Source organism: Phaseolus vulgaris, chromosome 8 (genome assembly GCF_000499845.2).
Source record: "Phaseolus vulgaris cultivar G19833 chromosome 8, P. vulgaris v2.0, whole genome shotgun sequence".
NCBI lineage: Eukaryota > Viridiplantae > Streptophyta > Magnoliopsida > Fabales > Fabaceae > Phaseolus > Phaseolus vulgaris.
The window spans coordinates 19,108,188-19,180,276 of NC_023752.2; the positions used below are offsets into that span (position 1 = coordinate 19,108,188).

The 72,089-nt window shown below is 33.1% G+C and overlaps 5 protein-coding genes across 10 annotated transcripts; 3 read left to right on the forward strand and 2 right to left on the reverse strand.

The window, feature by feature from the left end:
• Positions 1 to 18,779: 18,779 nt before the first annotated feature.
• LOC137826212 (uncharacterized) lies at positions 18,780 to 22,890 on the reverse strand. Its single transcript, XM_068632099.1, has 6 exons — positions 22,539 to 22,890; positions 21,712 to 21,951; positions 20,615 to 20,726; positions 20,336 to 20,510; positions 19,632 to 19,872; positions 18,780 to 19,387 (listed from the first exon to the last, which is right to left on the reverse strand). Exons 1-6 carry the CDS (start codon positions 22,720 to 22,722, stop codon positions 19,107 to 19,109), a joined length of 1,233 nt encoding a protein of 410 aa, XP_068488200.1. The 5' UTR covers positions 22,723 to 22,890; the 3' UTR covers positions 18,780 to 19,106.
• A 2,864-nt stretch (positions 22,891 to 25,754) lies between these two features.
• Positions 25,755 to 32,214, forward strand: LOC137825483 (uncharacterized). The gene is made up of 5 exons (XM_068631149.1): positions 25,755 to 25,887; positions 30,135 to 30,285; positions 30,381 to 30,434; positions 30,659 to 30,710; positions 31,803 to 32,214. The coding sequence occupies exons 2-5, from the start codon at positions 30,227 to 30,229 to the stop codon at positions 32,010 to 32,012; spliced, it is 375 nt and encodes a 124-aa protein (XP_068487250.1). The 5' UTR covers positions 25,755 to 25,887; positions 30,135 to 30,226; the 3' UTR covers positions 32,013 to 32,214.
• Positions 32,215 to 33,191: 977 nt separating this feature from the next.
• Positions 33,192 to 34,916, reverse strand: LOC137825484 (large ribosomal subunit protein uL13w-like). Its single transcript, XM_068631150.1, has 4 exons — positions 34,486 to 34,916; positions 33,898 to 34,014; positions 33,693 to 33,780; positions 33,192 to 33,516 (listed from the first exon to the last, which is right to left on the reverse strand). The coding sequence occupies exons 1-4, from the start codon at positions 34,755 to 34,757 to the stop codon at positions 33,373 to 33,375; spliced, it is 621 nt and encodes a 206-aa protein (XP_068487251.1). The 5' UTR covers positions 34,758 to 34,916; the 3' UTR covers positions 33,192 to 33,372.
• Positions 34,917 to 38,963: 4,047 nt separating this feature from the next.
• On the forward strand, positions 38,964 to 41,365 carry LOC137825832 (uncharacterized). Of its 6 annotated transcripts, XR_011083362.1 has the most exons (8): positions 38,978 to 39,154; positions 39,307 to 39,411; positions 39,806 to 39,959; positions 40,333 to 40,398; positions 40,502 to 40,646; positions 40,775 to 40,839; positions 40,925 to 40,990; positions 41,143 to 41,365. XR_011083362.1 is itself a non-coding variant. In XM_068631619.1 (7 exons), exons 2-7 carry the CDS (start codon positions 39,966 to 39,968, stop codon positions 41,161 to 41,163), a joined length of 369 nt encoding a protein of 122 aa, XP_068487720.1. In that variant the 5' UTR covers positions 38,978 to 39,411; positions 39,806 to 39,965; the 3' UTR covers positions 41,164 to 41,365. The 6 variants fall into 6 exon arrangements, 1 of the variants encoding a protein (XP_068487720.1); XR_011083365.1 differs by lacking the exon at positions 40,775 to 40,839 and having other exon boundaries at positions 38,964 to 39,154; XM_068631619.1 differs by having other exon boundaries at positions 38,978 to 39,411; positions 39,806 to 39,971.
• Positions 41,366 to 46,755: 5,390 nt separating this feature from the next.
• Positions 46,756 to 52,044, forward strand: LOC137825831 (cytochrome b5-like). The gene is made up of 3 exons (XM_068631618.1): positions 46,756 to 47,020; positions 51,353 to 51,419; positions 51,520 to 52,044. Exons 1-3 carry the CDS (start codon positions 46,934 to 46,936, stop codon positions 51,777 to 51,779), a joined length of 414 nt encoding a protein of 137 aa, XP_068487719.1. The 5' UTR covers positions 46,756 to 46,933; the 3' UTR covers positions 51,780 to 52,044.
• Positions 52,045 to 72,089: the final 20,045 nt, after the last annotated feature.

Here is a 72,089-nt window from a genome sequence, read left to right on the forward strand (position 1 = left end):
GGGTTCAACAGTTACAGGTTCTGCAGCTGTTGCCTCACCCAACAAAGATAACACCAAGTTGTGGCATATGAGATTAGGCCACATGAGTGAGAAGGGAATTCTAATCCTCAAGAAGAAGGGTCACCTTGGTAACCACTGTACTGGAAAGGTTGATTTCTGTGAACATTGCATTTTTGGTAAGCAGAAAAAGGTTAGTTTTTCTAAAGCCATACACAGAACCAAAGGTACTTTGGATTATATTCATTCGGATCTTTGGGGTCCGTCAAAAGTTCCCTCCGTAGGTAAATGTCGTTATATGATGACAATTATTGATGACTTCTCACGAAAACTATGGGTGTATTTTCTCAAACATAAGAATGAAGCATTTTCCACTTTTAAAGAGTGGAAATTATTGATTGAGAATCAGACTGGCAAGAAGATACAGAGGTTAAGGACAAACAATGGCTTTGAGTTCTATTCGAATGAATTCAATGATTTCTGCAAGAAGGAAGGCATTTCCAGACACTTCACCATCCCAAGTACTCCACAACAGAACGGGGTTGCAGAAAGAATGAATAGAACTATCCTGGAGAGAGTTCGTTGCATGTTCTCTCATTCTGGTTTGAGCAAATCTTTTTGGACTGAAGCGGCTTCAACGGCATGTTATCTGATAAACCGCTCTCCTAACAGATTTATTGATTGCAACATTCCAGAAGAAGTTTGGTCAGGTAACCATGTTGATTATTCTAATCTTAAAATATTTGGTTGCCCTGCTTATTCTCATGTAAACGAGGGAAAATTAGAACCTCGTGCTAAGAAGTGCATTTTCTTGGGTTATAGCTCAAGGGTTAAAGGTTATCGTTTGTATGACCCAGAATCTCACAAAATAATTCACAGTCGGAATGTGACCTTTAATGAAAATGCTATGCTCTCTTCTGTAAAAGATACTGTCATTTCCTCAATTGATACAGGTGGTCAGGAAGAGGCTCGAGAGAAGGTAGAGTTTGAGATTAAAACACCCGCTCATGAGGAAGACGTTCCCAATTCCTCCAGTACTCAAGATGGGCTCAAGAACTTCCACAACAGAGACCAAGAAAATCGACTCAAAGATTAATTGCAGAATCTGCCAACATTGCTTATGCTTTAACAATTGCATAAGAGATGGGTGAAGAAGGTGAACCCAAGAATTACTCTGAAGCTATCTCTGGTGACGACTCAACAAAGTGGATTGCTGCTATGCAAGAAAAAGTTGAGAGTCTTCTCAAAAATGAAACATGGGAATTGGTGAAGTTTCTAGAAAGAAAACGAGTCATTAGTTGCAAGTGGATCTTTAAGTGATATGATTCCAATAGCACAATATGAATGATTCTTTGACATTCTTAGGAATCAACTTGAGTTGGATATGAGATAGGCACTTTTTGAAAGAATTGGATCAAGGTTCTATGTTCAAGAACTCACCAAGACTAGTACCAAAACCCAAACTCACATGGAAGATCCATGTATTGCCAATTGAATCAAAACAACAACTAGAAATGAAGAAGAAGCAAAGAGGAACAGCAAATGTAAAATGACCGAAGCAAAAAGCAAAGGAAACTAGAATACCGAAACTGAAAAATGCAAAGAAAACAAGCTAAGACATGAACATAAAAGGAGAAGGAAGGAATGAGAAGAGAAAGCTCATGAAGATGGATGGCTTGGTTGGATGATCACGCCACTTAGAGGATGAAGACTCCAAGATGAGTGTGCTATGCCGCCACTTGAGGTAACCAAGAACACTCAAGATAAGACTAAGTGAGGAAGGCACAAAGCTCTCCAATTCTCTCTCAAATTGAGTAGAGTTTCTCTAATTCAAAATTCCAAATCTGAATTGTACAAGCTAAGCACATTTATTTATAGCCTAGAGGTGCTGAAATGAAAAGCTAATTAAATTCAAAATTCCCCCCAAATGACATAAAAGTGGCGCCAATCCTAGAGCATGAGGAAGGTGTGACTTCCTCTCTTAGTTTGGCACCTCCCTATTACGTCTACACCTCTCTACTAAACGCACACCCCCCTAAGTTTCCTAAACTAAAGACCTAAAGATGCTTTTACAAAAGAGGTTTCTTATGTTTCCCTCTAAGCACCTTCAAACAAAGAAATTACAAAAAGAGAAAACAAACGTCCATTAGCTCCTAAAGCCTTGAACATGCTCTTTGTAAGCCTTTGAGGTGGGTTATTAACTCCATGAGCGTACTCCATTTGAGCCTCAACCTCTTCTTGCTCTTGATGATTGGCCTCCATGTCCACTTGAGCTTGATCTCCATCATACTCCCCGAGTTGGAGAGAATTCGACCACGAATTCTGGAGACCTACAGAAAAAGGAGTTAGATCACTGATATTAAAAGTATGACTACCAAGGAATGTATCAGGCATATCTAACTCATAAGCATTGTTATTAATCCTCTTGAGGACTTGGAAAGGTCCATCTCCACCACGAGGCATTAGTTTGGACTTTCTTTGAGTAGGAAAACGATCATTCCTCAAATGAAGCCAAACCCAATCACCTTCCTCAAACAACAATGCTTTTCTCCTTTTATTGGCAAGTTAAGCATACTTGCCAACCTTCTTCTCAATTCTCATCTTGATGTCTTTATGCAAAGTTTTCACAAAAGAAGCCTTTTCATCCCCATCTTTGCACAAGACATCTTCAAGAATGGGAATAGGAAGAAGATCAAGAGGTGTTAAGGGGTTAAACCCATAGACAACCTCAAAAGGAGAATGTGAGGTGGTAGAATTTACTACACGGTTATATGCAAACTCAACATGGGGTAGTAAATTCTCCCACACTCTAGGATTCCCGGAAATGAAGCATCACAATAGTTGTCCTAAAGTTCTATTGACCACTTCGGTTTGACCATCGGTTTGTGGGTGACAACTGGTAGAAAATAAAAGCTTAGTACCAAGCTTACCCCACAAGGTCTTCCAAAAGTGACTCAAGAACTTTGGATCTCTATCGGGCACAATAGTTCTAGGAATCCCATGCAAACGAACCACTTCTTGAAAGAAGAGGTTTGCAATATGGCATGCATCATCCACTTTGTGGCAAGGAATAAAGTGAGCCATCTTTGAAAAACGATCCACTACCACAAAAATGGAGTCCTTTCCCTTTGATGTCTTGGGTAATCCTAAGATGAAATCCATAGATATGTCAACCCAAGGCATTGAAGGGATAGGAAGGGGAGTATATAAACCATGGGGATGCATCTTAGATTTAGCTTTGCGACAAGCTATGCATTTATCACACAAACTATGAACATGTTTATGCATATGAGGCCAAAAGAAATGTTCATGCAACACATCCAAAGTTTTAGCAACCCCAAAGTGACCCATTAAACCCCCCCTCATGGGCTTCTCTAACAAGAGATAATCGAATAGAGCTTTGAGGCACACAAAGACGTTTTCCTTTAAAAAGAAAGCCATCTTGTATAAAAAAATCTTTGTGTCCTCCCTTAAGACACTCTTGATAGATGAGAGAAAAATCAAGGTCATCATGATAAAGTTCCTTAATGTGATCAAAGCCAAGATATTGAGAACTCAAAAGATTTAGCAAAGCATATCTTCTAGAAAGTGCATCCGCCACAATGTTTACTTTGCCTTGCTTATGTTTGATCACATAAGGAAATTGCTCAATGAATTCCACCCACTTAGCATGCCTCTTGTTAAGCTTGTTTTGGCTTTTCAAATACTTAAGAGATTCATGATCACTATGTATCACAAACTCTTTAGGAAAAAGATAGTGTTGCCAAGTAAACAAAGCCCTAACAAGTGCATATAATTCTTTATCATAAGTGGAATAATTGAGATGACTTCCCTTCAATTTCTCACTAAAATAAGCTATGGGGTGGCCCTCTTGTAGGAGGACAGCCCCAATGCCTATACTTGAAGCATCATGCTCAATCTCAAATGTTTTAGTGAAATTAGGAAGGGCTAAGATGGGAGCATTAGTCAATTTTTCTTTTAAAATCTCAAAAGCTTTTTGTTGTGCTTCTCCCCATTGAAAAACCACATCCTTTTTCACTATATCATTGAGACGTGCAGCAATGGTACCAAAGTTTGGTACAAATCTTCTATAGAAAGAAGCAAGTCCATGGAAACTTCAGACTTCATTCAAAGTTTTTGGTGTAGGCCAATTTTGAATGGCCATCACCTTTGTTTTGTCCACATGGACCCCTTTGCTACTCACAACAAACCCTAGGAATTCTATATGATCAAGAGCAAACAAACATTTAGCAAGGTTAGCATACAAATGTTCCTTCCTAAGGGTTTCTAAGACTTGCCTAACATGCATCCTATGATCATTCAAAGATAAACTATAAATGAAAATATCATCAAAGTAAACAACAACAAACTTACCAATGAAAGGTCTTAAAACATGATGCATGAGGCGCATGAAAGTACTTGGTGCATTAGTTAAACCAAAGGGCATAACTAACCACTCATACAAACCAAAGTTGGTCTTAAACGCCATCTTCCATTCATCACCCGGTTTGATACGGATTTTATTGTAGCCGTTTTTAAGATCAATCTTTGTAAAGATTTTTGAACCATGCAATTCATCTAACAAATCATCAAGCCTAGGTATGGGATGCCTATACTTAATTGTAATGTTATTGATGGCCCTACAATCCGAACACATTCGCCATGTGCCATCTTTCTTAGGCACTAAGATGATAGGCATAGCACAAGGACTCATGCTATCTTGAACCCACCCTTTCTCAATCAAAGCCTCAACTTGTTGGCGAATTTCCTTGGTTTCACTTGGATTGGTCCTATAGGCTGGACGATTTGGTAAGGAAGAGCCCGGTATCAAATCAATTTGGTGCTCAATCCCTCTCAAAGGTGGAAGTCCTTTTGGAGGATCTTGAAACACATCTTGAAACTCTTCTACCAATTTTTCCAAACAATGAGGACTATCAACAAGTGGTTCTAACTTAAGAGTTCTAGGGATGGCTAAGAAAAGAGGATGGTGAGCCACTATTTCCCTTTGAATCTCATGCCTAGACACAATAAGTGTAGGCTTAGAACTTTTATCTTTTTTATCTTTTTCACTCTCCCTCTTTTTTTTCATTATGATTTGGTCCTCATGGACTTCTCTGGGAGAGAGAGATTTTAAAGTAACCTTGTGGCCATGGAAATCAAAAGAAAGTTTGTTGGTAAAGCCATCATGAAAAACTTTTCTATCAAATTGCCAAGGCCTTCCCAAAAGAACATGTGTAGCTTCCATGGGCACAACATCACATAATACCTCATCTTTGTATTTTCCAATAGAGAAATGGATGAGGATTTGTTTATTCACAACAATTTCTCCTATTTCACTAAGTCATTGCAACTTGTAGGGCTTTGTATGAGAGATAGTAGGCAATCCAAGTTTATCTACTACTCTTGTACTAGCCACATTAGCACAACTACCCTCATCCACTATTAAAGAACAAATGTTGTTTTGAATAAGACATCTTGTATGGAAAATATTTTCCCTTTGACTTTCATCAAAAGGTTGTGAAACTTGTCCAAGAAGTCTTCTCACAACTAACAAATCTCCTTCAAGTGGACTCTCACTCTCATTCTCACTAGACACCCTAGAAGGTGAAGAATGCCTAGGTGAATCCGAATCATTCTCACTCATGACAATGCCACTATGCACAAACATATTCCTTTTAGAAGGACAATTAGTCGCAATGTGACCATAACCCATACACTTAAAGCATTTCTTACTAGACGATTTAATTGGGGATTTAGGCCTAGAAGTAGAAGGCTTAGATTCCTTTAGTTTGAAAGAAGAATCTTTGGAAGGAAATTTAGAAAAAGACTTTTTGTTACTCCAAGAATTGTTGTAGTAACCATCATTGGGAATATTTTTGAAAGAATTTTTCTTAGCAAGTTGGGCTTCCACCTTCATTGCAAGATGAACTAAAGAACCCAATGATGAATACTTTTGTAACTCAAGAACATCTTGAATATCCTTCCTTAGACCACTCACAAACCTAGCAATCATAGCTTCCTCACTTTCTTCTAATTCAACTTTAAGCAAAAGCGTTTCTAATTCTTTGTAATATTCATCCACACTTAGCGTGCCTTGTTGAAACCGTTGGAGTCTCAACATGAGGTCTTTCCTAAAGTGTGGTGGCACAAACCTAAGGCGCATTTGATCCTTTAAAGAGTTCCAAGAGTCCACGGGAGGACCCTTGTGATAGATAATGTCCTTTACAACACCATGCCACCATTTCATGGCATAATCACTAAACTCTAAGGTGGCTAACTTAAGCTTGTGCTCATCTTGGATCTCATGGATCTCAAATATTTGTTCACACTTAGCCTCCCAATCTAAATACACATTAGGATCACTAGAGCCATTGAAACTAGGAAGCTTGACCGAAGGTAGCCTAGCCTTTGCATCTTGGTAGTATCCATCTCCACGGTGATGTCTCTCCCCTTGGTTGTGGTATCTAGAGTTTAGGTGTGTTCTTGTTTAATTTTGAGTTGTGTTGCACTTTAATTCAAGAGCTCTTTAATTCTTGCTGTTTACCTTTCTGTTTTTAGGCTTATTTTGAGTTTTATTGCTGTTTTCTTAATTTTGCCTATCATGTGTTTGTGTCTTTTCCTTTTTGAATCCATACAAGTTTTGTCAATAGTCATGTTTTTCCATGAATGTCATCACTTCTTGTAGTACTTTTATTGAATTTTTTGTTTCTTGCTTTGGTGTAATACAGTTTTCTGAGTTTGATATTTGATCCTTTGTGCATTTTCTGTTTTAGAATTGAGTTCATACTTGTATTTTAGACCTATACAAGTTCCTATACATCATTTCCATTATGTCTTTGCTAGTTCTTAATTCTGTTTTTCATTCCTGTTAGGATTCCTCTGTTTTTCTGAAAACGTGCTTTCTGTTTCGATTTATTGCAATTGATTCACTAACTGGAAATTTCTGAAATTATGGATTTGTGTTCTTCAAAGTGTTATAAAACAGTAGAAAAAAGAAGTACTTCAAAATTCAAAGTACAAAAAAAATGATAAATCAAAAACAAAGAGTGTGCAATTCTGCCGAAAAAAATACGATAATCTGGCAGCGATTTTGAAAAATTTATCTCAATTAATTGGCTTACTGTTTTTTCGTAATTCCAGTGCCATTGTTGAGCTAAGATCTTGAAGTTTCTGTGGTTAAAATTTCATAATCCAGTTCGCTTTATATCGTTCCAGTTAAATCAGTGAACATCAAGCACAGTTTGCATAAAAAATATTTTCCAATAGCTCTGTTTTTGTTTTCTTCATCTACTCTAGTGCTTTTCTTTAGGTATCTTTTGTGTGCCTTCTTTTGAATTGAGTACCTTATTTTCTTGCTTGTCTTTTGTTCATTATTCTTTGAGTTTGTCATACATCTAGTATTCCTTTTGTTATAGCCTTTTATTGCTTCATTGGTTTTGTTGTGATTGGCTTTGAGATTGGTGTGTCTTGCTTTGACATCTTTCATTTGAGGATTCCTAAGGCCTCAAGATCAGCTTGGTGCAGGGACATTATTTCTTTGATAGTGACTTTTTCAGGCCAATTTCACTTCGGCAATTTGGTTGCCAAATTAATTTTTGCTAACTTTGTTTCTTAACTTGTTTGTTGTTTTTTGTGTTTGCTGTTTTCATTTGCAAATGGTTGCCTATTCAAGTGGTGAATCTTACAAGCAGCACTCTCCTTCCAAAGCTTCAGTCCTTGGTGAATTGCATGAAGCTCAACGCACCATTCGGCATTTGGAAGAAAAATTGCAAAAGATGGAGGTGCAACAAGCTAGGCTATCTCACTCTATCAATGATGGGCATCATTCACATAGACCTTCATCAAGAGGTTCTTCAAATGACTTAGGTCGTGCAGAGGACCATAGGAGAAGGCGAACTCCACCCCAATTCCATGGACATAGATATCACAACCAAGGGGAGAGACATCACCGTGGAGATGGATACTACCAAGATGCAAAGGCTAGGCTACCTTCGATCAAGCCTAGTTTCAATGGCTCTATTGATCCTAATGACTCGTTTTCTTTCTGGTAACTTCACCTTTACTGTTATCTTGGCATAAATGGGAGGTTACTTACCGTTGACAATTAATTGTTATTAAAGGGAGGTTAATTGCCACAATCAATTGCAATCAATGGGAGGTTAATTACCATTAATTGTATTTATTATTGTTGTCTCCTAGAACCACTATATATAGTGGCTTCCTTCAAGCAATGTAACACACAACATACAGCAACACACACTTGCTTCCTCTCTCTTTTCCTATACTCTCTATTTCATCTCTTGGGTGTAAGTGTTTAACCCATATAGAGAGGATTTGTTTTGGGGCTATTTATCTATTAGCTAGAGAGGAATTCATTGTACTGCCAGTACCATTATAGTGGAAGTTTTGGCTCTCTCGCCGGTGGTTTTTTACCTCTATTTAAAGGGGTTTTCCACCTAAAAATTATGGTATCATTCTCACTTTACTTGTTACTTTAATTTCTCATAATCTTTTATTGAAATTATCACGCTTCCGCACACAATATCCCTACACCATCCAAACAATAGGGAACAAAATCTACTTGAAAATATCAAAACACTGATCAATGAAGCTATTCTTGAGGAACAATTAGTATTGCCAAACAACTAAAAGCTCTACAAGAAAGTCATGACAAGGCATTGAAAAGGATAATTTACACTCTTACAAAGCCAATTGAAAAATCCTTTTCATAAATGCTATCCAAGCTCCAATTCCTTACCTCTAACCAAAGATAAAATTACTAGGATGGGACTGGTTGTTTCTTTGAACAGTTGATCTATGCATATATGTTTATATATTGACTTTCCCTTTGTTTAGATTGTGCTCACATTTGTAGAAATGTCATGCTTGTGCTATGTTGTGAATTACTACTTACACAAGTATTACACTTTACATGGAAACTGTTTGATAGACACATAAGATTATATGGAATAGATTATTCACTTGAGAATCATATGCCTAAGATATGGTAGATGAACACATGTCTCAACCATGACGAATAACATTCGAAATATTATTGCATATTTTACGAGCATATTTATCTTAATTAAAGATATGCATAAACCATATTGATTGTCTGATAAGATTTTGTGTGACATATTCAAACAATTTTATACATGATTCAATCAATGAATCTTGCTATAATATTAGTGATTAGACTGAACATACATGTATAATTGTGTTCTTCTTATATGCGTTAGATGATACAAAGTAATTATCTGATAAGATATTCAAACATCATAAAATTATAATGTGAAATTCATCAATTAGATGATGATTAAAAATGATTATAATTTAAAATGCAGAATCCTATATATTGATACTATAGGCTTGAATTATCTGCACATTTTTTTTATGTGTTATAGTTTTAAACAAAAAGGGTCATAATCAATTCATGAGTCACATTAACTGCGTGAATTGTCGGTATAAATAAATGGGTTGACAAGTGAGAATTTGGGTGAGTGATAAGAAATCTTTTAAAAGTTTAAAATGGGGCAAATTTCTCTTAGCAACAATGACTTGGAAGAAAGATTTTGTCTTTATGTTTTCTATTTCAAGAGGACAGGTCTGGGTCTATTTCAAGAGAGAGGTCTGATGGAAATGGAAATACATATGAGACCCTATAGTCACGAATAAACGAATAAAGAGGTTGCAAAATTAGAAACTTGATAAGGAGCTTATCAAGAGTTTAGGCCTCCAATCAGTCTTTTAAACTCAGGTTCAACTTGAAGAAATTACTTTAAAGATTTTGGAGCATCAAGATTACAAGACCTCTATAATTGTACAAAGTAGTTTAGGAATTTATTTCGGACCTTGTATTTTGGGTCAAATAGAATATGATTTTGGACCTTGTATTTTGGAACGAGTAGCATGGGATTTTAGGCGTGGGTTTTGTATCCAAAGTCATTTAGAACTTCAACCTATAAAGTTTGCAAGACTCCAAGTAGGCGCCACATGCATGGTAGTTAGAATCAATCGAATCGTAAGATTCCAATCAAAACTTGACGAACATGAATCGGTTTTTTAGTGTGAATCGTGACATGAATTGTGGGATTATCGATTCTGTTTCGTTATTTCCAATTCAATTAGATTCTGGAAAAATCACAAAAAGGAGATAAAAGATTATGATTCATTTAATTTTTTCCAAAAATAATAATATTATTCTATTTTAAGAATCTAAACATATTGTGCATGTAATCAGCAAACTCTTTTTAAACTATGGGCAATTCAACAATTGAGCCTCCAAAATATTAGCCACCTTGTGTTGCAAAGTCTCTTTGGCCTTTTTAAGCCTTCCTCTTGTCATGGGTCCACCTAAGTCTCGAATGGCTTGGTCAAGTTCCTGCTCACCATGCCCTTGGGCTTGGATGTCCTCATCATTCCCTCCCTTTTGAGAAAAAGACTTGAAGTTAATTCCAAAGCTTCATCATCTGCAATAAAAGGAGACAAAAAAGTGTTACTCACATTGTACTTTCTTGGAAGATCAATCTTATAGGCATTGTCATTAATCTTTTCTAACACTTGGAAAAGTTCATCCCCTCTAGGTTGGAGCTTGAATTTTCTTTGTTCAGGGAACCTTTCTTTCCTCATGTGTACCCAGGCTCAAAGATTACTTTCTTTCTTCCTTTGTTAGCTTGCTTAGAATAACCTTCAACCTTTTTTTTCAATTTGTGCTTCGATCTGGACATTTAGCCTTCTCACATAGTCAGCCTTAGTTTGTGCATCTTTATGCTTTACAACAGAAACGTTAGGCATAGGTAACAAATCTAATGGAGTTTGAAGGATTTAATCCATACACAATTTCAAATGGAGAACAATTTGTTGTGCTATGAACAACCTTATATTAAGCAAACTCAATATGAGATAAACATAATTCCCAAGCTTTCAAAAAAAATTCAAAATAGTTTTAAGTAAGGTACCCAAAGTTTTATTCACTACCTTTATTTGTCCATCTGTTTGGGGATGACAAGTAGTTGAAAACAAAAGTTTGGTACCTAACTTTGACTAGAGTTCCTCATAAAAAAAAAAGTACTTAACTTTGACAAGAGTTTCTCTAAAAGGGAAGAGGAGGAGGGTTATGCCCCATTGGATAATATTGAAGACAATTATGTTGATATTGAAGAAGAGTTGGATAATTAGAAACATAAGACAAATTCTTTTATGTCTTGTTATTTTAAGTTTTAAACTTCAAATTTGTTGTGTTTTAATTTGATGTTATTGTTATTTTAATTTATAGGCATAATATTATTATTAGTTGTGATTGTCTCTTTCATTATTTTTTTATTTTTTTAAATTATTTGTACGTATATATTGTATTTCTTTTGACCGCAATGCTTCCGTCGTATTACGGTTTCTGTTATAACTTCATAAAGGACTTTTGAGGTTCCCAATATTTTATGTAATATGATATCCATCACATTTCTTGATATCCACATGACTTATCATCTACTAACTTCATGTTACCATCTTCTTATGCTCATCATTTAGTCTTTTTATGCATCATCGTTGACTTTGTATGTACTTTTTGATCCTGATACAAACTTGGAAGAACTATGATTAACTTATCAAAACTTATAAATATTTTTGTTATTATTAAAATCAGGTATTGTTTTATAAAACTATGTTAATTGATGAAGATTATAATGTCCATGCTAGGTTGTCTATCCATGTATAAAATTGATGATGCCTTAACAATCTAAAGAAAAATATTAAAGAATTTGTCTTCATTTTGATACAACTATCTTGTTTGATCAAATCCTAAAAAAATTGAAAAATATTAAGTAATGTATATTTTCTCAAAAGAGCATCAATCATCATACTTATCTTTTATTTCTTATCTTTGATCACATATGATAATTGTTCAATATAATTTATTCATTTAGCATGTCTTTTTTTAAGTTTGTATTGACTTTTCAAATATTTTAAGGATTATGATCATTATAGATCACAAACTCCTTTGGTAAAACACAATCTTACCAATTTTGAAAAATCTCTAACAAGAGCAAAAAAAACTTTTTATCAAGATGTGACTACCTTTCAATTTCTTTCCAAAATAAGGTATGAGATGTCCTTCTTAAAGCAAGCAAGACAATCCTAATAGCTACACTGAAAGTATCATATTCAAAATCAAATGATTTATTAAAGTCAAGTAGTGTTAGAATTTATGTATTTGAAAAAATTGTCTTGATCCTTATCCTCAATGAAACAACACATTCTTCTCCACTATTTTATTCAAAGGTGAAACAATTTTACTAATGTTTTTCACAAATCACCGATAGAAACCAGTCAACCCAAAAAAACTCCTAATGTCACTAATATTTTATGAGTTGATCAATCTCTAATTGGTTTCACCTTTCTTATTCATTTTTACCACAAATCCTATAAAAACTACATGATGCATTCCATGTATACCTTTTTCTTTATTAGTATGGAATGTTTCTTTCCTAAAGGTTTCAAGCATATTTCTAATATGATACACATGCTCCTCCACAATCAAACTATATATCAAAATGTCATCAAAACCACAACAACTTTGTTTATGAAAGGACTAAGCACATGATGCATTGGAACATTAGTCAAGCCAAAAGGCATGACCAAACCAACCATTCATATAATTCAAACTTTATTTTGAAATTATATTCATTTACCTCATTCTTTATAATTCGTGCAATTCCTTAAACATGTAATAGACTTGAAATGGGCTACATATATTTGATAGTTGTGGTATTGATGACATGACATTTGGTGCACATATGCCAACTACCATCCATTTTAGGGATAAGAAAAATTGACATTACACATAGACTCATGTTATCTTTCACTTAATCTTTTTCATATAATCCCTCATCTTGCTTCTGAATTTCTTTGGACTCTTCTAGATTAATTATATAATCTAGCTGACTAGGAAAAGAAGAAACAAAAATAAAGTCTATTTGATGTTCTATCCCTATTTGATATTCTATCCCTTTTAGATGTTCTATCCCTATTTGATATAGTAAACTTTTAAGTGCATCTTGAAAAAAGACTTGCAAAGTCTTCTAAGACATTTTCCAAATCTTTAGAACTAGTGGAAAAATTAGAAAAAAAAAATATAATTTAAATTTAATTTACTTAGATAAACTAAATTTATTTAAACAAATACTGCAAAATTAAGAGTAAAAAGATAGAATAAAACATCCTCTGCTAAGTATTTGGTGTTCTTGGCGAAGTGATGTAATAAAAGGTATTGTGCCCTAATTTCACTCTAAGACTTTCCAAGAGTGATAAGTTCAAGAATTAAGGTGTCAAATAAAATAGAATAAATTCAACGAAAACAATTAAGAATAACTAAAATTACAATACTACAAGATATAACAAAAGAAATTTTAAAGACTGATTAAAAATGTATAAAAAAATAAGATTAATCTAAATAAAGTAGAATTATGAGATAAAAACTAATAATTAAACAAAGAAATAAAAATATGAAGAGTAATTTATCAATGCAATAAATTTACCACAAGAAATCACTAATCATTACCAACATCTTAATTTCAAATAAATAAATAAAAACAAATTGATAGAATTAGCACTTTCACATTCATTTTGTTGAATTTATTTTCAATTTCTCATGACCTTCCTCTATTTAAATTTTTTTTAAGTGATTTTTGAATTCTAAACTTGAACACTTGATCCATATGTTTGAAGTCAAGTAATAAGGTAAAACAAAAAAACTAATAAAGATTCTTTATGTTGGAAGTTATTCTTCAAATGTGAGGAGATTTACTCTCTTAACAATATAACCATATATCCATAATTGTAAACAAAAACTAAAAACAACCTAAACCAATAAAGATCAATTTTAAACATGTTTTATGCATATATAATCTACCCAACAACCTAAACCAATAAAGATCAATTTTAAACATGTTTTATGCATATATAATCTACCCAACAGCATCATCATTAACAACTAAATTTGTAGTCAAATTATGACTAGCGACGAATTTCTAAATTTTAATATGATTTCAATTCAACTTTAAGGAACATGTTTTAAGTAACAATACCAATCAAAATAATGTTTTAAGTAACAAAATGCAAAAATAAAAGGAGAAACAAATATGACTTTATCTGCACCGTGAAGTTGAGAAAGTCATCGAATGTGACCCAAGATCATGTTTTGTTTGGTTCCAATTAAGTATTGTGCACGAAGACAGATGAGCGTGGATGCTTTCAGTTTGGTTCAACATATGTGCGTGAAAAAGGAGGCGTCAATTTGCAAAAGAAGAATAAAATCGACATCGTGCTTAATATGAAGAAAGTCAAAAAAAACACACATTACACTATTAGAAAGTCATTTTTATCTTTCTTTATAAACATAGAATAATTAATTATGTTTATAAAATTTATATACACAATGTGATCCTAAGATGATTGGATATCACCCTCTCGTCGTTGAACCTTTTGAGTCAATGTTCTAGTGTTGTTTACCCTATCCACCAAGCTCTTTATTAGAAAATCAATTTTATCTTTCTTTATAAACATAGAATAATTAATTATGTTTATAAAATTTATATACACAATGTGATCCTAAGATGATTGAATATCACCCTTTCGTCGTTGAACCTTTTGAGTCAATGTTCTAGTGTTGTTTACCCTATCCACCAAGCTCTTTATTGAATAATTGAAAATAAGAATTGCAGCTACAACAATGAAGTTAATTGATTTTTCTCAAAAATTTCAACAAATTCATTAGTGGATATTATTTTAAAATTAAAACAAATTGATTAATGGTTGAAATCAGGGAAACAAAAAAGTACAAAAATAAGAAACATAGCAGATGACCAAGTAGAGGACCCTACTAGTTGAGGAATTCAACTTTCTCAACATATAACATGTGATGATTCCAGACAACTGGTTACAAATATAGGAGAAGTTAAGATAACTGAAAATAGTCAGACTTAGTCACGTAATAGGTTATTTAAGGCCAATAATGGAGAGATCCAATTCTTATATAGGACAAGTGTTTTAATTTGTTTTTTTATTAACCTTCAATTAAACTTTATTATCAAGCAATGTAGTCACTTACAATTTAGTTTCTAGTGATATGGATTTTCTATTTATTTATTTTCAATAAGAATTTCAATTTTTAGCTTATTGAAAATGAAAATTTGGTATGTTTTGAATGTCGTGCATCTTACAAGAATTTGTATTCTAGTTGTCCATCTTGTTTGTTTAGAGTAAATATTTCATATTTTTTTCTTCTTCTCATTTGGTTAATGTCCTTACAAATAATCAACACATTTGAGGAAATTGGTAGAGCATGCACATCCTCCTTCACAAACAAACTATATATCAAAATGTCATCAAAACCACAACAACTTTGTTTATGATTGGAATAAGCACTAAGCACATGATGCATTGGAGCATAAGCCAAAAAGCATGACCAAACCAACCATTTACATTATTCAAACTTTATTTTTAAATTATTTTCATTTACCTCATTCTTTACAATTCATACAATTCCTCAAACCTGTAATAGACTTGAAATGGACTACCTATATTTGATAGTTGTGGTATTGGTGACATGACATTTTGTGCACATATGACAACTACCATCCATTTTAGGGATAAGAAAAATTTGCTTTACACATAAACTCATATTATCTTGCACACAATCTTTTTCATATAATCCCTCCACTTGCTTTTGAATTTCTTTGGACTCTTCTAGATTAGTTATATAATCTAACTTACTAGGAAAAGAAGAAACAAAGATAAAGTCTATTTGATATTCTGCCCCTTTTAGATAAAGTAAACCCTTAGGTGCATTTTGAAAAAATATTTGCAAAGTCTTCTAAAACATTTTCCAAATCTTAGAACTAGTAGAAGAATTAGAAGAAAAAATTAATTTAAATTTAATTTACTTGGATAAACTAAATTTATTTAAACAAATACTGTAAAATTCAAAAGTAAAAAGATAGAATAAAACAATATCCTCTGCTAAATATTTAGTATTCTTGGCCAAATGATGTAACAAAAGGTATTGTGCCCTAATTTCACTCTAACACTTTCCAAGAGTGATAAGCTCCTTAAGAAAAATAATTATTGATTTAAGATGTCAAATAAAATAGAATAAATTCAACAAAAACAATTAAGAATAACAAAAATTACAAAACTACAAGATATAACTAAAGGAATTTTAAAGACCGATTAAAAATGTATATAAAAAAAAAATTAATCTAAATAAAGTAGAATTATGAGATAAAAACTAATAATTAAACAAAGAAATAAAAATATGAAGAGTAATTTATCAATGCAATAAATTTACCACAAGAAATCATCAATCATTTCCAACATCTTAATTTGAAATAAATAAATAAATTGTTAAGATCTTGATATTCGCATGTTAGAATCACTTTGTTAAAAAAAATCAACAAAAAAATCAAATTGATAGAATTAACACTTTCACATTGATTCTGTTGAATTTATTTTCTATTTCTCAAGAACAACTCATGACCTTCCTCTATTTAAATTCTTTTTTACGTGATTTTTGAATTCTATACTTAAACACTTGATCCATATGTTTGAAGTCAAGTAATAAACTAAAACAAAAAAATTAACCAAGGCTTATTATGTTAGAAGTTATTTCTTCAAATGAGAGTAGATTTACTCTCGTAATAATATAACCCTAAATCCATAATTGTAAACAAAAACTAAAGGCAACCTAAACCAATAAACAACAATTTTATACATATATCATTACCCAACAGCATCATCATTAACAACAAAATTTGTGGTCGAATTATGACTAGCAACGAATTTCTAAATTTTAATGTGATTTCAATTCAACTTTAAGCAACATGTTTTAAGTAACAATACCGATAAAAAAATAGTTTTAAGTAAAACAATGCAAAAAAAAAAAAGGAGAAACATAAGGTTGATGTCATGAAATTGGCCACATTGTGATAATATGACTCTACCTGCGCCTTGAAGTTGAGAAAGTCATCGAATGTGATCCAAGATCACGTTGGTTTTGGTTCCAGTTAAGTATTGTGCGCGAAGACGGATGAGCGTGGATGCTTTGAGTTTGGTTCAAAGTATGTGTGTGAAAAAGGAAGCGTCAATTTATAAAAGAAGAATAAATCGACTTCGTGCATAATATGAGAAAGTAAATCAAGTTTATCCTTAATTATTTTTTCTTTATACACATAGAATAATTAATTATATTTATAAAATTTATATCCAGAATGTGATACTAAGATGATTGAATATTACTCTGGCATCGTTGAACCTTTTGAGTCAATGTTATAGTGTTGCTTAACCTATGTCTACATCCACCAAGCTCTCAATTGAACAATTGAAAACAAGAATTGCAGTTATAACAATGAAGGTAATTGATTTTTCTTAAAAATTTCAACAAATTCACTAGTGGATATTATTTTAAAATAAAACAAATTGAATGATGGTTGAAATCAGGGAAACAAAAAGTACAAAAATAAGAAACATAATAGATGACTAAGTAGAGGATCCTACTAATTAAGGAATTCAACTATCTCAACATATAATATGTGATGATTTCAGACAATTGGTTACAAATATAGAAGTTAGTATAACTGAAAATAGTCACACTTGGTCATTTAGTTGGTTATTTAAGGACAATAATGGAGAAATCCAATTCTTATATAGAACAAGTGTTTTAATTTCTTTTTCTATTAACTTCAATAAACTTTATTATCAAGCAGTTAGTCACTCACAATTTAAAATTTAAATTGTGAGTGATATGGGTTTTTTATATATTTATTTTCAATGAGAATTTTAATTTTTAGCTTATTGAAAATAAAAATTTGGTAAGTTTATAATATCGTATATATTACAATAATTTGTATTCTAGTTGTCCATCTTATTTGTTTAGAGTCAATATTTCTTTTTTTCTTCTTCTTCTCATTTGGTTAATGTCCTTACAAAAATAATCAACACATTTGAGGAAATTGGTAGGGTATGAAATCTACAAAATGAAGTTGTTAGCCTAATAAACACGAAAAGGGAAAGGAAAGTAACCAATCATACCTTCCACTTTGAAGGTTTATAAAACTTTCTACCACGATAACCTAGAGTGTTGGTTGGTGAATGAAAGTACTTTCCCAAACAAACATACCCTTCCACGTCTACTCCATGAGTAAGAACACATTGATGAAGTCATTTAAGGCATAATCACTAAAGGCCTCAGATCTTTCTCACAGATATCAACATGTCACTAACATATTCGACTCTTGGATTACAGTGAGCAACACTACTTAATCAATGAAAAGGTTTAAACAAACATACAAAAAAAAATTGAAGACTAAAAATGCAAAAATTTTAATGGAAGGATTAAAAAAAATCTTCAATGGAGGATAAAAATATATTTATTTTCTTTTCCCAAAAATATTTTCAACTACTATTATTTTAAATTTTCTATACAAACTAAATCTTTTAAAGAAATGTAAAAGAGTTGTTTTAAACCGAAACAAACGCAAGACGTAGATATTTAGTATTCCTTATAATAGCACTTAAAGAATAATAACCCCCTAGAGTAATTTGTATTAAAAGATTCGTTCTAAAAAAATACCTACTTATCCTTATCGCTGATAAACATTCTAAAGTCAAATTTCGTGAGGAAGTTTTTCCGAAACACAATAAACTTGATAACATGCCTAAAGTAATTATTTTCCTTGTCAAATGCTGTATACAGACACGCACTAAAATTCCCCTTGTTTCACCTACTATCATTTTCATAATCAAGAATGTTCTTATTCATTCTTCTTTCAATGTTGAAGATCAGTTCACAACACACGGACAAGACAATGAAATTGCATGATTTTAAATGCAGAAAGTCAGATCATATGGACAAATAAAGATTTGTACATGGCACAAATCTTTTACTATACAGTTAAAAGCACACGACTTGGAATCATGTCATTCATAACACTTTATTCCAATGTATGTTGATATAGATGCACACCGTATTTCCAAAGCAACACCAGTCGACTATGGAGTAGTTAATTAATTAGGGGAGATACATTTTTCCTCAATCATGAAACTGAGGAACATGATGCTCAGAACTCCCTTTCTGGGAACATGATAGGAGCTACGAGAGACCACAAGTAAAGCAGAGCAGTTGCCCAGGAAGTGACAATCCGAACCCACACAGAAGGCCATCCCACGTCAACCAACTTCCCACTCTCTCCAACAGATGTTGACCAACCTGTCAGAAGCATTGCAGAATACATGCTAGCAAGAGAGAAGATCAAGTGGAAGAAGGCATATGAATATGTAACTGGCTTTGCTTTCTCCTTATCTTCTTCCTCCCTTGCATCCAATGGAAGCAAAGGCTTACCTGCAGAACCAGTAGAAATGAAAGATAGTCAGTATTTGCATGTCACAAACTTCTGTAATTCAATGATATAATCAAATAACAAGACATTATTATTTCTTTTCATGCCACCAAACTCCAACATCAAATTCAGCTTCAAGGTCAATAAAACCATTCTTAGATTTCAAACTCAGATATTTGGTGATCAACTTTTTGAATTGTTAATATAAACGATGAAAGAGAAACATTGGATTTAAATAATATTTACCAGCTCGAGGGGAGCTAGGCGGGGAAAGGACTGCAGCAGAAGATCCAGCCCGCACAGCAGAATAAACAACAGATAGAACAGTTGTGACTAAACCCATTGTAACGGTGCCAGTGGAAACAGCTTTGGAGTGTTTGTGAAGACCATTGCACTCGTAATCTCTTGGTTCACTAGCCAGTGCACTATAGCAGAGATAAGTGCAGTATAATGATATTACTGAAGCAGGCAAAACACTTCCGTTTACCTGAATATGAATATAATTCAGAAACCTCAAATCCAACGAAAGTAATGAATGATCTACAAACAGGATAAAATTAATTCCCATCTAAACAATAAAACTTCAGTAATTTATGCTTCAAGCCCAAATTAGAAAATTTCAGTCACATCCAGGCTCACAGGAATAAATATACTTTTTAGAGACATCTCTACTAAGTTACCGCTCCGTAAGAAACATTAACCCAAGATAACAAAGATAGCAGAAAAGAAAGTACCTTCAATAAATAAAAAGATTATATATGAACTTTCTACATAGTAATATTTTAACCAAGTATTTAAGTCAAATCAAAACAAATGGAAAATAACCACAAGACAAATCAATATCATATAAGAGACATATTTGGAAAATTAACATAGCGCATATGAAAAACAAGGAAAATAAATTAATAGTAGTTAACTACAATGAAAATAAATAAAAAAAATGAACTTACTGCAGGATGCAAAGCCACTATGGCAAAAACAAATGCGAGAATCAGGGTCATGGTAATAAAAAAGACATTGATGCCACAGTCTTGTCCAGATGGTGTGAAGAAGTGGTAGAGAACTCCCGAGAATGCAAATGTTGCCAAATAACAAACAAGTGAAACAACAAATAGTGCAACGTACCTGTATAAATAAACAGGTAAATACTGAAATACTAATTCAAAAATATAATGACAACTAATCAAATAAAGAAAATGACACTACAGGAGTGAAATAAAAAAACTAACCAGAATTGTTCATCAAATCCAACCCATTTGTCATTCCATCCATGAACAAAATCTAACAAGAGCATGACTTGAACAAGGAGAAACATGCCCGAGCCAAACTTTGATATTGTTTCTGCGTATTGTAATACCTCATCATTACCATAAACAATGAAATAATTTACATATCAAGTGCATGTGAAGTGTATGTGAACACACATATATACATATCCTCTTTCAATTCAATCTGTTTAAGCACAATAATCTTTGGTATCTCTAAAATTTAAGGCTTTTATTAAGACTGGATACTGTTTTCATTAAGATTTCAAACAAATTGTGAGTCACTCACTACACTAGACATTTAAAGAAAACAATACAGTGATCAAATGATTTTTAAAACAATATTTTGATCATGAGAAGTAATTCCAAATTCAACGAATAGCTCAAATAAATAAGGTACAAGGGTATATTATAAAGAATCTAAGGTTTATTACAACAATCTTTTCATTCCAGCTGGACTTCCATCATCCAATGACACAGCTAAGTCCTCTAACTGTGTGTTGCGGATAATAACTGAAATTTGTAAAATTCCCTTTTTTCTTTAAATAGGAGTTTTTTTTTCATATTCTGAAAATTTGAAGCTCATGATCAATTACCAAAAGCTTTTCTTTCTCCTAAAGAAAATTCTTGCCAAATTACCCCAAAATATCCCAACATTTTTGTTCCCCTTTCTATAGACATATACCCCCAAACTTATTTTTTGTTGTATCCAAACAAATATTTTAAAAATATTTTGAGCTAACTTACCCAAATAAAACTGATTCTAATTATAATCAATTGTTGAAATAATCTCATTTTTGCAGTTGTCTCAAACACACTCTATGTCTAGAAGCACAAAGAAGTCGTCTTATTCAAGGCTAGAGACATCAGGCATGAACCAGAAGTATAGCTACATTTTCCAGTGACAAATTGTACGTCCTGATACTATTTATTTCAAAGTTGTAATCATATTATGCAGGCCCAAATATATGACTAAAGCAACGTAGAAGTACAAAGAGTTCAACATGTGAGATAATCAACTACTATGGATCAATGGAAATCACATTAGAAGAAATTCTTACCATAGAAGCCGATGATCTCGTTTGGAACGAAAAACATAAAGATTACCAGAAGGAACCAACAGATAATTTTCATCATCCAACCTCCGTGGTGCATACCATCCCGAGGATCCCTCTGGGTTTTTACACCAGTCATCAAAACCGCTAGAATAGTGAAAAACAGAAAATTCCCCAAGCTAACCCGCAAAACTGCATCAGTTTCAAACCATTCTCTGCTAGGAGTGTGACTGAAGTGATTAATCCCTGCGGTATTAACAACAGCATTAACAACAACGATCTCATCTACACATCTCAAAAACTTCAGTCATCCAACAGTACACCCACATCACCAAAACCAGCAATTAACTACACATCCTTGGAGAAAAGATATGAAAATTCAGCGTGACTTAGCTCCCAACCAAAAAATTAGTCTCATAACTAATTCAAAAGACCGAACCTTGTGAGGGATAATTCGAGACCCACCAGAGTGCAAAGCCTTAATTATGGCTTAATATGCAACAACACTTCACCTCAGGATAAAAATTATGAACTTGTACTACATAGGATATAAGAAATTATATAACAAACCAATTTTGTACTGAAAATAAAAATAACAAATAAACACAATTACCAGGCATATATGCTTGATAATAAAACCCTAGGGCGGGCGCCATGACAATCACAACAAATGATATGCTTTCAATTAACAGCTAGTTAATTTCAAGAGTAACTCAATTTTGTTTCGGACATTCATTGCATAAACAGAACTTAACAATCGTAGAGAAAATTGACGACTGAGAAATAAGATGAAGTCGATGATTATAAGGGGAAAAAAAGGAAGGGATGGTTACATGGAAGAGATTCCATGAGAGGAGCGGCGACCTCACGGAGGATCCAAGCGACGATGAGAGAGAAGGCGAAGAGGCCGCAGTAAGCGATCCGCGCGGAACGACGGCTGATTCCCGAAACGACGGTCCTGCAGGCGTCGCATGCGCACGCCGCGCAGCATGACGCAAGGCAAGAAGCTGCCCACATCGGTCCTCTTCTTCTTCTTCTGAGATCGAATTAGGGTTTCACGAGTGAGGATTGGTTCAAGTGCGGGTTTTGATGAGAGGAGTTGGAATTGAATTTGATTAGGGCGCAGACGAAGACAAGGAGTGAGGAGAGCGAGAAAGAGGATGAAGAATATTTGGTAATTTCCCATGACTTGACCTTTTCACCCCTTTCATGCCGCGTCTTTTTGGGGGACTCTGTCATTTCATATATCTTTAGGGGTATGAAAACAAATATGGATAAGTACGAAACAAAATAAAATAAAATAAATGCCCCTTTATTTAAATATATTAAAATATCATTATCTTGAACAATAGTGTTTTAAATGTTATTTTTGAAGAGGACTATTTCACAGGAATATATTTAGTCATTTTTTTTTATAAATTTCTATCTTCTTCTATATTTTATACTTTTAGTGCTTTTTTCATGACTTTCACTGGAGTATTTCACTTTTCTTATGCATTTAGTTTTAATTTTTTTTATTTCTTACACTATATTATTTAAATTTAATTTATAATTCATTTAATTTAGTAACTAGTCCAATAAAAGACTCTTTATCAAAAAAAATCAAACAACTATTAAGTATGGTCAGTATAATTAAACACACATTAAAAAATTCAAAAAATATTTATTTAAAAAATGTAGAATTTGCTCCTTTAAAAAAAAAATTATTTACTAAGGAAATGACACAAATGTAAGATTGAAGATGTAATTAAATTAAGAAAAACTTATGCAAACAAATAACAAAATATTTATTATTATCCACCTCTCCAAATTTTAATCAAAGAGAACAATCAATAACTTCGTTAGTATATAGGTAAAATAAGTTTGATGTCCAACTAAGTCACAAATTAATATATTATATAAATCTTTAATATTTTTTTGTGAAGATATAAATAAAATATATATATTTTTAAATGAAAAATAGAAAAATAATACTACTAATAATAAAAAAAATAAATTAGTTTATTTTCTTAAAAAAATAAAATAAATACAATCGAACTTAATCTTTATCTTATGCATAAACTTGGTTATTTTGATGACTTAACTTTTTAATCTATTACTTTTAACTTTATTTTTATATTAAATTTTAACAAATTTTGATAAGATATTATCAAGAAAAAAAAAAACAATTTGCTTATCACAATATAAAATATATATCTTAAATTCAAAATATATTTTTCATTTTTCCATATCAAATCAAATCTGACCATTCACAAATCAAATAATCGATTCAAAGAAATCACAAACCAACTTGAGAAATTACTCTTCAAATAATCGAAAATCGGTTTGAGTCAATTCAGTTAAAAATATCTAATGATAAATTATTTAAAAGCTTTTTCTTAAAACAACTAAAATTGTTATCATTTTATGTACATATGAATTTATTATCAATAATAAATATTGATAAGTGTTATTAAAATTTTGGACTTAATAATAATTGGGGTTTGGAATAATAATAATAATAATTGGTTGTGGAAGCTGGAGAATAAATCTTTTTGCGTGGGAATCAAGTTTGGCTGTTCTTTTATTGCAGATGTTGGATAATAAGAGGTTAACAAGATAGGGTGGATTTAAGCCCGATAAATGACTTTGGAGGGATGTTGATTTTACAGATTTCTCTGTGAAGGCAACCTATAATATTTTCATGGGGGAGGAGTCTGTAGTAGTTGAGGAACTCTTCGCGGAATTCTAGACTTTAAAGATTTTACCTTCGGTACAAAGGGTGTTATGTAATGTCATTCTCATTAAGGACAATCTCTTGAGACGTGATATACCTTGAGTTATCGATGTCCCCTGTGTGGTGTGGAAGAAGAGTCGGTAAGACATTTATTTTTTGAATGTAGGATCTCTTGGAGAATTTGGGTTATGTGTCTCGAGTGGCTGGGGTCTTCTTCGGTTCTACATTGTGATGCACAAATGCATTTTAGGATGTTTAAACCTATAGGCTTGAAACATGTTATTATTAGGTGTTGGGGAGGCATTTGGGTAGGCATTGTAAGTGAAATTTGGAATCACAGGAATAAGATTGTGTTTAAGAATGGGTAAATCTAGTGGAGGTATTTACTGTGGTACAAAGGAAGACTTGGTATTAGGTCACGGTAAAAGAAAGATTAGTTGTTTTCTCCTACTCAGATTAGTGTTTGAAATCTCATTGTTGTATGAGATATTTGAAAGATTGATTTTTTGGGATTTTTTAACTAATGTTTTTGCCCATACTTGGAAGTAGTGGTGTGTCCCCTTGGGTTGTGCTTGGAAGGTGTTTGTGTTGTGTGCAGGTCTGTCTGAATTATAATTTCTTCTCGCATGTTTGGTTGTTGTTTTTTGGCAATTAGGTTTTGGTGTATGTCAGACTGCTGACAAATACATGGTTTAAGTGTTGGTTTCTGTGTTTATCATGAAGGTGTGTTTCACGGGTGGGTTGATGTTATTGAGATTCTATATCTTGTTTTGGTTTGTAATTTTAGATAAAGTGGTGTAAGGTCGGTTGGATTCTTAGCTGGTTGGGAGCAAAGAAACTGATTTTGATTTTTGTATAAGGGTTAGGTACACTGAAGTGCTTCATTTTATTTTATTTATTCTCATTTAAACACGATAACATATTTTATTATAATTTTTATATTCTCTTTAAAAGTTAAAAACTTATAAATATATGTTTAAAAAATTTACATTTTAACATTATAATATTATGATATTATATTTGTAATATGATTTAAATATAATAATTTATTTAAAATCAGTTCGAACATTGAACATTAAACCTTGAATTAATCAAGTTTTTATGAAAATAAAAGTATTTGTTAGTTTCAAATTTTAAGTATATAAACATAAACATTAACACTGTACATTTAAAATACTACATTGGTATTAATTAAATATTATCTATTTTTATTTTACAAATATTAAATAAGAAGGTAATTCTTAAAAAAATTATTCGCCCTAAGATCTATGTTCAATTCTGATTCATGATTGCCAAACATCTATTTTATAAATAAAAAATAAAAACACACACATCAAATCGCAGCTTTATCTTTTCTGAGCTTATTCTGCTGCCGCTTCACACAAACGCATTTCTTTCTTCACACCATCTAAATAATCGTTATTTTGAGCAACACCCATTTCCAAGCTTCAATTTTTATCCAAAAGGTAACTCATTTCTTTGTCTAATTTTCGTTTTCCTCTACTTATGGTACCTTCTAGGTTAGTTTCACGATTGGAAATGTCACTGATAACGTATTTTCCTTGTTTAACTTACCTGTTAATTCTCAGAATGGAGAGAACTTTATGTTCTGTTCAAGGGTATAGAATTTATACATTACAGTCGTTTGTGTTTGAAAGTTTTCAAAGTTGGGTGCTCAGTAATTCTTTGATTGGTGTAAAAGTTAAATAGCACACACATCACTGGTCTTAAATTTCGGTCATAGTCAAGGTTTCATCACAATCTTTGAAATTGTGAGAAATTTGGACAAATATGGCTGTTTGTGGCCACAATTGCTTAACATTATACCGAAATCATTATCACAGACTGTGTTTTAAAACCTGGTGAAGGGTGTTTGATGAAATTAACAGAAATCAGGTCATGTGTGGCAGAGATACTATTGCTACATTAGTTTTTGTTTAAATTCTTTATTGGGCTGAATCTGACATGTGTAATAGTTACATTGTTTTCCTTCTCTGATTTGCTTTTTAAGTATTCTGAGGCTAAGTTGAGAAAAATGGTAGAGCGAATTTTATGCATTATATTGTATCTAGCTTAAGTATGTTGGTGTCTTGACACAGGCATAGATTAACTATTTTGTATCTGACCATGCTTTTCTTGAGGAGTTACTGTTAAAATTCCAATCATCTTGTTAAAACTTTAGAGCATGTTTAGACAAACTTCTCCATAAGCACTTCCATGAGAGAAAATAAGGAAAAGTTGAATGAGTTTCTAGCTTGTGTATAAAAGTTTAGAAACTCTTACATAGTTCCTCTAAACATATAGTTTCTAGCTTTTGTGGGATGAATTGGAGAATTTTAGACCAGATCATGTTTGTACTTGTTCCATTAAATGTTCATGCAAAGTTTCATGTGTCATTCCTCAGCACAAACTTGAAGATAGAGCAATGCAGTTTTTACGCGGATTAAACGAGCAATACAATAATGTTTGTTCTCATGTGTTTACATGGATCCGTTACGTTCATATGTTGTACAACAAGAACGGCAAATTCTTGGTTCTATTACACATCTTTCCTCAAACCCACTAGTAAATGTAGCTACTATAAGTTCTTGTAGTCATTGTGGCCATTTGGACATACAGAAAGTGTTTGATATTGCAATCACCGGATTTCCCTCAAATACAAAACACGAAAAAATTGCTAACAATCACAGTGGAAAATTTGCACTCATTGTGGATGAACGGGACACACTATAGATGTTTTCTATCACAAGCATGGATTTCCTCCTAGAAACTACTTTTCCAATAACAAACACACATTTGTTAATAACACTGTGACAAGAAATGATCTTCGTTTTTCTTTTTCACCTCACCAATTTTAGGCATTACTTGCTTTAATCAAACAAACTCAATTTCAATGTGTAGCTTCTTGGATCTTAGATTCAGGAGCTACAGACCATGTTTCCTCTTACAAAACTTTTCTTCTGTAAAACTTATTAACCTTATTTCTGTTACGCTACCTAATGGTCAACAGGTTTTTGCTACTCACTCTGGTCAAGTTCAATTTTCTAATTCTTTTTACCTTACAAAGAAAGTTGTCATCTCCTTTAAGTAATTTTCATGCTACTCCGTGTTTTGAAATTTTACACATAGACATATGGGGACCTTGTTCTATTACTTCCATTCCATGCATGAACATAAATATTTCTTAACTATTGTTGATGACCATACACGCTATACTTGGATAATTCTTATGTTTTCAAAAGCTGAAACTTGTTCTCCTCACATAATTCAATTTATCACTCAAATGGAAATACAATTTGTTGTTTCTATGATAATGGAGTTGAATTTGACATGCATGATTATTTTTCTTCTAAAGGAATTGTTCATCAAACATGCATTGAAACTCCACTGCAAAATGGCATAGTAGAACCAAAGCACCAACATCTTCTATATGTTACAAGAACATTACTTTTTCAGTCTCATCTTCCACAAGAGTTTTGGTGTTTTGCACTACAACATGCACATACCTCATTAATTGCATTCAAACACCCTTTTTAAATAACACTTCAACTTTTGAAAATCTTCATAAATTTAGATGTGACATTTCTATTATACGTGTGTTTGGCTGTTTATGCTATGCAAGTACTATCACTGCACACTGCACACTGCAAGAAACTTGATCCTGGAGCTCATCCCTGTGTAATTTTTTACAAAGATCATTTTCCTTACATTCATCACAATTCTCTAGTACCTTCTTCTTCACCTTCTTTACCTGTATCCACTTCTTTTCCTTTGTCAGATCATCTACACTTACTCAGGTACCAAATATTTATACTGATACCGTTAACATTGTTCCTTCTACTGAAATTCAAGTCTCTCAATCCATTAATATTCGACATTCCATTAATATTCGACATTCCAATCGTTCACGTCAACCCCTTACCTACCTTCAAGATTATCACCAAGCATATACACTAACTAGTATCAATTTTGCAGGTATTAGTTATCCTCTTGAAAATTTTCTTTTCTTATAATTGTCTCTCGTTCTTTTCATCATTATATCATGTTTACCAAAGTCATATCGAAAGCTTCCAAGTCTGATTGTTGGCTTAAGGTTATGCATGTTGAAATTACTGCTTTAGAAGCAAATAATACTTGGACTCTCACTGATTTACCCCCTCACAAAACTACAATGGGATGTCTCTGGATTTTCAAAATTAAACACAGTGTAGATGGCAGCATAGAACGTTACAAAGCTTGATTAGTGGCCAAGGGCTATACACAAATGGAAGGTCGTGATTTTGTTAATACGTTTTACCCTATTGCAAATCTCACAACAGTCCATTTTCTCTAGCTCTTGTAGCTATTCATAAATGGAGAGCTAGATATAAATAATGCATTTTTACATGGAGAGCTTAATGAAGAGGAATCCATATCTTCCAGAAAAAATACGTTTTGGATTTACAATCTGATAATAGTATGCTTGCATCACATCCTGTTTCAACTCCTATTGATTATAACACCAGGATTCACTCTAATTCCACATTTAAGTCACTTTGTTTTCCTGCCTGACTCTAGACCACAGTCAAGCAGCTTTTTGTGTTCTTCGTTATTTGAAAGGTACACCTGGTTCTGGTATTTTTCTTGCTGCAAATAGTATTCTTCAACATAAAGTCTTTAGTGACTCAGACTGGGTCAGCTGTATTGATTTGTGGCACTCTATTACTGGTTTTTCAATTTATATTGGTGATTCATTAATATCATGGCGTTCTAAGAAACAATCCACTGATTCTAGAAGTTCTTCAGAGGTAGAATATCATGCCTTAGCATCTACTAGTGAGATTCAGTGGTTGACTTTTATTCATGAAGATTTTTGCCCTCCATTCATTTGTCTATCACTGTTATACTGTGATAACCAATCGGTATTACAGATTTCTTCTAATCAAGTTTCCCATGAACACACTAAACATAATGATATCAACATTGTTAGAGAAAAGTTAACAGTGGACTGCTCAAACTCTTGCCAATCTCTGCTTCTTTACAACTTGCTGATGTGTATACCAAGGCTTTATCTCCTACTGTTTTTCAAACCATTTGTTTCTAGCTGGGAATGTTAAATATTCATTCCCAGCTTGAGGGGGGGCTCTTAATACTGTTAATTTCTACTTTTCTGTTACTATTTACTGTATTCTTCTGTTACGTTTTCTATTTACTGTACAGTTGTTTATTTTGCTTCCCTAATTGTATATAAACACTCATGATACCATATGTAATACAAAAGCCTTTGTTGATCAATTTCTAGCATATTATTGCATTTTCAATTGTTACTCTCTGTTATAAACCAATTTTAGTTTATGGATTTTCTGTAAAAAATTGTCCAACCAGACTCTTAAAAAGACTTATTGTGGATTAATTGATAATTGACTATGAACTTTTGCCGATGATTGTTTTGAAGAATTGCTGAGTGTCAAATTTAACTACAGGGTGAAAAATTTAATTATGATAGTTTACCTATCTTTTAAAACTATACATAATTTTTTTAAATCTTGCTAATGAAACTGTTTATTTCACTTTTTTTCTTAGTTTTCAACGTCTCAGAACCTATTAAAGTTTTGCTAAGTTGACATATGTTTCGAAATTGGCTCAAAGAAAAGCTAAAATTATCTAATACAAAATGTCCCCTATGTTGGATCTTAAACAAATCTCTGACTGTCTGAATTCTTTGTTGTTACAGCTTCTTTTCCAGTTATCAACACAAAGGTACTTCCTTATACTCTCAGTATAGGAAATAAGTGTGGTAGATGGAATCCTCAAGCTCAAGAGTCAATGTTTCAAACTCCAGACAATCTTCTAAGCAGCTTCTGTTTGACCATCGCTATGGATGGGTGTAATCTCTCTCCCCCATCTTTCCCTTTCTCTCTCTTTCATATGTATTAATGTTGTCCCTACTATATTTTTCAAATATTGGTTTGTCTGACAGAATCGATGAGTGGAAAGACCCAGCAGAGGAAGCACTTGATGGAGGCAGAGGAATGTAAGACATTTCCCTTTTCTATTAAATCTTTTTATGTGGCTTCTGAATACACAAAAAGTCAATGATGTACTTTATAAGCATTGTCTGTGCGATCTACTGCTTAGTTTTCTAATTTAAGGAGCGCAAAAAGCAAATGAAATTATCTACACAAGCTAAGCAACAAAACACCTTTTTCATATATACTTTACTTGCTAATTAATTTTCTTTCTTTTTTCTGTCTAAAGGTTTTGCATAGTGCCACTTGCCAAAGCCTTGGTGCAGAAGGCCTCACAATCGGTATGATGACAACTTTATCATTGTTAGAAGCATCACTTTGTTTTGAGCCTAGCATTTACTTCCTTTAATATATTTTTGTTTTCTTGATTTTATCATCGCTATCAGTTTATTGCTTACACTGTTTTTAGCTGGCCTATTTTGATTTATTCTTCTTATGCCTTGCTCCAATATATTCATCTTTGCTCCTCCATTATAAGTTTTATCAGTGATTAATTGGTGGATTTTTTTTCGAAGACACAGCAAGCATGACTTTGAAAATGTTTGTAACTAATAATGTGCATATAGGATCAAGATTCAAGGACCATGACCATCAAAAATACAAAGTTAAATTCTCTGCATATTAGACATTATTCATGATCAAATACTATCCATATGTATAAAAGGCTGAATTACTTTACTTCTATTTGTTTAACTAGGATATTACATTACAAGACTACAAGAGTGACTATTAGTTGATGGAAACACAGCTTCTCTTGATCTGAGATCTTCAAATTGATGTATAATTTACAGTAAACAAGCTACATTAATTAATCAAACAGTACATGTTTGAATGCCGCAACTTTGTGATCACCAATCACCGTTTTGCCTTATATTAAAGAGGAGAGCCTACCCATAGAAACAAATGAAAGATGTGGAGTAGGCTGTTTTAAATTCATTACTATTCAGTAGTTTATGATGAATAGTTATATAGGTTTTAGAAGTTGAGAGGATCAAACATCGTGTAAGGATTGTAAGTTTGAAATTGTTTGACGTATATGCTCAACTGAAATGTTAGGATTTGTAAGATCCAATTTTGTTTCTAGTGTTGATTAACCGGTAATATTTAGGTAAATCAGTAGTGACAACTTATGGAATAGTTTGTTTGTATTTCTCAGGAGTAAGAAACGTTATTTTTTCAACAAATTCTTATTTTTAATACCTAAACAAATGCAGGCAGCAAAGGCAATGTGATCAGAGCAGAGTTGGAAAAAAATGCCTTAGTGTATCTAATTTTACTTGTTATGATATGAATCAAAAAGTGTTATTGGGTTTAAGTATTGTTACTACTCCATCATTAAACTTGTTTGTGACTTCCACAATCTCTTTTTGTAGATAAATTTGGCAGTAATCTCGGTCAAAAAAGCTTCAGAAAAGCCAGAACTGTTTTCCCCTCAGATGCTGCAGAGTAATTTAGATGACGGTGTTAAGAGCTTTAGGACATTTTACAAAAACATTGCGAGTAAAGGTTTCATCCTCAACAAGAATTCTCAGTCACATGCCTCCAATACCTCTTCCCTCTCACATAGAGAAAACAATGAATGAAAGAACAAAGTTAGTTTGTCGTCAAAATTAGTGTAGAATTGTAGCTGATGAGGAGAAAAATATTATAATCTATGTCTAGAATACAATTTATCATCTACTCTCCTATCTTTTCATTTCTAATACAATACTCCAAAACGACAATTATTTGGATGTTATTCGGCGTTTGGATTGGCAATATATCTTGTCACATTTTTGTATGTCATTTATAACTATTATTTACAAACCATGTCTCTCCAAAGCCAAGAATGGGTATTCAATTGACTCCTTATTTAACTGTAATATTCCCAATGCCTTTCAATTTTTTTGTATTTGATGTATATGACATAGACCCTAAACCTAAAAATGTCATGAATTCTACTCTACAAAAAGATTATAGCAACTTTTCCTTTCAATTAGTTCGACCTTTTGCTTCCCTCTTGTTTTTAAATAAACACTCTTTATTTCTCATGATATTCAAATGTGTAAAATTATTTTTTGTGAACTAATAAATCTAAGGAATATGATAAATCAATTAGGAAATTTACACAAGGTAAATTAATGATGCGAACACAGCATTGTTCAATTGGTTGGTTTAAGGAAAAAACTTCATATGGATACATTTTATAAAATAAGTATCGAACCATCTAACTTTAAGCTATTTGCAAAATCATATTGTGCACCTTTAATTGTCATCTAATTCTTTACCGTGAAAAAATTATGCTTTTGATGAAACAAAACTTCAACACAAAAAAGACATTATGGTAAAAAAATATTGAAGCTCGAAAACATGAAAGAAAATAGAGATTAGAGACTTTAGCATGACATGGCAACAATTAGAAATTTTTGTTCTGACAATTATAGTTTTCTTCACAGTAAAATAGAACATAACTAAATGACTTTGTAATACTTAAAAATTATGAATTTCGAAAACTTTTTTGACATCCCAGCATTAGGCATGAACAAGTTAACAAAGAGAATGTTTATAGATATTATTACATGTTTGAAATATTGTTTGCAGCAATTTTATAATTTTTTTTTACAACATGTTACTGTGTGGATTCTCTTGATCCAATAAATTTTAGAACGAACTTGTTTCCCTATACTCGGGTGTAAAAAACAGCATTATATGGGAATTAGTCCATCTTCATACGGGACGTAAAATTTAACTTCCACAATCAAATCATTATATCACACCATAGGGGCAACACAAAAGAAAACATATAATAACTTAATCAGATGACATAAAAATTCTAAAGCAAACAAAGTAAAACAAATTCCAAGATTATCATATCTAGAGTCCAAGATGACCAGCAAAACTGAAATGGAGTTCGATTGGTATACACCTCAAACCAAAACTTCAAAACACTAACTAGCATACTACTCAGTACTTAACAGGAGCAAGGATTTCAATTTGGGAACCAAGCTTCTCCTCTGCAACCTTCTCAGCTTTCACCCTTAATTTGGCAAGCTGCTTCTTCCTCTCATAACACAATAGAGCTCTATCCTTCCTCTTCTTTTCCAGTTCCTGTTAGCAACATAGCAATTAGAAACCCCAAAAATAAAAAATTACAACAGTAGCAGAGCCACATTATGCTACACTGAGACCAAATTGTCATACATAACTCACCCAGTGATTTTCCTCAACAATTCACCAGGAAAAAAATAAAATAATAAGCACAAAAAAAGGAGGTAAGAACTCACCCTGATGGTATCATAATAGTTCCATCCAACCTCAGATGACAATTTGCCTAGAAGACAGTATTTGTGTCCCTTCTGAAGCCTCAACACCCTAGTTAATTCCATTCACCAGTTCAGCATCCACAAAAACCACAATAATAACATCCAAACAGATTGAGGAACCGAAATCAATTCTTCTAAATTAATAAAAATACTAAGGAAAACTCACTTGAGAGCATCAGGGACAACCATCCTCTTAGTCTTGTCGTATGGAGGAGGAATACCTTCATACACCTTCAATCGATCAAGAGCAGCTTCCCCACGCTTTGTCTTGTGAGGAATCATCCTGAAAACACAAACATCCTTCTCAGAAAAACATCCCACTAATTAACAACATTAATATCCTTCATCGCAACACATACTCTAAGAATGCAAAAATTACACAGTAATCCCCAAAACATCGAAACACAATCCCACTATCCTTCATTGCAAGGATTAGTATCTAACATTGAAAAAAATACAAATTAATCCCCAAAACATCAAACACTACCCAACTAGTCAAGGTTGAATACACGGATCACTTAACCCCTTAAACACGATTAAAATCAAGCACAATATTCATTGTGAAAGATACAATTTTTCATCAACAAACATCAATACACATCAATTTACTAAGACATTCATCATGTCATGGGAAAAAATTAGACTTTTAGAACTCGAGGTTTCAATTATACAATGTCCTACCAATTGCAAATATTAAAAAAGTGTAAATTAATGATTTTTTTTTTCAAAAGAGGCAAAAAGGTATGAAACTAACCCACGAACGGTGCGCCAGAAGATCTTGCCGGGAGCCCGGAAGTGAATGGGGCCATGAGAGGGTTTGGTGTTCATGCGCTTGCGGAGGAAACGCATGTACTTCATCTTCTGTCTCACGAGTCCCCCGGAGATGCAAATCTCCTCGCACCTGACCACCACCACCTTTTGCCCATTGAGAAGCTCCTTGGCCACGATCGAGGCCAGTCTTCCCAGCATGTGGTGGCGCGCGTCCACAACCACCCTCTTGGCGCAGATCCCTGAACCTGAAACCATTTTTCTCTCTCCCTTTCTCTCTCACAACACTGATGGTTGGTTCGTTGGTCTCTTCCTCTGTGTGTCTGTGCTAAGGTTTTGAGTATAAGAGGGAGGCGCAGAAGGATTACTGGATTAGGGTTTTTTGTTGCTGGAGAGTGTGGGTTGGGCTTTTCACCCAACGGGCCTAACCCACCTTCTCAACAAAATTTAAAATATTTAGTTTTACATTTTATTATATTTTTTTGCTGCTGGTGAAATTTATGAACAAGTTGGGTTTTGAGTTTATTTTTTTTAAACATTTTAAGTTAATTATATGATAATCAGATTATTAAAATTATATTATAAATAATTAAAAATTCAATTAATTACATCAAGTAAGCAAATTACATAAAATAAAAAATAAATCATGATCTCAGTGGAAAAAAAAAATGTTCATTCTTAAGCTTTTTTGAATATTTTTTTCATTTTTTCCAATTTTAACTTCCACATAAGTAGTTTAATATTTTTTTATAACAAATTCAATGTTTACAATTTCATTTTAAAATTTTACAAAATGCAAGTAAAACAATATATTTATTATAATATTATTTAAATTTGACTATCTCATGTGAAAAAAATTGAGAGTTGAATATTTCTATGTGAAAAAATAAATAATAAATAAGAATATTAAAAATGAGTAGAAATAATCAAAAGTGTTTCCTAAAAACTATTTAATTTAATGAAATTGAGACTTATGTTTCTTAAAATGTAATACATCATTTGAACGAAATTACATAAATGAAGAATGTGTAATCAAGATAATGATAAAAAAAAGATAATGATAAAAGAGAAAGTACTTTTATGGGTATAAGTGAAATTTTTTAATATTGAATAAGTCTAGCAATAATTGAAATAGGGAATGAAAAATTGTATGGTCAGAGAAAGAATAAGGATTTTTCAAATGAAACGAAACTAAGGATACGAAAGAATAACAAAGTTAAGTTTTTTTATGTTACCTAATAAGTTATGGGTGTTTTAGTAATTTAAAATAGGGATGAAGTTGGATATATGGAATCAAGGATAGCGTGTGTATATATATATATACATATATATATACATATATATATATATATACATATATATATATATTCTCATCTCCATTTTCGTACTCAATTTTAAATTTTGGTATAACTCATACTCATACTCATGTCCAATTAATGTGAGGGTTTCCATCAAAAACTTAGACGAGTTTGGACAATACCCATAGAAATGAGTTTATTTGTCATACCTATAAGGTTGTAACTTCCTACATATATCCACATCAAGGTAGACATCTAAAGTAGATAGAAATACACGAAAGTTTTGTTTTCCTTTTCAACTCATTTGTAAAGAGTAGCCAAACTCCACTTTATAAATAGGAGTTCCTCCTACAATTACATTGGAAATTGAAAAAAACAAGTTTTGTGAGAATTTTGAGTGTATTTAAAGTATGAAACACTTTCAAAATGAGTCTTATTTTGAAGAGTTTCTTCAAGTGGGAAATTTTCATAACATTTATATCTTATTCTTTAACTAAGGTATCATGTTCTTCATGATGTTTCTTATGATAGTTGGTCGTAAGCTTTTATTTTCTCCATGGAGTTTGTTTCCTTCAAGGTCACCTTGACTTGATAGCTTACCTTTTCCAAAGGAGTCTTACATCACAATTTGTGTTTAACTATTATATTAGATAAAAATTCATGTTGTCCTACTTTATCCATATTTTTTACTTTCTATTTATCCTATATATCTAAAATCATTTAATCCATATTTTTAGTTTTATTTTTATCACACTTCATAGCATGATAGTTAAAATGAGAAATATCATATATATTTTCTTTCACCAATAACGTATATTTTGTTGGAATCATTTACTTTGCGCTTTCTTTTCCATTCTTACCCACTCTTTCTTAGTAAAATCCCTCTAATAATCAAATATGTTAACCCTATTGCTTTTATTTTTTTCAAATTCAATAGTTTATTTTTCAATAGCACGTTCCTTAATTTCATTGTCATAAAGGAACATACTATATATTATTATCCTCACCCATTTCAATTTCCAAAATAAGATCTTAATTACAAATTCCAAATAAATTGATAATACTCACATATAAGTAGAAATCTAGAAAAAAAAAATATAAAAAACATTTATATGACAACATGAAGTTAATTAAAAAGTAGATATTAGGGAATAACTGTTTGTTTAAACAAAAACCCAACACCCTCTTATTTTGATTAAGTGTTGAAAACTATAAAGCACAAAACAAGATCAGGCATCATCTATAAGATGAAAGTTTTTCAACAACAAATCATGTAACACACAAGTGTTTCATTTGTTAGATGAAACAACGTTGTGCAGTCTTCTTTTTTTTGTCTGATAAAGCATATATATTCTCATATGATACGCATATAGTCTAAGTTAACCTTGTACTACAATGAACATATATATGCTTATTTTATGTTGTAGGAAATGTTTGTTGCTTCTGTTTGACTAAAGAGATATGTTCATAGACAAGTCATATCAATCTCTTGGATGAAGAGTTAAACTAATTTCTTCAACAACAACATGACATAAGCGCTTCTCAACTCTAGCCTAGTTATATGTCTTCTAGAATGTGTACTTTTATCATAGTTTGATGCAAAAGTCTAAACTACTCACTACAACAAAAATGACTTTAGACAACAATAGAAAATCGTTGTCTATACTGTAAAAACTATTGCCTAAACTTTCGGCAACAAATTTGAGTTGTTATATAGGTGGTCGTGGACTAAAATAATAGGGAACAATTTTTTGGTTTAGGTAACAAAATATGAAAAATCGTTGCCTAAAATATGAGAATAGGCAACACTTTTAGAATCACTTTTAGGCAATAATTTTTTTGGTGTTGCTTATTCTTTTATTCTTATTCTTCTTATTCTTTTAGGCAATAATTTTTTTTGTGTTACTTTTTCTTTTATGCGATGATTTTTTTGGTGTTACTTATTCTTACAGACAACGCTTCTTTAAGTGTTGATTAAAAATGTGAAAATATAGAAATATAACCATTTAAATAGTTTTTACTATATTATTTTAAATTGTGTTTATACATTTAGGTGATCTTATTTTAAATCATATATTTTCCATTTGAAAGGATATCATAAATTGTAATATCTAGAGAATTCATTGTCGCATAATAATTTCAAAAATATATATTTTTCTAAGTTTCAAGTCTCAATGTATAAAGTCTCATTGTATTTGTTGATAAATCTTTCTAAATTAGAGCCATTACAAAAAAATTATGCCCCTCATCTCAGATTCCAATATGACATTCTTCAACACTATTTTCACTAATAAGCTGCAAGAAAATAAAAATAAAATTGTCACTTTGTAATGTTAGATATATGTTACTTTACTAATCTTAGTATACGTTTTATTAACATTGTTAATACTTGTGTAATAATTGCATTTAAACTTTTAGCATTTCTATCCAACTATATAAGTAAAGTACCTAAAAATAAGCAACATCAAATTTATTTTGGTGGTTTAAGTCTTGGAAACTTGGTTCTTACCACCTGCTACTAAGAATATTTATCCATAAACATAAAATAAAATAAGAAGATACTCTATATATCATAAATTGCCTAGTTAACCTGATCATATGAACAAAACAACAATATATAATTGAATAATGAAGTCAATAGATTATTTTAAGTTGTACTACTAATGTTGTGTTCATCTGCAAATAGTACAACCAATACAGTCATGGTGCGGTGGCTCTTTTAATTTGCAACTAGGCAAGTACAATGCATATGGAAGGCAACCATTCAGCAATAAGTCACAACTTTTTTAAGATTCAAAATAACTTTGTTGAACATCATTAGCAAAAATAACACTAATATATTAGCTAACAAAAAACGAGTTAGGTGCAAGGCATTTTTAAATGGCGAGATGACAAAATAGTACTATAAGCATACCACACAAAAAGAAAAATATCACTACAAGAAATTTGGAAATTAGCTGCTGAAAATAACGTAGGCCAAAATGAGAGACGCTATTAGATGCAGTAAGATCGATGCTACACCGACAAATAATGATTATAGAATAGTACCGTGAGTTTAATCCATTCTAAACTTACGCTATTAGTTTTCAACATAAAAATTTATTATAAAGATAATTCTCGTAAAATGTGACTTATTTATTTTAATTGAATAATGATTATTGTTTTCATTTTTCCACGCACGAGTTGAAATCTTCAGAAAAACCAACAAGTTCACCTCTTTCTTCAGAGGAAACCCATTAGCTCACCCCTTTCTTTAAAGCAAACTCACGAGAGCTAAATTTTTTTCCGTTTCCCCCCTCTTTGTTTAGAGCAAAGTGTAAAGCGTAGATCCTATTCTTTATTTGTAGCAATCCCTAGGTAAAATCTTCTACCTTTTTCCCTCTTTCTTCAGAACTGTTCTTTATTTTTGGCACTGAGGCTAGAAATCGGGGATTTGTTCTAAACTCAATTTCTTCCTTCCCTCATCTATTGTTGCACCGATTTATTTGTTGTTGTGGTGAGTGAGCTAGTGAGGCTACGTAATCGGCTTCGATCTTCGAAATCAGGAACAGGAGGTTGAATCTTGGTTATGGCTTTGATGTTTTGCAGCTTAACCTCTTAGATTGATTTAGAAGGTCAGTTGATTTTTGGTTCTAGTGAGTTTGTTGTTGGTTCAACTTTAGGTTTTTAATATTCGATTGGGTATTATTTTTTGTGCTTTTCTGTGTTTGATTGAGGTGGTGCAGAGGTTTATAAGGATTTTTGTTTGGAGCTGGAACCTGTGTTTGGAGTGTTATAAATGTTAGTTTATAACAGTTAATTTTAGGAGTTGATAATACTTTGTTAGCACCACATTTGTTATTACAAATCCATCATTTCTCAACGAGACCTTTTGCAGTTATTTTTGCATGTAATGAGTGGCTAGGCCATGTTATCCATCTACTTGTTTGTCAATTTAGTTGTTGATCTTTTCCTACATGTGATAACTTGGATACTCCCTGTAATGGATGATGTATCTTTACCATGTAGATTGCTAAAGCGCCGTAGTTCCAGACACAAGTTATATTGCCAAGCCAGTTGCCTCGTGGCTTGATGATTTTCTAGTATGGGTATCTCTAGAAGCATTTGGGTGTTGCAGGAAGTTTACAAATGGGAGTTATTGCCCTCCTAATGATCAAGTCAGGTGCATATGATAGTAAGCTAGTGATTAATGTGTAAAATCTTAATTCTTTTATAATATATGTTTTCTTGTACTTTGTGTTAGGATTGCTATGAAAATGTTCATGATGAATTAATAGATAACTTGTCTTGATCAGAGGGAATGTACTCACGAGTTCATGAAGATTCATTATTTACTCAATGTGCTAGAGTTTAATTTCTTGCTAAGAATACTTTTAATGAAAAATTAATATTTGCAAAGAAATGGTGCTAGATTAAAACAAATTTCTGCACAAAATATTGAGAAAAAAGATGTAGATGGAGGATGATTTTTTTCTAAAGCAATCAAAGCATACAATAACTTTATTGTAGCTTACAGGTTTTTTTCTTCTTTCTAGCCTCCTTGCTGTGCTCCTGGGGACAACTCTTGCGATTCAGTTGGATCATGTAAAGATTGCACAGTGGTAACTGAACATATGTTTTTTAACCTCTTTATTTTTTTCTCTGTTTGAATACCTTACTTTTTATGTTCTGAGACCTTACTCCAACACTTTGTAAACTGTGCAGTGTTTTCGTCACTCAGATCTCCATAATGATCGTCCATCTACAACTCAATTTAGGGAGAAACTGCCATGGTTCCTTAATTCTCTGCCATCTGCTGATTATGCAAAAGGTGGTCATGGAGCATACACCAGCAATGTTGAACTAAAAGGTTCATTGATTTAAAGAAACTTTATTCACTTTTTAAGTTTGGTTCAAATTTTGTTCTGAAGTCCTGAAGTCTGAATCAGTATAATGTGTAATATGACATGAACTATTTGACTGTGTTTTGGTTGTTAGGCTACAATAATAACATTATTCCAGCCTCACCATTTCGTACATATCATACCCCACTTAACAAGAAGGTTTTATATCTACATTACTTGTTCTATAATTAGTTATTTACATTTGTATCAAAGGACTTCATGTTTAACTGTAAATCTGTTTCAGATTGACTACATTAATTCTATGAGGGCTGCTCGAGAGTTCAGTTCAAGAGTTTCTGATTCTTTAAAGGTAGTGTTACCGTCTGGATAAAATATTTTTGGTTATTTACATAATGTGGAAACTGAAGATATTACAATTAAATTGAACTAAAGTGTCAAGTGGTAGATTTATATCCTTACCACATTTTCTATATCCAAACTAACATTCCTTTTCTGATGCAGATTGAGATCTTTCCATATTAAATGTTTTATATGTTTTTTGAGCAATACCTTCATATATGGAAGACTGCATTGGTCAACCTTGCTATAGCTATTGGTTAGTATTGATACTTGGGTGGCTTTCTCAAAGTGGTATGATCAGAATTTTGTGCATTTATATTATTGTGCATTGTCGTTGTTGTACATTGTTACTTTTTGTGATGCCAATTGTTTACTCTTGATGAAATTGTTAGCTAAAAGATAAACTATCTAAAATCCACTATGTAAGGACCAATTGTTTATTCTTGATGGATGCCAAGCGTTAGGTGTGAAATTAACAACCAAAAAAAATGTTCCACAACTCATAAGATACTTGTACCTAAAAAAATAGCAGTTAACATTTCTGTCATAAAATCGATGCCAAGGTGCCCAGCTATAATGTATTCGCAGGATTTCATTAAATTTATCTCATAATATTTGATATGATGGTTTCAATGCATACTAGCCTAAGCCCTAATGGAATTGTTAGCTAAAAGAAAATGGCATTCCGTTTTACCCGTCAATCAATAAATAAAGCTAGAAAAGTAACAACAAGAAATTTTTGTGCGAATAAATGGAAAGCAAATTTATATCTATAATAATGAAAATTAGAAGGTACTGGTTTAAGGGAATACAAGATAGTTTTTATATTCTATTACTCTTGAATTAATCTAAACTTAACATCAACTTTTCTAGTTAAGAAAAATTTGTTAAAAGAGAAATACAAAATGTTTATCTTTCCAAAAGTGAAGCACACATATTGTATATCGTGTAGAAATGTTAAGCACACACTTTCTTAAAATGTAAATGTGTGGACATGTGTAGGTTAAGCACACACAATATGATTTTTGTGTGGTCATAGTGTGGACTAAGCCGACTCACGTTTAAAAATTGTGTGGCCCTTGCGTAGGTTAAGCCTTCACTTATATAAATAAACAATATTTTGTGTGACTAACGTCAAGGCTAAGGTGACGCATGTTTAGAAATGGTGTGGCCCTTGCGTGGGCTAAGCCTCCGCTTCTTTAAATTGTGTGGGACTAGCATAGGCTAAGCCCCCGCTTTTTTTAAATAAACAATACAAATATACTTTTTGTGTGACCAATGTGAAGGTCAAGCTCATGCATGATTAAAATTATGTGGTCCTTGCGTACGCTAAGCCCACGCTTCTTTAGAGAAGCCCACGCCATCCCACATTTTTTTTAAAAAATTGTGTGGCCCCTCTGTTAGCTTAACCCACGCTTCTTTAAACAAATAATATAAAATATAATTTTGTGTCGGCAATATGTAGGCTAGGACTACGCAAAAATGTGTCCCCCGCATCCCCCGCTATCTTTACGTTGAGCATATTAGCTTCAAAATTTGAATAGACGCTAAGCCCATGATAATTATAGTTTTGCGTCCATTTATTATACTTTGTGTCCATTTTTCGCCCATTCTAATAAGCATATTTTTTGTAGTGTATACTAATTACTCTAATACATAAATTTAAATTATACCTTTGGATCAAGATAATCCAAAATTAGGATTAGGAGTTGATGCAAATGAAGGAGGTAGTGTTGCACTACTTTGTCTGCCTAAAACACGTACCATCAATTCATCTACATCATCATCATCTAATTCTGGATTTTGTTGCTTGAGCATGAATTTCATCATTGCCTACATATCTTGAATTTGCTTTGTCATGCCATTCATCTTAGCTTTATATGCTTTTTTTTTCATAACAATCATTTCTTCATTTTTCTTCAAACAAATGAGCAATGCTTTTGTACTATAATTTTTCCAATGCTTTTGATGAAGCAAGTGTTGGTGTCATGTACCGGTATTTTAACTCTCTGGAGAATTATGTGGTTCTTCAACATTGGATCAAAAGAAGTTCTTAGGAAAATTTTAAGAGTGATGGATGAATTTGTTTATAAAGTAATCAGAAACAAGATCGAGCAAGCCCAAAAGCTACAAGATAACTTACTCGTGAGCACAAATACTAAAATTATGAATTACTAACTTTTCTTAGTTGTGTGTTTTGTATAGGATTAATACTAATTTGTTGGTAACCTGAATAACTCACACCAACAAGTAACAAGTAACTAGAAAACAAACTATAAAATCTCATATCACTGAAATCAAGAACCCTCAGACCACTGGAATTATTCTGGATCATTAGGGCCAGACCTTCAAAACTAAAATTCGTAGTGAGAATCAAAGGAAACACAACACAAACCTCAACCAAAAGAACACAAAAAGCAAAATCTTGGGTTTAACTCACGCTCGCAGAGATAGGAAAAAGAAGGAAATGCGAAACTCAAAGTCTCACGGTCTAAAGCACAAATTCGATCTTGCTGAGAACTTCACTCACGGTCTAACTCTCGCACCTTCGCACTTACTCTCGCACTCACGGTCTCACTCTCGCACTCATTGTCTCATACTCACTCCCAAATATTTCCTTGTTCTCATTTTTCTTTTAAGAAATATTTTCTTTTCATATAGATTTCCTTGTTCCTAGATAAATATTTTCCTATATATATATATTATGTTTACGCAGACTTAACCTTCAAATTTTTTATTTTTTTTTATTATTTATAGTTTCAGTTGTGACTGTTCAACCCACGCAATTTATTTTTTAATTTATGTCCATATAACCATGCTTATCCACACTTTATTTAAATTTTTTAATAATAAAAATTTAGTGAATACTATTTAGCGTTCAAAACATTTTTTTTTAAATTCATTTGCTTTTTGAAGTAATGATGATTTTATTGTAGTAAAAAATAATTCAAATGTATACTCTATTATTTTTTATATGTTATTTTCGGATTATTTACAAAATATGCATAACTTTACAACAATATTTTTTCTCGGAAACCAATATTTCATTAATTGCCAATATTGCCTACATTGGTGATTAATTGGATTAAAAATAAATTTAATTGAAATATTATATTTAAGTGGTAAATTAGCTATTAGTAAGATGCTAGATAAATCTGCTTTATCCTCTTGAATGGGATAATATTTAGACTTCTGTATATTTATTTATCGAGTTTTGTATGTTTAGGATTCAAAATAATTCATTGAATTACTTTTGATATATTTAAAATGCTGAAATTGTGTATTTTTATTCCAAAATTAAAATATTAAAAATATGTGAATGCTGAATATATATAACAATAAAACAAAAGTAATCATTTTTTTTAATTATTCCTTTATATGATGGATATTTCTTATTCGTTTTTCCTATAATACATATATGTTTTAAAGTTATATGTAACAAAAAAAAAAAACAAAAATAACCAAGCTTATGTCTTGTTATTATTTTTATATGTTAGATACTTCATATTCTTTTTTTCATAATGCATATATGTATTAAGGTGGCTCAATTCCCTATCTAGCACCATTTACACTTTTATTTCCCTATCTAGCACCCTTTTCTTTTTATTTCCCTATCTAGCACTCTTTTGTTTTTAATTCCATATTTAGCACCCTTTTATTTTTTATTTCCCTATCTAGCACCATTTCAAAAATAAATAAATAAATAATAAATTAATTTTATTTTATAATTTTAATTTTGAATACATTAAAAAATAATTATTTTTAATGTTTAAAATAGTTAGAAATATAATTAATGAATAAATAAATGAGTTTTTACAAAATAAAAATAAAAAAGTAATAAATTAAAAATGTTTAGTTTAAATTTTTTTTTAAGAATAAAGAAAATAAAAAATTAAACTCTACAACAACATAAAAGTTGAATCTATAAACATAAATTAGTATTTATTTTTATTATTATTGATGATGTAATCATGTAAATTTCAAGTAAAAAATATAAGACATAATTATAAAAAAATCAAAGTCAATTAGTATTAATTAATATTGAACGCACAAATAATATTGAAGTGTCTATCTACCCTAAATGCAAAATCCTAAAAACAAAACTAATGCAATTGCTACACTTAATGCTTAAATATGAGAAGAAGAAAAATGTAAAAATAAATAAATATAGAAAATAAAAACAGCAACATTGCAACAGATCTTTCATGTTACGAAATACTATTTGATGGAACTAAAAAATGAAGAGTATTGGCCTGCATACACTAGTAAAATACTATGCCCAAGTCCTGACATGAAAATAACCTCAAAGGGGAGACCTAAGTCAAGTCGAATAAGGACTGATATTGACATAAGAGAACAACATGATCGAACAAAAAAATGTTCATATTGTTAAACACCAGGACACACAAAAAGAACATGTCCCAACATTATTGGATTGTGCTTTTCTCGTCCTTAATTATGTTTCATTTCGCACAAACTATTTAATGTACCATTGAAGAAAATATTAAATGAATGATGATCTTTCATTTATTTTTCTTTTTATGATCAACATCTACTTAGTTAGTATCGTCTTATATCTCTTATCTTAATCTTGTTTGGATTTTTTTTTTATATCTTATATATTTATCTTATTTTGTTTTTCCTTTATTTTATATCTTATATGTTTTTATTTATTATTTTTTTTCTGTCATTGTTTATTTATTTTTGTTTTTTGTTTTTATTTTATTATTGTTGTTTTTATTTTCTATACTTATTTATTTTTGCATTTTTTTCTTCTCATTTTTAAGCATTAAGTGTAACATTTGCATTAGTTTTTTTTTTAGGATTTTGCATTTAGGGTAAACACTTCAATATTATTTGTGTGTCCACTATTAATTAATACTAATTGACTTTGGTTTTTTTATAATTATGTCCTGTATTTTTTACTTGAAATTAACATGATTAAATCATCAATAATAATAATAATAAATACTAATTTATGTTTATAGATTCAACTTTTATGTTGTTGTAGGGTTTAATTTCTTATTTTCTTCATTCATAAAAAAATAATTTTAAACTAAACATTTTTAATTTATTAATTTTTTTTTATTTTGTAAAAACTCATTTCTTTATTCATTAATTATATTTCTAACTATTTTAAACATTAAAAATACTTATTTTTTAATGCATTCAAAATTAAAATTATAAAAAAAATTAATTAATTAATTATTTATTTATTTTTGAAATGGTGCTAGATAGGGAAATAAAAAATAAAAGGGTGCTAGATAGAGAAATAAAAACAAAAGAGTGCTAGATAGGGAAATAAAAGCAAAATAGTGCTAGTTAGGGAAATAAAAGTGTAAATTGTGCTAGATAGGGAATTTACCCTATTAAGGTTGCATCATTTTCAAATTAATTTTCTTATATGTTTTGGCTATTCCAATTTTAAACACTAAAATGGTTGTTAATATTTTAGAAATTATAATTACCATCATTTGATAATTTAAAACACTAAAATAATAGTTTTATAATTTTAGAAATTAAATTTACTGGCATCTGAATGCGATTTCAAGTACTAATTAACAAATTAAGATTTAATTACTCCTTTAGTGTTTATATTACACAGTAGTTTTGTTTTAGTTCTTATATGTTAAACTATTCATTATTTCAGTTCTTATACATGTATTTTTTAAACTCATTTTAGTCCCTACAAATTTTGAAGAATTAAAAAGTTTGTACAAAGTAAAATGAATAATTCTAAATATAAAAATTGTGTAGTGGAAACACCAAATGAGAAATAAAACCATAATATTTTTGGGTTCTTAAGGTAACCATCTGAGTAATTAACCATTCTCACAGATCTCCATGTTCCACCACGCTTTGAAATTCTTTTAACATCTTAATACCAAATACCTAAACATAATCATCAATTTCTCCGAAAAGACAACATTGTATCTTTGCTCTCCTTTGATAAATGGGTGGGGAGCGCATGGTTTACACTTTGGCCCAAGTTTCTGAACACAACAACTCCAAAGATTGCTGGCTTATCATTGATGGCAAGGTATATGCGTGTGTGTGTGATGTTGTTACCAATGCATGCATTGATGCAATTTTTTTGTGATTCTACAAACTGGGTTTGTGTCATTGATTTGATCATTCACAAGAAAAATCACATGAAATGGAATCATGCATACCGATGAATGGTTCAATTGGATCTGATCTTGAGATTCACTTTGTATATGTCTTTTTGTGTGGTGTGAATAACATTATATGCTAGTGATTCATGAACCATGCATTTTTTCCACACACATGCTTGAACGCTTTCGGATGGTTAATTTTGGTTGTAACAATTATCATTGTTTTGCAAATTGGTGTTAGGATTCATACTATGATGCAGTGTGAGAAATGATTATTTGTGGATCACATGAGTTTTTTTAAAAAATGATTCTTTTGGTAATGAAATATGTGGAATTCAATTCTTTATCTATATATTTAATAAAATTTTCGATTAAGCTAAAGATTAGAATGGTTGTGTTATGATTCATATGTGTATTTAACTCAGTACTTGTTCATAACTTCTAAACCTGAGTGATATATGGTTGATTTGTTTTTGAAATATATAAATTTAAAATAGACACAATCTATATCTACTATAGTCTTTTTTTATGTGGATTATATACAATGATTCAACAATGACATAGATATTTTAATATAACATAAACATTCATTTAACTCCTATTTTTACTCATTATCTCTCGTCAAGTTATTATTATCCATCTTTTTTGTCACTTTATCTTATGGTATGGAGTAATATTTGGTGTTTGCTAAACATGATTACATTTTATTCATTCTCTTTGTTCTTATAAAGTTTGGTATTTATATTACAGTAGATATGTCATCAAATTTTATTATGATAGAAATAAATTATGTAATTTGGTTAATATTAACTGCAATATGCAATATGGAAAGTTTTAAACAATTTTATAACATTGCTTTTGGATTGTAGTAGTGTGTTTTGCATCTAATAGTTTTTCAAAACATATGAAGCTTATCAAAACAATGTGATATATGAAGGTCATTGTATCCACCAAACACACAAACATATAGAAGTTTATGTTACATAATACTGTTTATATGTGTTGTTCCTCAATGTTGTATACATTTCTTGTGTATAAATACCTCTACATGGCTACCTGAGTAGCATGCATTCTTCGACTATACTTTCATTTATGATATATGAATATCATTCTTTGTTTCTCTCTCTCGTATTCTTCACATGGTATCTAAAGCCAATTTTTTTTTCTTGGAACCATGTCTTCTTCTTCTTCCACTCAACTATCTCATGACTATCTTTGCCCGTGTTTCATTTTTTCCACATACCTTTACAACTCCCATCAATCTTAAGCTTGATGATGATAACTATCTCATGTGGAAACAACAAGCATTGACTATTGTACGAGGATTCAAGCTTATACACTTCTTGGATGATCTTGCATTCTCATAAAGTTTCAATCTTTTGAGGATGCTTAACATAATACCATTATTGATGTGTTTCTCAATTTCTAACAACAAGACCAAATTCTTATAGCTTAGTCCTTGTTTCTATTACAACTCATATCCTCACCAAGATGGCAGACCTTCACATGTCTTACCAAATTTGGGACAAGTTGCACACTTACTATGCTACACAAATGTTGGTTAGAGTTAGAAAACTCAAACTATAACTATGTTCTTCCAAGCAAGACCAAACAAACACATCCTATCTTCTTGATATCAAGAAAATAATGGACACTCTTGCTGCCATAAGTTCACTAACCACTCCTAAAGATCACATTGAAGCAATTCTTGATGGTCTTTCTGATGCATCTGTTATTTCTCACTTAGACCCTTGTACTGTTGATGATATAGAAGCGCTTTTGCTCGCTTAAAAGGATCATTTTGAAAAACATTGGGTTCTTGATAATCAACTTCTTCAAGCAAATCTTGGTTTAGGAAACACATCATCCAACCATTTTCAGAGAAACACCATACGAAATACTGGACAACAAAACAGGGGAGGAAAATTTCACTATAGAAATTATGCAAACAATAAACCTATGCGTTTTCCTGGACCTAAGTTTGCAAATCGTCATTCCTAACATTCTTCTTCAACTTCTACAAAACCCTATAAATTTCAATGTCAAATAGGTGGTAAAACAAGGCATATTGCCCTTGATTACTGGCATAGATATGATCATGATTCATCTTCTACAATAATTGCCAATTCCTCTTAGTTTCTTCCTTCGATTTATGATGATATGAACCTTCATTGCTTGGCACCCCCTCTCTTACTGACCCATTTTTGTATCCGGATAGTGGTGCCTTTCACCATATTACAAAATCCATTCATAATTTTTCAAAGAAAATTGTTTACACTAGTAATGATGTGGTTCATATAAGTAACAGTTTAAGTATACATATAGCATATTGGTTATGCTACTTTTACATTTTCATACACATCTACATTAGTTAATCTCAAACAATTGTTGCACGTACCTTTCATTACACAAAACTTAATTAATGTCTTTGAATTTGCTAAAGATAATAAAATTTTCTTTGAATTCCATCCTAATCATTGCTATGCCAAAACTCAGGCAATCAGGGAGATAATCCTACATGGAATTCTTAAAGATGGTTTGTACGTCTTTTCATCTTTTGCCAAGCCTTGTGTTTTTTCTGCAAAATAATATCTCATGCATCAACTAAAGTAGTTCAAAATGATCTATATACTTGTAATATACATTGCACAAAACAATGATTATTAAAGCTCATCAACTATTGTTTACTGATTTTGCCAATGTGTATAACAATCCTACTGAATTGGTGTTTACTGATATACACATGTTGCATTCTCATCCTCAACCTACACTAATGATTTCTTCACTATAGTTAACTTAAGATGCCACCACTATTGTTGTTGTTCCAACTTTCTATCTTTCAGTGGTTGATGCTCTTCAATATCTAACATTCACAGGCCCAGAGCTAGTTAGTTTACATTGTTAATAAAGTGTATATATATATATGTATATATATATATGCACAAACTTCATGATCATCGTTGGAAAACAGTTAAACGAATATTATGTTACCTTGTTGGAATGGCTAACCATGGTCTTCTTATTCGAAGATGTTCAAACCTCTCCATCATCTTGATGATCGCAAGTCAACGACGGTGTATTGTGTGTACATTAGTTCCAATGTTGTCTCATTGTCTTCCCACACACAAAAGGTAGTGCCGCGTAGCAGTACTGAAGCTGAATACAAGGGTGTAGTTGTTGTTCTTGCTGAGATAACGTGGATAAACTCTCTTCTTACGGAGTTGCGTGTTCTTCCTTCAACACGTGATATACTCTGACAATCTTAGAGACATCTTGCTTTCTACCAATCCTATCATGCACTCCCATTCCAAACGCTTTAAGATGGATCTCCATTTCGTTCGCGATAACATTCAAAAGAAACTCTTAAAGCTCATACACCTTCCTTTAAGATTCCAAGTAGTTGATCTCTTAACTTTTTTTTTTTATCAGCAATGAATAAATAAAATTAAAGGGGATACTTCAGGGGTATCCCAACCCATATACATATCTCTCCTTTATGGTTGGAACAAAACAACCTTAAAGTGAGAAAACCATACCCAAAAAATAGCCAATCAAGATAAACCCTGCTCTCGGGGAGGATCCACTCGGGAAAACCCCATCTCATTGCTCTTATAAGGTTAACAGACATCTTTATCGAACCAGCACAAACCCGGCGATGTGTCTACCTCGGTAATTTTCAGTACCTGATCTTCCGTTCTTCGAATACGGCAATGATACACAACTTCACCGACCACTTCATGGAGATCGCCGCTTCATCGACCGGCGATCATGTTTACCTTTGCCTTCGACGACCACCGACTAGCGCATGGAGATCGCCATTTCAAGTTCCGACGACCACAGCTACGCACGCAAGTAGTTGATCTCTTAACTAAACCGCTCTTCGTTGCTTCCTTTAGGCCTTCTAGGGATAAACTTATGATAGTGGAAAACCGAACATTAGTTTACAAGAGATGTTATATAATATTGTTTATGTGTGTTTTTCCTTCAGTGTTGTGCAGGCTTCCTATGTATAAATACAATACCTGTGCATATATACTTGTGTAGCATGCATGAGTTTTCTTTTTACATATGATCCTCGTTTCTGATATATGAATATCATTCTCTCTCCCTCCTATCCTCCACAGTTTATGAAGTATCAATTTCATTTCTCTTCTTCACATCATATTAAAATTTTAACGAGCTTTCAAGTTGTACCAGCAACCACTTATCGATATATTTTTTAGTATTACTTAAATTTCTGTTCTTTTGTGTAACAGGTTTATAATGTCACAAAGTTCTTAGATGACCATCCTGGTGGTGATGATGTCTTGTTGTCTTCCACAGGTATATATCAAATTTGCATACCATCTTGGTGTCACTCACTTGAGTTACATGTTTTCAAATGTTTTTTGTTTTTTGACAACCGAAAATGTCATCTTTGCAGGGAAGGATGCTACTGATGACTTTGAGGATGTTGGTCACAGTAAGAGTGCTAGAGCCATGTTGGGTGATCTATATGTTGGAGACATTGATCCAGCAACCATGCCAGCAAAGCCTCAACCAACTCCTCCAAAACAACTTCAAAATAATAATGAGAAGAAAACATCATCAGGTTTCATGATCAAGATGCTGCAGTTTCTAATTCCTCTGATTGTCTTGGGTTTAGCAGTTGGTGTTCGTTTCTACAATAACAAATCAACATAGCCACTTGCATGAGCACTTGAATTTTGTTCAACCGTTTCTATCAAATATAGCTTGTTCTTATCTATGGAACTACAATTATATGGGCTGAATAGGATATACCACTTTGTTTTTCCTTGTCACTGTCATTTTCTGTTGAATTTCTGGTTCTTATCCTCTCCTTGATAAGCTACTAGAACAGTTTTCTGCTCCTTCAAGTTCTGGTAGTTTTAGAATATGAAGTGTATGAGATTCTTGTTACACTAATAAAGTTACCTTGGATATTCAATTTCTTAGGTAAAAATTACCTATCATTCCATTTTCACTATTTTGCATTTGCTACAGAAAACACTATTTTTAAGTCTACACATTATTTGAAGAAATATAATCCACTTTTTTAATTTCTTTATAAGTATTTAAAAGTGTTATATACTCTTAATTTAAGAGGAATAACTGAACTAAAACAATCATCGATTGATTTACCTTCGAGTGATGTCCAATATTGCAGTGGTTTACACAACCCATCTTGCTATTTTAAAATTCATTTTTTAGTGATCTTTGACAATTATCATATGTTATACCATTATCTAATAATCATAAATGTTATTATTTTATTTATTATTTGACACTTACTTTTATTTTTTACAAATACGTTAGAATCCCTTTTAATAATACAATATTATATTTAAATAATAAATATAAATACAATTTGAAAATAAAATAATGATATTTATATTATTAAATAGTGATATAAAATATGGTTGTTGTCAACCTATCATGGTTTTATTCAGTAATTAATTATTATTTTTTATAAAACTAACAAAAACAATTGTCATTTTCACCAGAAATTCTCATACAATACCATAAATAATGAAATAGAAAAAAAAAAATAATTAGTTGCTATAGTGGCTAAATTAGAAACTATTTTAAAAACTAAAAAAAAAAAGGTTTCTAAATTAGTTTCTATTATTGTTAAATAGTTTCTAAATTGGTATCTAATTAGCTACCAAGGTTTTAATTACCAATTATTTAGATTCTAAATTTGGTAGCAAAAACCTTGGTTGCTAATTAGATACCAATTTAGAAACCATTTAACAATAATAGAAACTAATTTAGAAACCAACAATATTTTTTTGTTTCTAAAATGGTCTATAATTTAGTCACTATAACAACTAATTATTTTGGTCTCTAAAATTTAGTTTCTATTTCTTGATTTTCTTGTAGTGATAGTCATAATTTCATTTATTTTGTAAGGACATACTCACTTTGTATTGTGCACATTATTCTCCTAATAGTATTGAAAAACAATACTATATTTAAATTTTCTTTCTTAAAAAATTATTAAATAAAAATTAATTTTAGAGACAAAAAAATATTAGTTCCTATATTAACTAAATTAAATATTATTTTAGAGATTAAAAAAGTATTAATATCTAAATTAATTTTTATTATTAATAAATAATTTCTAAATTAATATCTAATTAAGTACCTAAATTTTAGCTACCAATTAATTATATTCTAAATTTGATATCTAAATGGTAGATGATACCAATTTAGAAACTATTTATTAATAATAAAACTAATTATATATTAATAATTTTTGTAATGGTGGGTAAAACGAATTGTGCAGAGGGCACAACTTTTTCAAAGGCTTGCAAAGTAAAATTTGCATGCACCAGATCAACAGTTCAAAATGCTTTAATTAGTCTTGTAAATGCTTTGAAAGTTGTTTTAACTAAAGAGGGGCAGATGTTCTGTGCTTACAAGATACTAAAGCGGTGATGTTTTCGGATGATATGATGGCTTTTCATGAAGGTCTTCTTGAATCATGTAAGGAAAAGGGGTGCGGAAGCTATGAAGGTGTGTGAGCAAGATCCTCCTAAGAGTGGTGTTGATCTTGAAGGTGCATGATGTGTATGAAGCTAGGGAGGTTCGGCCAACCCAAGGAGAGGTGAAGGAGATGAAGTTTAGAGCCTAGAATTCTAGGGAGAAGCAAAGCTTGGCACAAAATGGCTGCATAACTTTACTCACAATAAACTTGGAAAATACAAGAGATAGCCTTCCTATTTATAGGCTATTTGGACGTAGAAGCTAAGCTAATAGCTAATGAAATGGAAACCAAATGAAATGCAAATCATAAGCCATGTGCCATGACCGGTCACACATAGAAAGCTTCTAGAAAGTTTCACTCAAATATGCTTTCTACACTACTCTAATTACTAAGTACCCCTAATGGGCCTTTATGCAACATGTACAAAGCTTTCTCTCTTCCATCCGTGGCTTCATTTACTTGGTCTTGAACATGCTTAGCCATTGACCTTGTGAGAGGACCTAGACGGTCTAGTTCCACATCTAGACGCTCCATGGGTAGCCTCCCTTCTTCACGTCCTAGACGCTCCATCCTTGTAGCTAGACGCTCTTCTTGGTCTAGACGCTCTTCATGGTTTGGGCTTTGGCTCCCATGGCTAGATGTGCTTGGCCCTCTTCCATCATCCCCTCTCCCTTGGAAAGGATTTTTCCTCAAATCCAGCTCGTCATCGTCATTGGTACCTACAAATGGAGAAAGATCAATTACATTAAAAGTGTCATGTACTCCATATTCAAGAGGTAGGTCCAATTTATATGCATTGTTGTTGACTCGCTTGAGGACTTGAAAGGGTCCATCACCTCGGGGACTTAGTTTGGACTTTCTTTGAGTTGGAAATCTATCTTTGCGAAGGTGAAGCCAAACTAAGTCTCCTTCCTAAAAAATTATTTCTCTCTTCCCTTTATTGTTGTATTTTGTGTACTTCTCATTTTGTTGTTGTATTTGGAGTTTAATCTTCTCATGCATTTTCTTTACAAAATCAGCTTTGATTACGCCTTCCTTATGCACAAAATCTTGTGGATTAGGAAGGGGTATCAAATCCATGGGTGTGAGAGGATTAAATCCATATACTACTTCAAAAGGAGAAGCATTAGTAGTCTTGTGAACTACTCTATTGTAAGCAAATTCAATATGGGGAAGGTACTCATCCCAAGATTTGTGGCTGCCCTTCATGATAGCCCTAAGCATAGTTCCAAGAGATCTATTGACTACTTCGGTTTGGCCATCCGTTTGAGGATGACAAGAAGTTGAAAATTGTAGTCTTGTTCCAAGTTTACCCCAAAGAGTTTTCCAAAAGTGGCTGATAAACTTGGGATCTCTATCGGACACTATACTTCTAGGGAGACCATGGAGTCTCACCACTTCTCTAAAGAAGAGTTTAGAAATATTTTGAGCATCATCTACTTTGTGGCATGGAATAAAATGGGACATTTTGCTAAAACGGTCCACTACCACAAAGATAGAGTCATGGCCTCTTGCAGTCCTAGGAAGTCCTAAAATGAAATCCATGCTAATGTCTTCCCAAGGAGCATTTGCAATCGGCAAAGGGGAGTAGAGTCCATGCGACATTGTTCTAGACTTTGCTTTTAAACATGAGATGCATCTAGAACAATGTCGTTGGACATCTTTCCTCATGTGTGGCCAACAAAATTTTTCTTTTAAAAGATCTAGAGTTTTATCAACTCCAAAATGGCCCATGAGTCCCCCCTCGTGTGATTCTTTGACAAGGAGTTTCCTATGTGTTCCTTGGGGAATGCAAAGTTTTCCCTCTTTAAAAAGATATCCCTCGGACACATAGTAACCTCCTTGCGCTCTATGTAGACATTGGGCATAGATGGATGAGAGTTCTTGATCTTCTTGGTAAAGCTCTCTTATGTGGTCAAATCCAAGAATTTGGGCACCCAATTTTGAAAAGAGTGTATGCCGTCTTGAAAGAGCATCGGCCACTATATTGGTGCTTCCTTTCTTGTATTTGATTACATAAGGAAATTGTTCAAGAAATTCCATCCATTTAGCATGTCTCTTGTTGAGCTTGTGTTGGCCCTTTAAATATTTTAAAGACTCGTGATCACTATGGATGACAAATTCTTTGGACACAAGATAGTGTTCCCAAGTCTTTAGGGCTCGCACAAGAGCATAGAGCTCTTTGTCATAGGTGGGGTAGTTGAGGGTGGCACCATGGAGTTTTTCACTAAAGTATGCAATGGGGTGTCCACCTTGCAACAAAACCGCACCTATGCCTACCCCCGATGCATCACACTCTATCTCAAAAGTTTTGGAAAAATTTGGGAGAGATAGAATGGGTGCATTGGTGAGTTGAGCTTTGAGCCTTTGAAAGGCTTGCTCATGCTTTTCATTCCAACAAAATGCAACATCTTTTTTTAACAAGTTCATTCAAAGGAGAAGCTAGACTAGAAAAATTAGGCACAAACCTTCTATAGAAGCTAGCTAACCCATGAAAACTTCGTACATCACTTACATTTTGTGGAGTTGGCCACTCGCGGATGGCTTTGATTTTCTCGGGATCTACATGCACCCCCTTTTTGTTTACTATGAAACCTAAGAAAACTACACTATCTACACAAAAGGTACACTTATCCCTATTTGCAAAAAGACTATTTTTTCTAAGCACTAGAAGAACTTCCCTAAGGTGACTTAGATGGTTTTCTAGGGTTTTACTATATACTAAGATATCATCAAAATAAACTACTACATATTTACCTATACAATCCCTCAAGGTGTGATTCATAAGCCTCATGAATGTACTTGGGGCATTAGTAAGCCCAAAGGGCATCACCAACCACTCATATAATCCAAATTTGGTCTTAAAAGCGGTTTTCCACTCATCACCTTCCTTGATTCGAATTTGGTGATATCCACTTTTAAGGTCAATTTTGGAGAATAGAGTTGACCCATGCAATTCATCAAGCATATCGTCAAGCCTTGGGATTGGATGCCTATACTTGATGGTGATGTTGTTGATTGATCGACAATCACAACACATGCGCCATTTTCCATCTTTTTTGGGCACCAACAAGACAGGTACAGCACAAGGGCTTAGGCTCTTTTGAACCCAACCCTTCTCCAACAAGTCTTGAACTTGTGATTCTATCTCCTTTGTTTCCTCGGGGTTGGTTCTATAAGCAAGCCTATTTGGTAGGCTTGCCCCCGGAATAAAGTCAATTTGATGTTCTATCCCCCTTAGAGGAGGAAGCCCAATGGGCCCCTAATGGGAGAATAGATCTTCAAATTCACTTAAAAGATTTTCTATTTGAGGAGGTAAATTCATAAGTTCACTACTTGTGGCAGTGCATGTAAGTGCTCCTTTACAAAAGATAAGGCTTGGTTGTTCAACAAGAAGCAAATTTTCAAAAACGTTTTCAAGAGGCTTTTCTTGTTGACCAACCTTGTGGGAAGGAACACTCTTCTCCCACGCCTTCCTATCCCTAAGGATTTTCTCTTTTTCTAGCGCTCTTTTTTGTTTGTTTTCCTCATCCCTCTTTTGCTTCATTTGTATTTGGTCTTTTACCACTTGAGAACGTGGTAAAGGACTAAGTACAAACTTTTTATACTTGTGGGTGAAGGAAATTTCGTTAGTGAGACCATCATGCAAGGTTTTCTTATCAAATTGCCATGGTCTCCCTAATAAAATATGACAAGCTTCCATAGGTACTACATCACATAAAACCTTATCTTTGTAGTTCCCTATGGAAAACTTGATTTCCACTTGCTTGTCTACATATAGTTCCCCATTTTCATTAAGCCATTGAAGTTTATAAGGTTTTGGGTGAGGAACTACTTGTAGCTTAAGCTTCTCCACCATCCTAGCACTACAACAATTGCAACTAGACCCACTATCCACAATGAGAGAGCATATGTTTTCTAAAACATTGCATCTTGTATGAAATATATTCTCTCTTTGTGTTTCAATGGATGTGCTAGGGTGATTGTTGAGGGTTCTCCTAATCATAAGCAATTCTCCCTCTAGTGGAGCTACCCTCTCATCCTCTCCCCCCTCCTCTTTCTCACTAGGCTCATCCTCGCCACTAGTGTACTCGTCTACACCCTTAAGAAACAAAGTCCTTTGGTTTGGACATTGTGCTTGCACATGTCCTCTTCCATAGCAATTGAAACACTTGACATCTCTAGCTCGGATGGGTGGGGTGGAGGTTTCTTTGGTAAAAGGTTTGGTAGGTTCTTTTGGTTTTTCTTTGGATGTACTACCCTCCCTTCTAAACTCTTTCTTGGGATAAAAGTTAGAGTAAGGGCTCACCTTTTGACTTGATGTTTTGCGTAAAATTTGTTGCTCAACTTTAATGCAAAGTTGAACCAAATCATTCAAGTCTTGATAAGGTAAGAGCTCCACTCTATCTCTTATCTCAAGTGATAGGCCACTAAGGAACCTAGCTATTGTGGTATCCTCCTCTTCTCTAATGGAGGCTCTCATCATGTAGAGCTCCATTTTTTGTCTATACTCTTCCTCACTCATGTTTCTTTGTTGGAGTCTTTGGAGCTTGTCCATCAACTCCCTATGGTAGTAGGAAGGTATGTGTCGGCGTCTTAGGGCTCCCCTAAGGTCATTCCAATATGTAATGGGAGGTTCCCTATGAAGACGCCTTTCTCTTTCGAGAGAGGTCCACCAATACATGGCATTCCCTTGGAAGCTAAGGGCGGCTAAGGGTACTTTACGTTCCTCACTTACCCTATGGCAAGCAAAAAGTTGCTCTACCTTCATTTCCCAATCTAGATAAATTTCTACATTTTCTTTTCCATGAAAATGAGGTAAGTCTACTCTAGTTTCCCTTGGCACCTCTTGCTCCCTTTTCCTATTCCTTCTAGGGGGTGGTTGGTAGTAGTCATTAATTCTAAGGCTTCCCTCCCCTAGAGACTCATTGCTCCTAGATGCATGAGTATGAGTTTTTTTTTAGTTTTGTGATTTTTGTGATTTCTCTTCTTGAGCTTTAGCCATCTCATTGATTTTGTTCTCATTCTCCAATTGTCTAAAAGAAATTAATTGTACCGCTTGTGATACTTCTTTCAAAAGAGTTTTCAAAGATTTTACTTCACTTTCTATGGACTTTGGAGAGTGAGAAGAAGAAGACATGGCTAAAACTTTGTGTATATAGGTGTTTTACTTTGAGAAAGTTTAGGAAAGTTAAAGAAGGTAGTTTTCCAGGTAAGGGAGGTGAGTCACAAAGGACTACTTAAGTACCAAGCCTTTTCCTTGCCAAAAACTATCCTCCAATATCTTCACACAAGACTTTCTCTTAGTGAAACACTTAGAACACAAATAAGTTGAGAAATAAATGCAAGAAAATAATGTAAGCTATCTATTCAACAAAACTAGACGGTTTAACACAAATTTAAACAAAACTAACCATGCAAAGCGTCAATACTAAAGCAATAGAAAAGCAAATACAAACAAGTAACAATTACTAATCAAGAATGCTATGCTATTCGGCCCTAGGTGAGGCTTCTTGGACACTTTGAGCCCTTGAAGACACACTCACCGTCTAAAGCGTAATTAAGAGGTAATTAACACAAATTAAGTTGTAAGGAATTTAAGAAAACCCCCTTTGTTGATCCTCTTTTTGCTAGTGTCACTCCCTCTTGTTGTCTTTGCTTGTTAGTCCTCCAAATGTGTGTAGTGTTTTGAGAAAGTTTGCTTCGGCTTTGTCTTTGTCTTCCCCTTAGAATGAAGGTCTTGATTCTCCAATTTCCAGCACCTATCAAAGGGCTAAACCTTAACCAAGTCAAGTTTCAATTCACATAAGCACCAAAGGAGAGAAGAAATTCCAGCACCCAAATTAGAGGTCAAAGAACAAAAGCAAGAAACAATTAAATTGAATAAAACAGTACCACCAAAAGGAGTTAGATTATGACAACTAGAAAGAGGTTCAAGAAATATTAAGCAAGCAAATAAAAGGTACCAAAATAAAGGTAGGCACACAAAAGAATCCTAAGAATGGCACTAGATTTAGATGACCAAATAAAAAAACAGCACCACTGGAAAATGTTGTGGGCCAGAAACGTGTTTTTCCCCAATTTATGCTGAGCTGTGTTTTTAAGATATGATTCTGAAATTTGATATGCAAGATATTCAAGATCTTAGCTAAATCCTGGCTTTGGAATCACTCAAAACGCATGCACCAATTTTTTTTAATAAATTTTGCAATTTTGGTGTTCAGTTACGCCAGCTGTAGCGCCTCAGATTTGCACACTGATTTTAAAAGATTTATCATTTTTTTTCTGTTGCTTCTTTTGGACTAATTCTTTTTTTGTCCTTTCTATAACACTTCAAACTTGCAAATTCCAGAGAATCAAAATTTTCCTATGAGTGGAAATATTCTTCTGGATCAAAACAGTCAGCACAGAAAATCTGAAACAGGGAAATCTGAAAACTGGAAACAAAAACAGCAAGATACCAAAGTTTAGACACAATGGAAATTTGTGAAATAGAATTGTGTAGGATCTAAACACAATATGAACTCAAACTAAAATTAAAAAGGCACCAAAAGATCAAAGAACAGCAGATTCAAAGCAATTAAAGATACCCAAAATCAAGAAACAATCAAGCCAAATAAAGGACTACTAAGAATTGTTGACATTGTGGATGAACATGACTTGACAAAACATATAAGATTCAGAAATTAAAGACTAAAAAGCATAATATGAACCAAATAATGAAAGCAATAAAGACTCAAAAGCCTAAAAGAAAATAGCAACTCAAAGGTGTATGGAATCCTATCATAAATTGCACAAGAACTTGTTCAAGATCAATTGAACAAGAGTGCTTCGGTTGGATCTTCCACAAAGCACACCAAACAAATTAAAATGTAAAAAACAGCAAGACAATTATGGAAAATAAGATGAACAACATGAAAGTAAAGAAGAACTAAAAATGAAAAGACCAAAAGCAACTCATCTTGAAGAACCCAAGCTCATGATACCAAATGATGGCATTTCATGAAGGTCTTCTTGAATCATGTAAGGAAAAGGGGTGCGGAAGCTATGAAGGTGTGTGAGCAAGATCCTCCTAAGAGTGGTGTTGATCTTGAAGGTGCATGATGTGTATGAAGCTAGGGAGGTTCGGCCAACCCAAGGAGAGGTGAAGGAGATGAAGTTTAGAGCCTAAAATTCTAGGGAGAAGCAAAGCTTGGCACAAAATGGCAGCATAACTTTACTCACAATAAACTTGGAAAATACAAGAGATAGCCTTCCTATTTATAGGCTATTTGGACGTAGAAGCTAAGCTAATAGCTAATAAAATGGAAACCAAATGAAATGCAAATCATAAGCCATGTGCCATGACCGGTCACACATAGAAAGCTTCTAGAAAGTTTCACTCAAATATGCTTTCTACACTACTCTAATTACTAAGTACCCCTAATGGGCCTTTATGCAACATGTACAAAGCTTTCTCTCTTCCATCCGTGGCTTCATTTACTTGGTCTTGAACATGCTTAGCCATTGACCTTGTGAGAGGACCTAGACGGTCTAGTTCCACATCTAGACGCTCCATGGGTAGCCTCCCTTCTTCACGTCCTAGACGCTCCATCTTGTAGCTAGACGCTCTTCTTGGTCTAGACGCTCTTCATGGTTTGGGCTTTGGCTCCCATGGCTAGATGTGCTTGGCCCTCTTCCATCATGATAGGTGCTTTTCTTTGTGGGGGGATAACAATGTGGGTTAGTTACATAACGCAGGGATGAATGGTGATGGGAGTCTGCTTATTACATGGAATAAAGGTGCTTTTAGCTATGATAGCCATGTGGAGGGTATGGGCTTTATAGTTGTGTACGAACAATACCTAAGGTCTAATGTGAATTGTAAGATTGTAAACGTGTATGCAGCGTGTAATATGAGATAAAGTAGCTTTGCGGGAGGACCTTTCAGCATTAAAACCTGCTACCCTGAACCTGACTTGGTGTTTCGTCGGTGTTTTTAATGCGGTTAGAAGGTCTTATGAGAGGAAAGGATTCAAATTTTGTGGTAGCCAAAAGAGTGAGATAAGAAGTATACGTGGTACAAAGCAAACGACTCAGCTAAAAGTATGATCGATAGAGTTCTTGTATCTGATGATTGGTTACAACAGTGGTCTATGGGTAAACAATATTTCTTGTCAAGAGAGATCTCAAATCATTGTGCAATAGTGGTCAAATCCTCGGTAAAAGATTAGGGGCTGAGACCCTTTAGGTCTATTGATGTGTGGATGATGGAACCTAGGTTTAAGGATATAGTGAGAGATAAATGGAATTCTTATTCTGGTCAAGGGAATAATATTTTTGCTTTCAAAGGTAAGTTGAAGAGTCTGAAAGTTGATCTCAAGGTGTGGAATTGGGATGTGTTCGAGCACCTAGAATCAGAAAAGAATATTTGTTTGATGGATATTGAGGAGCTTGATGTCAAAGATGATGGTGATGCTTTGTCGGAGAGTTTGAGGACGAGAAGGTTGGTTCCCATCAGTCGTGTAGAAGAGATAAATAAGAAGATGAAATCTTTGTTTAGGAAGAAAGCTAGAGTTAATTGGCTTACGTTTGGGGGACTCTAATTCCAAGTTTTATCACTTTGCAATTAGATGGAGGATGCTTAGAAATGAGGTTAAGGGTGTCAAAGTAGGAAGTTTGTGGGTTGAGGAACCTGAGGTAGTGCGCATGGAAACGATGGAGCTTTTTGAAGCTAGATTCTCGGCTACTTAGGATTTTGGAGTCAAACTTGAGAATGTTGAGTTCAAATCCTTGTTAGAGGAGGTTAGCTTAAGTATGGTATCCAAGATAACAGAGGAAGAATTTAAGGATGCTGTATGGTTATGTGAGGGATAAAAAAGCCCTAGACCAGATGACTTTAATTTTAATTTTAATTTTATCAAGAATAATTGGGAAGTGCTGAAGCTTGATGTGGTAGCTGTTGTTCACCATTTTCAGGAGACAGATTGTATTCCTAAAGGGTGTAATGCATATTTTATTACCCTTGTGCCAAAAGTTAGAGACCCTACAAGTCTAGACCAATACAAACCTATTTCTCTAGTGGGCTCTCTGTATAAAATTATTTCAAAGGTCTTATCGTGTCGCATCAAGCAAGTTTTACCTGAGGTTATAGATAACTGTCAATCGGCTTTCTTAAAGGATAGGGGATGCTAGATAGCGTTTTAATGGCTAATGAGGTCATTGACGAGATCAAGAAGAAAGGGAGGAGGGTATTGTGTCTGAAGGTTGATTAAAACGCGTACGATTCAGTCAACCCGGTGTTCCTATTTGATATGCTTCAGAGGTTGGAGTTTCACAAGAGGTGGATCGCGTGGATAAAAGGGTGCTTAGAGTCCTCTTCGGTATCTGTTTTGGTAAACGAAAGCCTTACTTCTGAGTTTAAACCGACAAGGGGACTGAGACAAGGTGACCCCTTATCTCCTTTCCTCTTTCTTATGGTTGCGGAAGGCCTGGCGGGGCTTGTCAGACAAACGATCAAAGTGAATGTGCTCGAAGGTGTGAAAGTGGGTATGGAGGTTGAGTTAAGTGTGTTACAGTTTGCAGATGATACACTCTTCATGTGTGAAGATTCGTACACCAATGTTTTCACTATGAAGGTTATCTTCAGATGCTGTGAGCTTGCATCAGGGCTCAAAATAAACTTCCACAAATCTATGCTGACGGGTATCAATGTTGATAGTCCCTCTCTAGATGTGTATGCTAAAATCCTACATTGTACAATTATGAGGATTTCATTTAAATATCTGGGTTGGAAGTTGGTGGTAATCCTAGAAGGAAAAGGTTTTGGGAACCTATTGTGAGTAAATTTAGTGTTAAGCTAAATGCTTGGTATAGGAGATTTCTGTGTTTGGCAGGTAGAATTTGCCTAGTCAAGTTGGTTTTCACTTTGGTACCTTTTTTCTATTTATCCTTCTTTAAAGCCCCAAAGTCTGTATGTGATAGAATCATTAGCATTCAGAGAAGCTTCTTATGGGGGTGGGGAAAGGAAAAGAAATCTATCCCTTGGGTGAGCTGGAAAAATTTGTGCAAACCCCGGGAGGAGGGAGGGATGGGAATTAAAGATGTTAGACTTTTCAACGTTGCTCTGCTTGCAAAATGGAAGTGGAGGCTCTTAAGTGACGAAAAAGGTAGGTGGAAAGATGTTCTTCTATCAAAATATGGTATGCAACAAGCTCATAGCATGACAAATTTGAAAAACCATTCTTGGTGGTGGCGAGACTTATCTAAAAGTCGTGGTGAAGGACAAGATGGAGGATGGTTCCAAGGAGCTGTTTGGTGGAGAGTGGGTAGTGAGGATAAGGCCAGACTATGGGAGGATGTATGGGTTGGAAGTTGTACCCTCAAGGTCTTGTATCCTAGGATGTTTTCTTATCTATGAATAAGGGTCTTAAGGTGGCAGAGGTAGGGAAGTGGAAATATTTCGTATGGATTTGGGGGCTTAGATGGAGGAGGGAGAGGTTCCATTGGGAATCATGACAAGAAGTAGAATTACTAAGGTTTCTTTCTAGGGTAGAGTTGCTAAAGGAGATGAAGGATAAGCAGGTTTGGGAAGGCAACGAGTCTGGGAAGTTTTCGGTGAAATCTGCGTATGTGCGGTTAGCAAATCACGTAAGAGGACCACATCATGACATATTCAACTAATTATGGAAAGTTAAATCTTCCCCAAATGTACTGACAACGGCGTGGAGGGTAATGGTGGATTGTATTCCAACAAGAGTTAATCTCGCAAAGAGAGGGGTGGAGATGCTCGCATTGGAGTGTGTTATGTGTAAAGTCATGAATAAATCATCACACCATCTCTTTCTTTAGTGTAAGGTGGCCCAGTGTGTGCAGGATCGATGCTTTAGATGGATCAATATTTTTTATGTTCACCATATGGATCTGAAAAGTCACTTCGAGCAATTCTACTTACCACAAGGTTTTTTTTAACTAGAATATGTTGTTGATAGGTATGTGGGTGGCTGTAATCTGAAGTATTTGGAACAAAAGAACCTTATTATCTTCAAGAAGGGGGTTGTGGATAAGGAAGAAATTTTTCATATAGCATAAGTGAAATGCTGGCTACGGTTGAAACATAGAATGTGTGTCTTTAATTTTTCTTTTTTTGATTGGTGTATGAGTCTAATTTTGTGTATTCAAAAATAGTAGTGAGGGGGTTGGTGAAGCATAGCAAGTTCATGTGGATGCTTACTTTGTCATCTCTGAAAAGCCCCAAGAGTAGGTGGTCTGTGGTGAGTGGTTGAAGAAGCTAAGATAGGAATGGTTACTTTATCCGAGGGGTTTTTCCTAGTTTGGCCTAATATTTATGTGTGGTGTAAGGGGCCTTCTGTAGCAGCAAGATGAGGATTAATTCTGACGCTAGACAAGTTTTTTTCTAGTTTTGTACCCCTAGTATACACTGTTGTGTGCTGCTGGTGCGTGCTATAATTTGTTTAGCAGCAAAGATTATCTTAGAAAGGATGTATAAGTTCTACTCACATGGGTCTAAATCTATATAGCTTCTGGATAACGTGTGGAAGGGAGGTGTCGTAAAAGATAATGGTTGATAGTGAGGGCCTGTTGCACCAGTTCTCCCAGTCATCCAGCTAGAGTAGTTGTTGGTTCTGTTTCACAAGTTGAAGTGTGCATTTCACATTGGTCTTAGGGATTTATGCAAAAAATGATGAATTCTGATGTGAAAGTCCCGAATGAGTTGAACATTGAGGTGTAGGGTGTTAGAATATATGGCCTTAAACGAGAGGGGGGGGTGAATTGTTTAAGAGGGATTTTCGCAAACTTTGAAGGTATAATGAAAATCAATGCTGAATGACAGAGAAAGAAATCAAAGAAACAAAGAACCAAAACGGTTTCAAGATGATATCAGAAAAACAATCGGTTGTTGTTTCTTCGAAACAATCGGTTGTTTTTATCAGCAGTTTATAAAAACAAATTAAAAACAGAATTTAAAGAGTTAAGGGTAAGAGATAAGCACGCAAGCAATTTATACTAGTTCACTCTTACACCAAGAGCTACATCCGGTCCCTAGAAACCACTGGGTATTCCACTATGCAATCAAAACCAGATTACAAACACCACACACCAAAGTAGTGACCTTGAACCCCTCAAGAAACACACTACCTTTGGCAAACCACACCAAGAGTGTTGATCTTGAACACCTCAAGAACACACAACATTCCTTGACAACACAGCTACAGAAATACAGTAATCAAGGAAGAAGGGAATAGAATACATCTGGGTATTACAAAGCTTAAAGATCAAAATTACAACCCAATCCTATTCCACACATTTAAGAATGATCCAAAGCTCTTTCAAATTTTGGAAAAACTGTTTTGATAAAATCTTTCTGTTACTCCAAGATTAGGAGCGTAAAACTACCTTTATATAGACCAACCAAGTGGTCAAAAGCATTTAATAAAGGAGCCAAGTTAGTTAGGATCATTTAAAACATATTAAAACCGCTTAACAGAATTCTGTTAAGGTTTTCAGGAAAACAATCGGTTGTTTTGTCGAAACAATCGATTGTTTTGGTTTGACAGCAAAGTCAACCAAGTTTTTCAAAAACAGCTAAGGTAAAACAACCTGTTGTTAGGTAAAACAACCTGTTGAATTTTTGACAGCTTTTTAGAAAACACATCCTTTCAAAATGTTAAAGATTCAAATGAACTTGGATCATCTTAAGAAGTGAATTAACAAGTTTCAAACAACTAGACAACACACACACACCCAGCAGCAAGGTCTTCAAGCTTTCCTCTTGGATTTTGGAGACATCAAAACATCTTGTTCAACATAGGGAACACTAGTTATGTTGAATAGAAGAGTTGTCTAAGCCTATGAAGTAAGAAGACCAGTCTTTGTCAAACTTGAAGGCTTGCTTGCAACTTAATTGGAAGCTTTATCTCGCCAGTTTGAAGCATTAATAGTTTGTTGGTAGGTGGAAGAAAGGAATGCATGGAGGTTTTGTGTTATTGATGCTGCCACTGTTTGAGTTAATAGGAACTTGAGTTGGTTTTTTGTTTTTTTTTTTGCTGCATAGATGGTGCTTAGTTGTTGCAGTCTTGGCGCATAATTATGCATTTTTAAGGAGCCTAGGCACAGTGGTTTTTCTGTTTAGCAACTATAAGTAGTGCTCTGGTTGTTTAAGGTTTTGGCCTAGTTTTAGTGCAGATTTATGCCATCTGTCATGTAGGAGTTGTCTTTAGCTTATTTTTATAATTTGTTAAAGCAAATGCAAAAGCAGCTTAGGCCTTTGTGCTTGTTAATTGTTTTGGAGTGTAAGATGTACTATGTATAAGGGTTAGATCTTATTCTTTTTTATAACGTGTAAATGCAATTGAGTTGATTTTGTTGTATACCTACTAATTATGTTCACAATAAACATCATACTGGTCTTGTAGTTGTAAGATACATCAAACTTCGACATTTTGTAAGAAATTATGTAAATTAATTTATATAAAGTGACTCACATGACTTAGAGTTTGGGCTTTGGGTCCGAATATGATTTAATAATAATAATAAAATTAAAGGCCCATTGGTTAATGTGAGAAATATATATCTGATGATATACCTAATGGAAAACCTACATCTGATGGAGATTGGGAACTAAAGGCTATAGGGTTCTGTCTCTGCAAATAATAGTTGTCTCACTGTTAACCATCATGAAAGTGTGTGACAAATACGAAATTGCTAAGAGATAGATTGAGACAAAGGAGATAAAGTAACTGCTCAATTAGGATCACTCATGGATCAAGGTAAGTACCTATTCCTTCTTGATTGTATGATTGTGTGAGAATCATGATATGATAAGATCTATTTGTGAACATAATTGTATGTGCTAAATTTACGTTTATTCATGTTTAAATTTACATTTTTTGTGATTCTCCATTAATGTTTTTCCAAAATTTCAAGAACCCTAATTTTAAAAATTATTCTCAATTTTAAGAATCCTAATTTAAATTTAGGATTTATAGATTAAGGTTTTCATTCCTCTATAACAGATCCCTAATTGTCCTAAACCATCCAAAATCAAAGAATCCTAATTTTAAAAATAATCCCAATTGAAGAACCCTAATTTTAAAATTAGGGTTTATGGATTAAGGTTTCCATTAACAGACCACTAATCGGCACCCAACGCCATTAACAGCGTTAACACCCTGCACCTCTGAACCCATTATCGGAGTCGCTGCCGGCGCGAAACCGCAAGCCACCGTTGCTCGCGTTTTTCTCCGCCACCGCTCTTCCCGGCATGGTGGTTCGTCGGTTGGCGCGGTGGTTTCTGCGCTCTTTGGCGGCGTGGATGGTGTCGGGGTTGAAGAAGGAAAGCGCGGTGGCATCGGGGTTGGAGAGGGAGAATGACGGGGTCGCGCAATGTCCTTTTTGGTGGCGCGATTATCTTTTTCCTGAACAGGGTCCAACATCCATTAAAGGCGCGGTGACACGGGGGCGCGGCTGAGCAGGTGACCCACACCACGTACAGGGAGACGGCGGTGGGGAGCTGTCGAAAAGAAAGGGAGAGTAAAATGAGTAGGGTTTTTGGTGTGTGGTAGTATCAGCTTCGGCGTGGATGATGCAATGGCAGGGAGGTTCACGGAATTGGAATGCAACATAATGTAGGATTCAAAATATTATAATATAATATAATGAAATCCGTGAATGAATTATTTGCACTTTACGTTATCATTTTTTTATTAAGGTTTTTTTTATTAAAGTTAATTAAAGTTTTTTTTTAATTAAATTTTTATTATATTATAATGTAATTTAATTTACATTAAATTAAAAGTTTAATCAAAGTTTTTAATTCAAATTTTATTATGTTATTATAATTAATTTAATTTGAATTATATTAAAGTTTAATTAATTGATTGAAAGTGAGGAATGGAAAATTATTTTTCCGCTTTATGTATTTTATTTTTTTTTAAATTATGATTTTGGAATTATTGTATGATAGATTTGTAATCACCAAAGTGATCAAATCTTTATGTTTTATTTAATTTCAAATTATGGATGAAATTTTATTTCATATAATGATGTTATTTATGGAATTATTTGTATGATAGATTTGTAATCACCAAAGTGATCAAATCTTTAAGTTTTATTTAATTCCAAATTATGGATGAATTTTATTTCAATTAATGATATAATTTCTGGAATTATTTGTATGATAGATTTGTTAATCACCAAAGTGATCAAATCTTTAAGTTTTATTTAATTCCAGATTACTGATAAATTTTATTCCAATTACCTATAGAATGGATGCTAAATTATTTATACATATGGGTAAATGGAAATTCATTATTATAGGGCATTTTGGATCACCCAAAGGTTGATTAGTTGTCCTTATAATTGATGGATATGATTGTTGGTAGTGAGTATGTGTTATTAGTTTTGCTTGTATATCCAAAGATAACAAGTGTTTCTAGTTAATGCATATATCTTACCAAATAAAGTTAATACTATTAGCATCATTATGTTTTGTGTATTAATGAATCTCCCAAAGGAGAACATTAGTATACATAGAATGTTTTTTGAATTTGTATTGTATGTTTAGTTTATGACTCAAAGTATTAATGTTAAGCATGTGTGATCAAGTATTTGTTCCTATATCTTTATGCGAATGAGCATAACAAGTAATATTAAGTCGGCTCTTCCCAAAACTGATAGTGCAAAAGAATTTATGAAATTTGTGGAAGAGCGCTCCCAAACTATTGATAAGTCTCTTGTTGGGACATTAATGAGTACATTAACCACCATGGAATTTGATGGTTCTCGTACTATGCACGAACATGTCATTGAAATGACTAATATTGCGGCAAGACTTAAGTCTATTGGAATGGCAGTGGATGAGAACTATAACATGTTAGTTCAGGAAGAGACTAGATTGAAAAATCGAGGAAACCACTTTATACATTATGTGAACAATCAGGGAGCTGGAAAGAAGGTCTTCAAGAAACATGGAAAGGGTAAAGGACCACTAAAGATAAATGAGTCCTCTACTAAGCTCTAGAAGAAGAATGGCAAATGTCATTTATGCAAGAAATCTGGACATTTCCAAAAGGATTGTCTGAAACGTAAGGCTTGGTTCGAAAAGAAGGGTAAACATAATGCTTATTATGTATGTTTTGAATCAAACTTAACTGAAGTTTGACATAATTCTTGGTGGATTGATTCTGGATGCACAACTCATGTTTCTAACATGATGCAAGGATTCCTTTTAACCCGAACCATAAAGCCAAATGAAAAGTTTGTCTTCATGGGGAATAAAGAGAAGGTTCTAGTGGAAGCAGTCGGGACTTATCGTTTAATCCTCGACACTAGATTTTATTTAGACTTAATGGATACTTTTTATGTACCTAGTATGTCTAGGAATTTAGTTTCATTGTCTAAACTTGATGTTGCTGGATACTCTTTTAAATTTAGGAATGGATGTTTCAGTTTATATCTGCATACCTATTTGATTGTATCTGGTACTCTTTATGATGGATTATATAAATTGAACCTTGATAATCTATATGTTGAAACTCTTATGACCTCGCATCATAATGTTGACACTAAACGTAGTTTAGTGAATGAATGTTCTGCTTTCTTTTGGCACAAACGTTTGGGACATATCTCCAAAGAAAGGATGGAGAGATTGGTAAAGAATGAAATACTTCCAAGTTTGGATTTTACTGATCTGAATGTATGTGTGGATTGCATTAAAGGCAAACAAACAAAACACACAAAGAAGGGAGCCACAAGAAGTACTCAGCTTCTTGAAATTATACACACTGATATATGTGGACCTTTTGATGCAAGTTCTTTCAATAAAGAAAGGTATTTTATCACCTTTATTGATGATTTTTCACGTTATGGTTATGTCTATTTACTGCATGAAAAATCGCAAGCAGTGAATGCCTTAGAAGTTTATATAAATGAAGTGGAAAGACAATTAGACAGAAAGGTGAAAATTGTCAGGTTAGATAGAGGTGGTGAATATTATGGAAAGTATGATGAAAGTGGACAACACCCTGGTCCGTTTGCTAAGTTCCTTGAGAGGCGTGGTATTTGTGCTCAATACACAATGTCAGGTACACCACAACAAAATAGTGTTTCAGAAAGGCGTAATCGAACCTTAATGGATATGGTTAGGAGCATGTTAAGTAAGTCAACTGTACCTGTTTCATTGTGGATGTATGCTTTAAAAACTGCCATGTATCTGTTGAACAGGGTTCCTAGTAAGGCAGTTCAAACACCTTTTTGAATTGTAGATAGGAAGGAAACCCAGTTTGAGACACCTGCATGTTTGGGGATGTCAGGCAGAAGTCAGAATATACAATCCGCAAGAGAAGAAATTGGATGCAAGAACAATCAGTGGATATTTCATTGGTTATCCAGCAAAGTCAAAAGGGTATATGTTTTACTGTCCTACCCATGACACAAGAATTGTTGAATCTGGAAATGCACGGTTCATTGAAAATGGTGAAACCAGTGGGAGTAATACTTCACAAAATGTGGAGATTAAGGAAGTTAGAGTACAAGTTCCTTTAACTAGTACCTTTACTTCAAGTATTGTTGTTCCTAATGTAGTTGAGTCACTCAACGATGAAGAAGAACAACAAATCAATGATCATGAAGAAAACAATGAACCTGTAGTAGAACAACCACAAGAAATAGTATTAAGAAGATCTCAAAGAGAAAGAAAGTCTGCTATTTCGAATGATTATGTGGTTTATCTACAAGAGTCAGAAAATGACTTAGGTATTGATAATGATCCAGTTTCATTTTCAGACGCCATCAATGATGATAATTCTGATAAGTGATTAGATGCTATGAAAGATGAGCTTAAATCAATGACATAGAATGATGTATGGGGCCTTATAGAATTGCCAGAATGATGCAAGAGAGTCGGGTGTAAATGGGTCTTTAAGACTATATGTGACTCTCATGGCAACTAATGATCTTGGTCTATTAAGTGAGACTAAGAAGTTTCTCTCTAATAACTCTGAGATGAAAGATATGGGTGAGGCATACTATGTGGTAGGAATTGAAATATTCCGTGACAGATCACAAGGATTGTTAGGTTTGTCTCAGAAATCATATATTAATAAAGTTTTAGAGAGATTCAGAATGGATAAATGTTCGACATCTCCTGTTCCAATACAGAAAGGAGACAAATTTAGTCTCATGCAATGTCCAAAGAATGATTTGGAACGGAAACAGATGGAGAATATACCTTATGCATCTATTGTTGGGAGTTTAATGTATGCTCAAACTTGTACACGACCAGATATTAGTTTTGCAGTTGGTATGCTTGGTAGATACCAGAGTAATCCAGGATTGGATCATTGGAAAGCTGCAAAGAAAGTTTTAAGATACTTGCAAAGAACGGAGGATCACATGCTTACTTATAAAAGATCTGATCATTTTGAGGTGATTGGATATACAGATTCAGATTTTGCTGGTTGTATGGATACACGAAAGTCTACTTTTGGTTATGTGTATCTTTT

What these genes read in the sequence shown, in the direction of transcription:
- LOC137825831 (XM_068631618.1), top strand. Translation starts at nt 46,934, where the DNA reads ATGGGTGGGGAGCGCATGGTTTACACTTTGGCCCAAGTTTCTGAACAC. An exon ending in GGCTTATCATTGATGGCAAG is followed by an intron (nt 47,021 to 51,352) that starts GTATATGCGTGT and finishes TTTGTGTAACAG; the next exon opens with GTTTATAATGTCACAAAGTT. An exon ending in TGTCTTGTTGTCTTCCACAG is followed by an intron (nt 51,420 to 51,519) that starts GTATATATCAAA and finishes TCATCTTTGCAG; the next exon opens with GGAAGGATGCTACTGATGAC.
- LOC137826212 (XM_068632099.1), bottom strand. Translation starts at nt 22,722, where the DNA reads ATGTGGGCAGCTTCTTGCCTTGCGTCATGCTGCGCGGCGTGCGCATGC. An exon ending in TCTCATGGAATCTCTTCCAT is followed by an intron (nt 21,952 to 22,538) that starts GTAACCATCCCT and finishes TTAATACCGCAG; the next exon opens with GGATTAATCACTTCAGTCAC. An exon ending in GGATTTGATGAACAATTCTG is followed by an intron (nt 20,511 to 20,614) that starts GTTAGTTTTTTT and finishes TTATTTATACAG; the next exon opens with GTACGTTGCACTATTTGTTG.
- LOC137825483 (XM_068631149.1), top strand. Translation starts at nt 30,227, where the DNA reads ATGTTTCAAACTCCAGACAATCTTCTAAGCAGCTTCTGTTTGACCATC. An exon ending in CTTGATGGAGGCAGAGGAAT is followed by an intron (nt 30,435 to 30,658) that starts GTAAGACATTTC and finishes TTCTGTCTAAAG; the next exon opens with GTTTTGCATAGTGCCACTTG. An exon ending in TGCAGAAGGCCTCACAATCG is followed by an intron (nt 30,711 to 31,802) that starts GTATGATGACAA and finishes CTCTTTTTGTAG; the next exon opens with ATAAATTTGGCAGTAATCTC.
- LOC137825832 (XM_068631619.1), top strand. An exon ending in CAGCAATGTTGAACTAAAAG is followed by an intron (nt 40,647 to 40,774) that starts GTTCATTGATTT and finishes TTTGGTTGTTAG; the next exon opens with GCTACAATAATAACATTATT. An exon ending in ATACCCCACTTAACAAGAAG is followed by an intron (nt 40,840 to 40,924) that starts GTTTTATATCTA and finishes AATCTGTTTCAG; the next exon opens with ATTGACTACATTAATTCTAT.
- LOC137825484 (XM_068631150.1), bottom strand. Translation starts at nt 34,757, where the DNA reads ATGGTTTCAGGTTCAGGGATCTGCGCCAAGAGGGTGGTTGTGGACGCG. An exon ending in TTCTGGCGCACCGTTCGTGG is followed by an intron (nt 34,015 to 34,485) that starts GTTAGTTTCATA and finishes TTGTGTTTTCAG; the next exon opens with GATGATTCCTCACAAGACAA. An exon ending in ACTATTATGATACCATCAGG is followed by an intron (nt 33,517 to 33,692) that starts GTGAGTTCTTAC and finishes TGTTGCTAACAG; the next exon opens with GAACTGGAAAAGAAGAGGAA.